General features: G+C 36.6%; 3 protein-coding genes and 2 pseudogenes across 4 annotated transcripts; 4 read left to right on the top strand and 1 right to left on the bottom strand.

Moving 5' to 3' along the window:
- The first annotated feature begins 17,460 nt into the window (after positions 1-17,460).
- On the top strand, positions 17,461-18,693 carry LOC143582188 (monogalactosyldiacylglycerol synthase 2, chloroplastic pseudogene; annotated as a pseudogene). The gene is made up of 3 exons (XR_013143940.1): positions 17,461-17,939; positions 18,291-18,463; positions 18,639-18,693. The product of XR_013143940.1 is annotated as a monogalactosyldiacylglycerol synthase 2, chloroplastic pseudogene (transcript).
- Positions 18,694-23,953: 5,260 nt separating this feature from the next.
- On the top strand, positions 23,954-28,184 carry LOC143582187 (disease resistance protein RUN1-like; annotated as a pseudogene).
- A 19,096-nt stretch (positions 28,185-47,280) lies between these two features.
- LOC143582186 (uncharacterized) lies at positions 47,281-48,626 on the bottom strand. Its single transcript, XM_077064812.1, has 3 exons — positions 47,968-48,626; positions 47,655-47,779; positions 47,281-47,600 (listed from the first exon to the last, which is right to left on the bottom strand). Exons 1-3 carry the CDS (start codon positions 48,624-48,626, stop codon positions 47,281-47,283), a joined length of 1,104 nt encoding a protein of 367 aa, XP_076920927.1.
- A 4,924-nt stretch (positions 48,627-53,550) lies between these two features.
- LOC143582185 (disease resistance protein Roq1-like) lies at positions 53,551-54,033 on the top strand. The gene has a single exon (XM_077064811.1). It carries the CDS (start codon positions 53,551-53,553, stop codon positions 54,031-54,033), a length of 483 nt encoding a protein of 160 aa, XP_076920926.1.
- Positions 54,034-54,142: 109 nt separating this feature from the next.
- LOC143582184 (disease resistance protein RPP2A-like) lies at positions 54,143-56,321 on the top strand. Its single transcript, XM_077064810.1, has 3 exons — positions 54,143-54,457; positions 54,604-54,669; positions 55,824-56,321. Exons 1-3 carry the CDS (start codon positions 54,143-54,145, stop codon positions 56,319-56,321), a joined length of 879 nt encoding a protein of 292 aa, XP_076920925.1.
- The last annotated feature ends 15,768 nt before the right edge of the window (positions 56,322-72,089 follow it).

Below are 72,089 nucleotides of genomic sequence, written 5' to 3'. Positions count from 1 at the left end.
CGGATTGGGCAGATGTCACAACCCGAAGGGCGATTTTTGGAGATCATTGATCAATTGTGAGTGTGGTAATCATTAGACGCTTGTTTTTAATTCATATGACAATTGTAATTGAAGGAATGACAAATCGAATCATGCTCGGCTAAACTCCTTCGTGTTTTCCCTCGGATTGTAAGGTTTGCTATGTTTGTTTGGTTGATTGCTTAGACAATTTCTGAGATAATATTTGATCTTATTGATTTCGTTATTATGGTGTTTGTGTATTGGTTGATAGATTGTTAGTTTATCGATTTTGTGTTCTAAACCGTCAGTTCTTGGTTTTGTAAGTAATCGAGATTAATCGGGAGGGATTTAGGGTTTGATAAACTAATTGGTTTTTGAGTGATTACCTTGCGTTATATAATCCAAGTACTTGATCTTCAATTATTGTAACATTCATGGAAACCTTCAATTATTGTAACATTAACATCAACTGTAACATTCATGGAAACCTGAAACTGAGGGAGGACATATTTTCTCATATTGCTTAAAACTCGTGTATCTGTTTCAGTTCTTTTCGTTAATCAAAACAACCAACTTTTTGAATTTACTTTTGCACTTAGCTTAATTTAGTTTAATTATAAAGTTACTTGGTAACACAATTTTCACAAACTCCCTGTGTTCGATACCCGCTTATCGCTGTCTAATAGTTGTAATCGGTTTATTTATGAGTGAGTCTTCGACCTCACGTCAAATTTTGGCGCCGTTGACGGGGAGTAGTGCGCAACGTGTGCTAGCTTTAGTAGTTTTTGTTTGTTATTTTCGGGTTTACGCTGGTTGTGTTAGTGTGCAGGTACCTACAGGTGTATGCATACTAGAAGATCTAACACGTCATCACCTCTAGTTATTGATCCCGAGATTGAACGAACACTTCGAAGAAACCGAGTTTTACTTAGAGAGAACAAGCTTCTTGGTTCTCCAACTACATCAAACAACACCATGGATTCACCAGTTCCCACTTCGGGTCAAACATTACATTCAACACCTCCACCAGTTTCACCTACACCTATCACTACTAATATACCTACAGCATCAAGTAAATTGCCACCTCACACAACCGAACCCATCCCTGATCAATACACCTACGCAACATCCTCCACATTGCCATGTATTTCCAACCTTTTTCCTACCTTTGGTGCATCATGATCTCAACAAAACCAACCACCAACCTTTCAACAATCACAATCAAGTTACCAATACCAACCTCCACCTTTCATGCAACATTCAAGATCACAAGGTGACGGATATGGGTTTGACAGTGAATTCGAGGGGTATGAAGTGGAAGGTTACTACACGGGAGGTGATGGAAGTCAAAGGGTAAATCCAGGAAATTTGGCTTATGGTCAATGGCAACAACCGGAATCGGTGCAAGGGTTTAATAGACAACCACCATCGATTTTTCAACAACAACCTCACAACAACCGGTGGTTGTCCAACAAAACGTGCAACCACCACCGGTTCAACAACAAGCTCAACAACAACCACCGGTTGTTGTTAAACAAGTTCATCCGCCACCAATTATTCAACAACCACAAGGGCAACCTCAAGATCAACAATTCCAACCGCACATGCCCCAACCACAGTTTCAACAACAATTTGCGCAGCCAAGGCCCATTTATAGGCAAATGGGTCAACCAAGAGTACCAATGGGGGTACCAAGAAGGCATGCAAGAGAGATTAAGGGGGTTTGAAGCACATTTACGACCTATAATTACTAATAATCCGTCTCCGGTGGTTATCCCTCACAATCAAAAAGGGAGGACATTTGAAGTAAGAACCAATTCCCTTCAAAGTCTTCCGAAGTATAAGGGTCTAGCAACGGAGGAACCTTGCTTCCACTTGGAGGCATATGACTCCATTTGCAACACAATTGGGGGTCAAGGTTTTACATCGGATGAGGTTAAGTTGGTTCTATTTCAATTTTCGTTGGAAGATAAGGCAAAGAGATGGTTTTACACTTTGCCTTCCGCGTCTATTTATACTTGGGCCGAAATGCAACAAAGATTTTTGGAAGAATTTTACACGGCCCAAAAGACCAACGATGCGAGAAGAAGTTTGAGAACCTTCCAACAAAAATCGGGGGAAATGTTTCATGAAGCATTCGAGAGGTTCAATATGATGATTAAGAATTGTCCTCATCACGGTATTGCTTTATGGGAATTGTTGAATGCGTTTCATGAGGGTTTGAGTATGGAGGATGAACGGGATTTGAGGTCGATCACGAATGGCACATTTGGTACCAATTATGAACAAAATGATTGGGCATATTTGGAAAAAATGGCGGTTACTTCAAAAAGAAAGGCCCAAACCTGACAAAGAGCGAGACCGTCGATTGGTAGACCACAAGTGCAAGCCGTGGAAGAAGGAAATGTACAAACCACTAATCAGGTAATTGATGTTTGTACAAATTGTAACGAGTTGGGTCATGCTTCGGAGGTATGTGGGGTAGGTCAAGCACCGGTGGAAGAGGTGAATGCACTTCAAGGGGGAGGTGGTAGGAATTACAACATGAACTCCAACACTTACCACCCCGGGTTAAGAAATCACCCAAATTTTCGATATGGAAACCCGGCCACTCAATCTAACCCGAATTTTCAAGGAAATCAAGGCAATTATGTTCCTCGCCGACAATATAATAACCAAGGTAATTTTCATGGCGGGAACAATCAAGGGTTTCAAGGTCAAAGGGGTGGCGGTCAAAGCGGGTCAACGGGTCAAAGTTCATCGAGTGGAAATGAAGTGATGGAGATGCTCAAAGTGATGCAACAAGACATGCAACGAAGAAATCAACTCGATGAAATTCGCATGCAAAAGGATGAAGTTAGAGATAAAGCCATCCAATCGTTGACCACACAAATGGGTCAACCCGCAACTGAAGTGTCCGACTTGAAGAAGAATAAGGGTCAATTGCCAAGCGACACAAAGGTAAATCCTTCTCATAACTCTTCTCGTAATGTTCCTATTAACCACGTTAGTGTTTTAAGAAGTGGTAAAGAATATAAAAAGGATTTATCACCGAGTGTGGTTGATGGGGAAGTGGAGGATATTACGGGTAATGAAAGTGATGATGAAATTGTAACAAATAAACCCGCTAAACATGTCACTTTTGAAAAACCGTTACAAAATCCGGGTAAACCTTCAAATTTAAACGATAAAAATAAGGAAGTGGAACCAAATGCGGTCCCATTTCCCTCGGCTTTACTCGACCCGGGTAAGAAAAATATCATTTCAAGAAGGGGTCCTCAAAAAGAAGAGATGTGGGAAGTTTTTAAACAAGTAAAGGTAAATTTACCTCTACTTGAGGCAATTAAGCAAGTACCCGGATATGCAAAATTTTTGAAAGAATTGTGCACTCAAAAGAGGCAACAAAAAGTGCCTCTACGAGTGGATTTAACTGAGCGGGTAAGTGCGATTTTAAAAGGAGATCTTCCTCCTAAGCTTCAAGATCCGGGAATGCCCTTAATTAACATTCAAGTAGGCGATTTTCAAATGTCTAAGGCATTACTAGATCTTGGGGCCGGAGTAAGTATTCTTCCGGGGGGTTTATACGACCAATATGATTTTGGTCTTTTAAAACGAGTTGAGACAACGGTTGTGTTAGCCGATTTGTCTCATAAACTTCCCCGAGGAATTGTGCGGGATGTGATAGTAAAAGTTGAAGAATTTTACCATCCGGTTGACTTTTTGGTCTTAGACTACTCATCGGTTGATTCGACCCAACAACAAAATGTTATATTGGGTCGACCGTTTTTAAACACCGCACATGCTATTATTGACTGTCGATTGGGCACAGTTGATATGGCTTTTGGAAATAGGAAAATGAGATTAAATGTGTTCACTAACGGATCTAATGCTTTATGTGGTGATGAGTGTTTCAAGGCAGATATTGTTGACATGTGTGAACCGCATGATTATGAGGAAGATGCTTTGGAAGCATGTGTTTGTGATTTTTTTGAACAGGTACATCTTTGTGCATTGAGGATGGAAGAGAAGAATCAAGACGTGTTGGCGGTAAAAGAAGGACGACCACATAGACTCATCAAATTGAAAGTCTGCCGGCCGAGATTGATTCGGGTACAAAACCGTCATTGGAATGCCCATCGAAATTGAAATTGAAGGAATTGCCGAGCCACTTAAAGTATGCGTTTTTGGGGGATAATGACACACTACCGGTCATTATTGTATCTAATTTGGAGGAGTCTCAAGAGCAAGAATTGTTGAAGGTGTTGAAGACGAACAAGGAGGCCATGGGTTGGACAATTTCCGACTTAAAAGGCATTAGTCCATCTATAGTCATGCACAAAATCATCACCAACGAGGATGCGAAACCAACCCGAGAGACTCAAAGAAGGTTAAATCCAAATTTGAGAGAAGTTGTGAAGAAAGAGGTAATAAAGTGGTTGGATGCGGGAATTATCTATCCCATCTCAGATAGCTCATGGGTAAGTCCTACACAGGTGGTACCGGAAAAAGCAGGTATACAGGTAATTAAAGATGAAAGCGGTGAACAAATCGCCACCAGACCGGTCACCGGGTGGCGAGTTTGCATTGATTAACGTAAATTAAATGCCGCTACATCTAAAGATCATTTTCTATTACCTTTTATTGACCAAATTATTGAAAAATTATCGGGTCAAAAGTATTACTGTTTTTTAGATGGGTACTTGGGTTATAATCAAATTTCTATCCACCTGGATGACCAACACAAGACCACCTTCACCTGTCCGTATGGCACTTTTGCTTTTCGGCGAATGCCATTCGGATTGTGTAATGCCCCGGCCACATTCCAACGTTGTATGATGAGTATTTTTTCGGATATGGTCGGGAAGTCACTTGAGGTATTTATGGATGACTTTTCCATTTTTGGTCCAACTTATGAAACTTGTCTCAATGAATTAGAAAAAGTTTTAAAAAGATGTGTTGAGACAATTTTAGTTCTAAGTTGGGAGAAAAGTCACTTCATGGTGCAAGAAGGTATCGTGGTGGGTCACGTGATTTCGGAAAGGGGAATGGAAGTGGATAAGGCAAAGGTCCGGGTAATATCATCTTTACCTCCACCTAAAAACATTATAGGGGTAAGGTCATTTTTGGGGCATAAAACCTTTATGTAATTTGTTGTTAAAAGATGCTCCGTTTGATTTTAATAATTTTTAGAAGATTTATTAAAGGTTTTATAATTTTTCGATAATTTAACGTAAATTAAAGGTTTTAGTGTGATCATAAAACCTTTATGTAATTTGTTGTTAAAAGATGCTCCGTTTGATTTTACTAATGAGTGTTTGCAAGCTTTTAATGTTTTGAAGGAACATTTGGTGAAAGCTCCCATTCTACAACCACCGAATTGGTCAAAGCTGTTTGAGATCATGTGTGATGCTAGTGATACTACTATCGGAGCGGTGTTGGGTCAAAGAGTTGATAAAAAACCGGTGGCCATTTATTATGCGAGTAAAACATTATCCGAAGCGCAACTTAATTATACAACCACCGAAAAAGAATTGCTTGCGGTGGTGTATGCTTTGGATAAGTTTCGCTCGTATATTTGGAGGAGTAAGGTGATTGTTTATTCGGACCATAGCGCGGTTTGATATTTGATGGAGAAGAAGGATGCAAAAGCACGATTAATTCAATGGGTATTGCTTTTGCAAGAGTTTGATTTAGAGGGTCGGGATAAAAAGGGGTGTGAATATGTCGTGGCGGATCACCTATCCCGAATTCCATTGGAGGGTGTCGATGACCCGATGGAAATAAACGAATGGTTTCCCGATGAACAATTGTTAGTTGTGTCGACCGCACCATGGTACGCTCACTTTGTGAATTATTTAGCAACGAGGTCTATTCCAAGTCATTGGGTGAAGAAAATAAGGCAACGGTTCATGGCCCAAGTGAAACAATATATTTGGGATGAACCGGATTTGTTCAAGATTGGTTCGGATCAAGTGATAAGGAGATGCATACCCGATTCCAAGGTGTGGGAGGTTTTGACTCATGCACATGCATCGACGTGTGGAGGTCATTTTAGCGGTCAAAAGACGGGTTATCGGGTGCTTCAATGTGGGTTTTATTGGCCCATAATTTTTAAAGATGCAAGTGAGTATGCCCGACATTGTTTGAATTGCCAAAAGTTGGGTAGTATCTCAAAACGGGATGAAATGCCATAACAACCAATTTTAGTGTTAGAGATTTTTGATGTATGGGGAATTGCCTTTATGGGCCCATTTCCAAACTCAAATGGATATTTATATATCTTGGTTGCGGTCGATTATGTGTCCTAGTGGGTAGAAGCGGTAGCAACAAGAACCAACGTCCATTCGGTAGTTTGCAAATTCGTTCAATCAAACATCTTTGCTCGGTTTGGTATCCCGCGGGTTATTATTAGTGATGGTGGGTCACATTTCAAGAATTTCAACTTTGGAAAGCTTTTAAAAAGATATAATGTGAATCACCAAATTGCTACTCCTTATCATCCTCAAACTAGTGGACAAGTTGAAGTGTCCAATCGCCAAATTAAATAAATCTTGATGAAAACGGTGCAGGTCGTTAGAAAGGATTGGTCTTCTAAGTTAAATGATGCATTTTGGGAGTATCGAACCGCCTACAAAACTCCTATTGGCACAACTCCTTATCGGTTAGTTTATGGTAAAGGGTGTCATTTACCAATGGAGTTGGCACACAGGGAGTTTTGGGCAATCAAGAATGTGAATGCGGATTATAAGGAAGCATGTGATTTGAGGAAGTTGAAATTGAATGAGATTGAGGAAATCCGTGATGAAGCGTATGAATGTGCTTCCGCATACAAAGACAAACTAAAAAAAGTCCACGATGCGATGTTGAGAAAAAGGACTTTTGAAGTGGGTCAAAAGGTGTGGTTGTACAATTCAAGATTAAAGTTGTTTTCGGGTAAACTAAAGAGTAAGTGGATGAGTCCATATATCATCAAAAGAGTGGGTCAGTTTGGTAATATGGAGATAGAAGATGTTCAAGACCAAACAAAACAAGTGGTGAACGGTCAAAGACTTAAACCTTACTTGGAAGGAAAAGACATCAATGTGCTCGATGTGGATAAGGTGAGTTATTTGTTAAGCTCACCAGACGAGGAAACAAATTGAGAGGCCAAAGTATGTTGTATATTTTAGTATAGGTTAATTTAGTTTTTATTCAAAATAGGTTTTAAAAATTACCTTCCTCGTTTTGGAGTTTGTCCAAGTCAAGTGTTGGGAAGTCTTTATGATTTTCTTTACCGTGTTGGGGACAACTCGGGTTTTTCATGGGGGGTAGGGTAATTTTGAATTTTAATTTTTGGTAAATAAGTTGTAAATCATTTTTGGTTATTTTTAGTTCCTCTTAGTATGTTTATTTAAAAAAAAAAATTGAAAACTTGCAGGTTCCACCGTAGCCTACGGTACCTTCCGTAAGCTATGGTGGGGAGTTAAAACCCAACGCTGGCTAGGAACTGCCTTACGGCAGGGTTATTGTGAACCAGAGCCACCGTAAGCTATGGTGTCTACCGTAGCCTACGGTGGACCCTGGAGCTGGGCGACGGGAACCGGGTTTATCTAAAAAAGTATATATATTTTTACATTAACCTACACCACATAAACGAGATTCTTACCTCTTTCACCACATATTCCACCAACATCTTCTTCATCATCTCAAAACCTTCAAACCCTAACTCCATACATCATTCTATCATAACTTTCTTACTTCCTAACCAAATCAACTAATTTTTGGGTCTAAATTGGCTAGAATCTTATAAGGTTTTCAATTATACCATTGTATTTGAGAGAATCTCTGGTTTTGCTGGTCGATTTTGGATAATCAAGTCCTAAATTTTGTGGGTTTTGGTATATTTTGAAGCTTTGTTCATCTTCATCTTCTACAACACCAAGGTATGTAAATTACTTTCATTCTTGATGGTGTATTGCAATGGAATTGTAAGTTTTTCATAATTGTTTATATCCACACTTGCTTGAATGGTTGAATAATATGAATAGTGAGTTTGAATGGGTTATGGTTGAAGATGGTTAGCATGAATTGGAACATAATTATGGACAAATTATTGGTTACATAGGGGACATAATGCTAAAAATTTTGAAAAAATTGTTTGAAAAAGTGAATATGTGTCTAAGTAGCATCTTCAATCATAATGTTAAGCAAGTGTGGGGATGTTTAAGGTTGAAAAGTTAATAACTTGCCCTGTTGTTGTTTGTGTGTTCAGAATAGGTCAAAAAGGGAAAGAACCGGTTGGGTCCTCAAGCAACCCTGCTGATCAACCAAAAAGAAGAAGGTTAGTTCTTCAAGCAGATATGTACGAAGAGGAAGAGGATCAAAGAGGCGAAAAGCCAATTTGGAAGTCAGGGTCTTTGGCTGATCAGCCTCTGGAATGGCAAGCAACATTATTTCATGAGCAAATGAACTCGTTAAGGCAGCGAACTGATGCGTTTATTTGCGAAAAAGAAGTTAGAGAAGAGGATTTTGGGCCATTTGGGGTTACCGATAAATTCAGAGCATTGGGTTGGGAAGCAGCTTTCAAGTATTGGGACAACAAATCAACTAACTTATTTGATGTAGAGATTCAAGAATGGGTGGCTACTTTACGACGGGTTACAGGTAACCATCCATCAAAGGACAGGTTGATTGGTATTGTGAATGGGGTTCAAGTGGAAATGTCGTTTGATAGTTTACGACGGGTGGCTAAGTTTGCTAGTAAACCGCAAAACCAGTATAGGTGCCTGGATTTGGATGATTTGTATTTGGCCCCCGAGAAGCACCCGATGTGGAATACCATGTTAGATGAACTATTTTTTCCTGGGACATACGCCGGGAAGTTGTACCGAAAAAATCTAAAAATGGAAGCAAAATTGATGTTAATGATAAGCATCAATAACATCATCCCGCGTCGGGGTGATAGGGTCGAGGTAAGATATCCCGAAGTTCCAATATTATACACAATGTTGCATGGATCACCGCTTATTTCATACCTTTTCTTAGTAATGAGTAACATATGGATAAGCCGGAACAGTGTTGATAGAAAAATCATACCTCACTGCGATTGATCACTGCATTGTTAAAGAAGTACGGGGCAATTGGAGTAGGTGATAAAGGGTCTTACAAAAAGTTCAAACCTTTTGATATTGCACATTTGGGGTTGGGTTGGGTATATTCACAATCCGAACGGTATCATAAATTGAAGAGTGATGGGAGAAGATGGAGAGTTTTGAAGGAAGATGCAAGACCATTGAATGAGGGTGAAGCGGATGACTCGGAAAGTGGAGATGAGGTAAGTGGTGATGAGGTGTATCAAGATGATCCAAATGTAGCTCACATGGAAACGGATCAAGCGGGACCGAGTTGGGATGGAAGGCAACCGGGTATGCAGTCGGGTTATGTGGGAAATGCATTTGATTATGCAAAAGGCCGTATGATTCGAATTGGGCTTATCAAGGAAAAATGCAAGAGGCGGTAGAAAGACAAAGACCGCCCACATTTGGGAATTGGCCCGAATATTCCCAAACCATTTATGATCAACAAACCTTCATGGGTGCGAGCATGGAAAGGGCATTAAAGCAGAATTATGATCGACAAGAGCAGTGGAACCGCACCCATGCATATGCCTTTGAGAATGACATGAACAACCGATACCTTGATGATCTTCAGCGACGGATGCATGACGCGTGGCATGCGGGACAGCCGGTTGTGGCCGACCCGCTATATGTGGATTACACCACTTTGCCACCGTATGATAGTAGTGTGTCATACCCTACACCACCATTGCATCATTCCATGTGGGTGGATCCCATTCAAGGTTCAAGTCAAGGCACCTCGCGACAAGAAGGAGGTGAGCAAGGTGGTGATGATCAAGATGCATTTGGATTTGGTGAGTTCAACGATGTGATGACGTCCATTTTCAAGTTGGCCCGACCGCCCTACTTCTGATGGAATCTCGTGTTACCAGGTGAACATCATTTTGTATATTATTGTATAAGTTATCTTTTGTGCTTTTATTTGTTTGGGTGGATGGGTGGTGGACAAAATACTTTTGATTAAGTATTAAAGGGTTGTGTTGAAAAGAGGGTGGTGTTTATGAAGTAGTTGTTTATATTTCTCAAAACTGTACATTGGGGACAATGTATCCCAAGTGTGGGGATGGGGAAATTTTCGTTTGTTTTGAAAAAAATTTCGTTTAAAAAATCAGAAAAATTGAAAATTTAAAAAAAAAATGTGTATAAAGAAACCAGAAAGTGGTAAGATGGCGGGGTGAAGTTTTGGTCCCTTTTCATGGTCACAATTCTCTAAATAACACGTGCCTAGTTGTTTTAAAAAAAAGGAGATTATGTAGTTTTCTAACCAAGGTTAGCATGCTTTCGGTGTAATAACTTGCATAACACGTTCGTTTACACTTGAGAATTGAGAAAGTATTGGTTGGTGAGACGGTTGATATTCTCCGATAGAACTTGTACAATTAGTGCATATCGAGATCTTAGCTTGGCATGAGTGCAAAAGTGATAGAGGCACTTAGGTTAAGCCTCGTCTGGATGAGCGATAGTGTGGGTACTGGGGGGTTGGGGCCTCATACATTATACATATGAGGATGGTTATGTGAGGGGCGGGGGTTGATTCCTTTAGAAAACCTTGTTGGGCCTATTCTTTTATTTAATCAACCCCGGTGTTATATTGCGAAACGATCCGACTTAATAGGTTTCTATGTAATTGTTTTAGTATTTATCAGTTAGATATGTGAAGCATTATGTTTATCATGCTGGTATGTAATGTTCAAGTATTATATTAGTTCATTGAAAAAAAGAAGAAGAAGAATAAAAGAAAAAGAGAAGTCAGTGATGTTTATAGTTGTTTATTTTATTGTTTACTTAGTTTGTTTGTAATAAGTCGGATCGGATCGTTTGAGCTACTTTCAATATTCCCTTCCATACCCTTACACTTGGCCCCATTACAACCCGTTTTAAGACCATCTTGATTTGTATTCATGTCAAACGCATTTACATAGGTGGAGATTTGATGATTGTACAAGCGTATGCGAGGAGAATTGATTAAATATGAAATGTATGAATGATCACCAAGGAAAAGTTAATGTGTAAATGTGTGTTATGTATAGGTAAAAACCGAAATCATGTTAGGTTTGGTTAGAAATCTTCGGTTTAAATGGAACATCAAGTGAACTAGTGCACCCGATAAAAATAAGGGAATAGGGTATGACTTGGGACCTAAACCGAACCGGAATTTTGCTAACATTGGTGGCTACAAGTGGAAAATAATAAAAACTTTGTGTTAAGATGTTGCTTGAGGGCAAGCAACTGGTAAGTGTGGGAATGTGACGGGTGGTCCATAGGACAACCCTTAAGTAGTTTAAGTTTGTTAATATTCATGTGTTTATTCGGTTTATCTTGTTGAAATAGATAACTACGTTTACTCGTATAATGGCAGGTATGAGAAGATAGAAGATGGAATTACGAGAACGTGGGCGAAAACGGTGGGCACCGTAGCTTACGGTGGATGCGTCGCTGCATTTTGTAACTGCCATATTTTCTTATATTTTGGACGGCCTTTCACTTTATTATCATATCTTTTCATCTAGAGACGACCCGAGGGAGATTTTTGGAGATCATTGATCAATTGTGAGTGTGGTAATCATTAGACGCTTGTTTTTTAATTCGTATGACAATTGTAATTGAAGGAATGACAAACCGAATCATGCTCGGCTAAACTCCTTCGTGTTTTCCCTCGGATTGTAAGGTTTGCTATGTTTGTTTGGTTGATTGTTTAGACAATTTCTGAGATAATATTTGATCTTATTGATTTCGTTATTATGGTGTTTTTGTATTGGTTGATAGATTGTTAGTTTATCGATTTTGTGTTCTAAACCGTCAGTTCTTGGTTTTGTAAGTAATCGAGATTAATCAGGAGGGATTTAGGGTTTGATAAACTAATTGGTTTTTGAGTGATTACCTTGCGTTATATAATCCAAGTACTTGATCTTCAATTATCACAATCGTTTACATAAACACGAACTCAGTTTAAACATCAACTGTAACATTCATGGAAACCTGAAACCGAGGGAGGACATATTTTCTCATATTGCTTAAAACTCGTTTATCTGTTTCAGTTCTTTTGGTTAATCAAAACAACCAACTTTTTGAATTTACTTTTGCACTTAGCTTAATTTAGTTTAATTATAAGCTACCTGGTAACACATTTTCCACAAACTCCATGTGTTCGTACCCGCTTATCGCTATCTAATAGTTGTAATCGGTTTATTTTTGAGTGAGTCTTCGACCTCACGTCAATTATGCGTGGAAATAGCATATTTATTATTACAGGCAGAATTGGCAAATGATTTCAAAATCACATCAGAAACAAAAAGTGAATATGATTTTCTTTTCTCGTCACAACTCATTTCCTTTTTCAATGAACCGCATTCAGCTAGACCATCTGCTGAACAAGATAAATCACCATTAGAGTCAACAGGCACTGGCATTGGAATAGTTTTTTTTAACTAGAGAAACAAATATCTTTGGTTTTGGCACATGTCCAATTTCATAGACCATTTCATCCTCGGGAGGGGTGTTGAAACTAAAGTGAGGTAGGGATGTGTAGTTGTCATTGAAGGGCGGTGGAATTACCACAAATTCATATCCCAAACTAGTCTTTTGTTTCACGCCCAATTGTGCTCCAATGATGCCTTTTAACTTGTCAAGCGCTATCTCAAACTTGTCTATAGTAAAATTTTCTTTCAGAAAGCTATAGTTATAGTTTCTCAATTTTAGCATTTAACTTGGCTATTCGCTTTTCATGAAATTCAATAATTTTGGTGGGTTGAAACATTTTACCATACATTTTTTTCCATGTCGTCATGATGAGTTTTGATTCTAGTGATATATATCTTATCAGATTTCTTATACTCCTCATTCAGATGTTTAATGCTTTGATTTTCTTTGATCACATTAGCATTGTGTGCTCTATAGAATTCTACTTTATTTACACAAGCTTGAGAGAAAAGATTTTTGTGTACCTCGGGAATTTCAGGAGTGGATGGGTTTCCTCCTGGTGCAGAACTTGAAGCAGCCATAATTTCATCAATAAATGCCTTTACAGCAATGTTTAACGGGTTCACCAGCTCAGTGAATTAATTATCTTCCCTGTCTGGTTCAGTGGATCCAGCAGTTTGAGTGACGAGGACCTTGGATTTTGAGCCTGAGTTCCCTTTGGTTGAATTTCCTTGACCCATCCGTGGAATCCGTTGACCCGAACTCTGACCCATTGGCCTTTTGTCATTTCCTTTCCACTCTCATTTTTAGTAACCTCTGTGATCATGATGTCATTTGTTGGCTTCGTTGGGTTAGTATATTCTATGGCAAAGTGTCCAGTTTCGTTACAGTTGTAGCAACAAAGCTTATCCCATTCAAACCCAATTCTCTTATTGTTGGAGTCCTTAAAGCAGTTTCTCCCATATTTCTTCATGAAGTTGGTTGCTCTATGAATTGTCATGGCCATATGATTCCTGATGTCCATCTTCTCGAGATCCTTTCCATTGATGTCAGGTATATCTCCTTGTTGAATGATGGAGGTAGCAGGTTTCCTTGCAATAGTTGTTCATGACTTGCCATACAGGCATGGAAGAGAATGTGAGAATCATCAAAATCAGTTGGCTGATTTGAACTGGTATGCATGTTTATTGCTTGTTTTCTTATGCCATGTGCCATGAGGGCTTGCTCAACGGCTTTGTCAACTGCATTCTGGAATGGACTATAGCTTGTTAGGGAAGGCTGACTTACTAAGAAGGATGTTTTGAGGGCTTTGTTGCCTGTGGATTGAGCATTATACAAATTTACACCATCAACTGAGTGAACTGTTGGGTGAGATTGGCTGAGAAAGGCAGAACTAATGCTTGAACCTGTAGCAATCTCGGCTTGATTCAGAGAGCTCACATGGTTGTTCAGTCTGAGCATGTTTGTAGGGCCCATTTTGGTTTAGTCTTTTGTATTTGTTTGTACTTAATCTTCTATATATGTTAGCTAGTTGGTTTATGCTTATTTATATGTTTGGGCCCGAGGCCATGTGTAGTGAAGCCCATTGGGCTGTTTATAATAGAAGATAGCATAGCATTGCTTCACCTATTTAAGGTGAAGCATGTACATGCTAACACAACCTTTTGCCATTTCTCTAATCTTATCCAAACTTAAAAATCTCTCTTTTCTCATCCCTCTCCCCCTTCACGGTGAAAATAATAACCAAACAAGATCCGAGATCTCGGTCCTCACTAGTGATTTCCGCTAGCTAGAGGAGAGGTTGATCCAAGTAGACTAGTTGTTGTGTTGTTAGATTCGTCCAAGGGACCTACAATTGGTATCAGAGCTTTCAGGCTCTACTAGTTGTAGATATTGGGTCACAACCTTGGATTTTGGTTTTGTTTGTGTTGAAGACAAATTTTCAAGAAGTTTTGTGGGTTACAGGTGCCTTAAGTGAATAAAAGGTGTTCATAAGTTCATAATTTTGTGTGTTCAAGCTTTGATTTAAAAGTTTGTGTGTTGTTTGTTAAAAATTCAAGGGCTAAAGCTTCAAAAATTCAAGATTTGGTGTTTGAAAAGTTAATATGGATGTTTCTTATATCCATAAAGTGTCAAAAGTGATTGAACTGACATCCTCAAAAGGGAAATCCAGAAAAAGGTGACAGAAAGTACATTATGTACTTTCCACAAGTACAGATCTAATTAAATCGAATAGGTTGTATTTGAATCGAATCCCAAATTGAATCGAGTGTGACTTATAATCTAATCGAGCTCAAAACTGATCGAATCGAGTTGTTTAATCTAATCGACTCCCAAGTGATCTAATCGAATCTTAGAGGCAATCGAATCAAATCCAGATTCCATTCTAATCGAGTCACAACCTAATCGAATCGAATCTCCATCTTATTAGTTTCTCATGCATCATATAGGTTCTTAAGCTAGGCTTAATTATATATAAACGAAACCTTTAAAAGTTCTTTGGTTGCTTCCTACCTCTTTTCAAACCACCAGATTTCTTTATTTGTAAATGAAGGTTTTTCATGCATTTTACTCGAATTCACGTGTATGGTCTCACCAAGCCTAGATAGCCCTTAAACGAGTTATAACATCTCATGAAATTAAAAATTAATCCCACCAAATATTTGATATGAAAATCTTATAAAATATGGATAATTTTAAAAATTAATATTCGATTTTTTTTTAAATATTATTTATAATTAAGAAACATTTTTATAGTAAAAAAAATAAATAAGAAGGTCATCGGTCTTACAAACCCAGATAACTTTTAAACCAAGTTATAACATCTAAATTATTTGTAAAACCATTTCATTATCAAACCAATTTCATTATCAAACCAAAAGTATATTATGTTTTCCTTACAATAAATAAAATTTAAATCCAAAAAATAAATATAAATATTATAAGTGAATAATGTAGAACAATCCTCGTAATAAAGGATAAAAGCTAGTAAAAATATATATAAAGTTTAATAATTAAGAATTATTTATGAGTTCCTCGTAATTTTGAACACTTGGCTTTTAGCCAGCTCAAGGGGACGAATGGCCACTTGGCTTGTCACTATTTAGTTGAACCTGAGACCCGTTAAACAGTTGGCAGCCAACCTGGAAAGCATTTTGCTCTCATGCCCCTAAAATATTGATACTTGACATTATAACTTTATTTAAAAAGAAATAAGACAATGGTGATCGTTAAAAAGCATATATATTTATAATGTAACTTGGTAAAGGTTTATCTAATTATCTTAATTTAAATATCGTAAGTCAAAATGATAAACGTTATATATCGTAAGTTAACAAATGTTAAATTTGAACTAGTTAGTTTTAATCACTATTGTATATTCATACCATAACGAACCTATGATTCGCCCCGTAAAGTAAAAGACAAGCACATTAAATTATGTCAGATAAAAATGTTATCAAAAAACAAGAAAATAAATAGCTTCATGATCAAGTGATAAATAGGAATATATTGTGACAATCTTACCCTCATACCCGATTATAAAATAATAAAACTTTGTTTCATACATGATCTTATACCCATCAAGTACTCGTTACTCATTATCCATTAGATTAGTGGGTATCTCCGTATAATCTTATATGTACAAAGTTACCGATTGGAATGCAATTACACGTAATGCGTCCTAAAATCTACCAAAAAAAGACTTGAATTATAATTTCCCAACTACAGTTCTAATAATTTTACAAGTTTAATAACTTCATGTTTATAACAACTTTAAAATACCATTTATTATATTTAAAAATATAAAAAACATATTACAATATATTTAGATAAATCTTTTTTATTAGCTAGTCAAACGAATATCTCCTAATATAATATTCATAATCGACTCAACCGATGAAATAAAGCTATAACCTATTATCGAAATCTACTATTTTTTTTACAAATGGTTGTATCCATGTCATATTCAATAATTTATAAAAACTAATAACGTGTAGTGGTACACAACATTTTATAAATCTTACATCAACTTCTTGACATGACTACTTCAAAAATAATCTAATATTATTTTCAAAACATTCAAAATATCAAAAACTTGAAGGGCATAATAGCAATACTACTAACATTATTAAATTATTAATCACATAGTTTTTCACAAAACCATGATTCTTATTCCCTTAAATATTCGTTTAAAACCATTGATTCCATCATCACACTATTCATTTAATAATAACCTCAAAATGAAAATAAAAATTGAAAACTCAAAAAAAGATCCGAATCTAGACAATGGAATAAATTGGATGTGGCTCAATGGTAGAGCACTCACTTTATCAGTGAGAGGTAAGGAGTTCAAACTTCACTACCACCAATTTATATGGGAGTATGAGAGATGACTCTGGCTTGCTAGGGTTCGAGTCCTGATCTCACCCGGTTTTACCGGCTCCTCGCTGTCGTGCCGTTTGGCGGGCGTGGGGTCGGCTTTTATCTGGTGAATCCCTCAACAGGTGGACCGCTAGGGGTTCCGTCCGTCTGGACTAGTGGCCAGCTCGGGCTACCCTTTAGCTAATGGAGGCCGCGTACAGAATACCCGGCGTTACTTAGTTGGCCGTTAAAAAAATATCCGAATCTAGACAGTGGAACATTCCGACCTCAAAACCCTAATCGTACGGCTGTCAATTTTTCAACAACAAATCTTTAAATCTCCCACCAATGACAAAAGGTATCATTCCAGCATAAAACTCTTTCTCTCTCCTCTATATATTAACAGAAAAACCGGCCCAGTTTCTTTGTTGTTGTCTTTCTTGATAATAATGTTTCTTTGAAGAAACCCATTTGTCAAATCATATCAACATTTAATCTTTTCAAGTTTTCCTTTCTGGGTATTGCTTAAAATCCAAAATCTGATGTGGGTTTTCAAAATTATTCAATAAAGATAACAAATATTAATGTTTCTTTGAAGAAACCCATTTGCCAAAAGTTATAAACTTTTAATCTTTTTAAGTTTTCCTTTCTGGGTATTGCTTAAAATCCAAAATCTGATGTGGGTTTTCAGAATTATTGAATAAAGATTCAATATACATATACAAAATACTTATATACATATAGTTAGTTTAGTTGTATATTACATATATATAGGTGGTGGCGTAGAAGATGGTGATCATGGTGGTGCCACCGAAGAGTTCGATAAAGGCAGTTTTTGAGAGAGTGGGAGTGTATGGTTTTGGTGAGAAAAGAGTGAGGTATGAGATTCATGATGAAGATGATACCATGGAAATGGTGCAGATTGGTGCTGATAGAACCAAGAATGTGCTTATTTTGATGAGTGATACTGGTGGTGGCCACCGTGCGTCGGCTGAGGCGATTCGGGATGCGTTTAAGATGGAATTTGGTGATGAATATAAGGTATGGTTTTCTTCTTCCCCTGCATAGGCACATATCCGTTTTGTTGATAAATGTATAATTCTAATAATAGTAAGTTAACATATATTTATATAAACACTTATACATGTTTATTTAACCTTGATAAATAAGCTTGCTTTTAGAATATACGCTTCACATGATGTCGCCTGAGGCGATCTTATAATGTATAATGCGGAAGGGGTATATCGCCTTATGTAGTTGACCAATATATGAATAAATTTGACCGTCAATTGCGATAGGTCTGAGTTATTCAAATTTGAATGTGAATACTGATTAAAGTAACATATTGCTAATAATAACAAACACGCTTATATATTTGTTCGGTTTTTGTAGGTATTTGTTAAGGATGCTTGGAAGGAATACACGGGTTGGCCATTAAACGACATGGAAAATCAATACAAGTTCATGGTTAAACATGTTCAGCTTTGGAATGTAGCGTTTCACGGCACGTCTCCTCGATGGATACATGGTGTTTATCTTGCTGCCATTGCCGCATTCTATGCCAAGTATATATTTAGCCTCATCCTATTATTATTTCCCAAACGTGTCAAAAACTAAATGCACAAAGCCTCCTAAAGACCTAAACCTTTTTTTTAAACTAAGATTACTTGTTATAGAAGTATATTGTTTTTAAACATATATAACACATTAGTTATATAAATATAAAAATATGGATTGCAGGGAGGTTGAAGCGGGCTTAATGGAGTACAAACCCGACATTCTAGGCGACGTTTGAAATCAAAGCATGAATTGCTTATTCCTAAAACACAATATACAAATGACGCACATACCTTGAATCACTTTGCACCTGATAATACCTGTAAAAGATGATTAATTCAACTCGATTTCAATCAAGAATTTAATTCATGACGAGCAGTAAATCAATCAAAGTAGGTAATTTTGCTACATCAATTTCAAATTCAAGTTAACCTGAGCATCAAAAACAATTTATTCTGGATTTGTTTTCATGATTCACGCTAAATCAAATCATCCATTTCTATTTCTTCAATTTCATATTCAAGTTACCCTAGATAATTGAAAAAATTAGAAAATAAATAATACTAAGAAGAAGAAGAAGACAAGATTATTACTCAGCCAGATGGATGACCTTAACTGACAAAGAATTCTTATGAGTCCAGCAACCACGACGCTACCAGCACCGCCTTCAGATCTTCTCGATTCGTTTTTGTGTACAGCTCCTCCGCCGGCTACTAAAACGGTGACGAAGGAAAAGAGCGAAGGGTTTAGGGGGGAGGGGTGGTTCCAAATCTATCACCTACCACACCTAATGGTGGTGTGCCACCTCGCCTCACCACTTTCCATCACTTGTGATGGAATTTTAGTGGGGGTGGTGGTGATGGTGTGATGAGTTTTTTTTTAATTTTATATAATAAATACTAAAATAAATAAAAATAAAACAAGATTACATTATATAAAAAATAAAACAAGATTAAATAAACGTTACAAAGACAACTAAATTAAAAAAACCGACAAAAAAAAACCTACGGCCCTTCCCAACCCCATTTGTCGCATATCTCGCGTTTGCGTTGAAGTATGATCGATTTAAAGGGTTCGTCAAGATGTTCGTGCGGTTGTAGGAGGAATGTTAAATCGGAGTTTTTTTGGTTTTCATTCAAATGGTTGATATACGTCTCCTCATGTTTCATTTTTAAAATATGAGCCTCTTTCTTTCGCTCCTTCGTCTCGGCCATTTCCGCCAACTTAGCCGAATTGTATTCGGCGAAGTCTTCAGCCACCACTTCCTTTCCGACTATATTGACGATTCCCCACTTATCTTGCGATGCGGCCGTGTGGGTGTGGGCGCGTTTTCGTCGGCATCGTCTCCGGTTTCCTCGTTCAAGTTCATGTTCGGCATGTTGCATGACAAGCCGTTGGTAGACGTTGTGTAGTTCCCGGACTCGGAAGTTTTTGATCTTTTTGAAGAAGATCCTTTCTTCCTTGGAGCCGTCGGTCCGTCCATATCGATCATGGGAATCGGTTCCCACTTCGGGTGACTCTCGCAATATCCCACGCTTTCAAGTGGGGAAAAGGTCTACATCGGAATACCTTGACATAATCGCGAAAAGCTTCCTTTATGATAGTCGCCTCGCTCGCTCCGCTTTGTGAAGTTCGGGACTACAAAAAGTTTAGAATATATATATATATATAGGGAGGGGTTATTGTAAAAATAGGAGTGTGTCTAAAAAGTGTAAGAAGCAACCTGGGTGGTCAGATCTTGTTAATCAATGGTCAAGATGGGAAGATGGAATAAAATAAGGAGTGTCTAATTTTACCTCATGAAATTGATGTGTTAAAGGGTATTTTAGGTATATTAGGTATTTATATCATGCAGATTGTCAACTTATTAATCGGGGAAGCTCCTATGCAATCAGTTGATCGACCTTCCAAAAAGCACTCAACAATAAAATCTTCTTATATTATTCAAACCCATAGACGATTATAGTCTACAATTTACAACCACCGTCAAACTGATTCTCTCTCTCTCTCCACCGGCGTGATTAAGAAAGCAGTCGAAGGTTAGAATTTTGTTTTCGTCATTCAATACCTTTGGTCATCCTGCTCTGGTGTGTCTTTGTGTAATCGGCGGTGGGTTTATAGTCCGTTAACTTTAGATTTTTAGCGGGTGTGTTTAATTGAAGTTGCGGTTGAAGAAAAATGGAGAAGAAGAACACTCAATTGAATGCACACACTATAATTAAAAGATTAGAAACTTCTGAACTAGAGTTTTTCAGGTGATGAGAATACAACGAATAAACAAAAAGAAAAAACAACATCATCAATAAACAAACCGTAAACAAATATTAAACACACCAGACTAAACGCATTACGATCAGATCTAATAAACACACAATAATGAAGATCAGATTTAACATTGTAACCTAATTTTTATATCTTACGATCAGATTTAATAAACACACCATGTCACGATCAGATTTAATAAACACACCATGTCACGATCAGATCTAATAAACACACAATAATTACGCGTTAGATAACATCGTAACCTAATTGTTATATGTTTAGAAAAAAATTCAGAAGAACATAACACACCATCACGCGAAACACATAAACGGTCAACGAGAAAAAGAAGAATACTTGAGTTTTACCTAATTGATGTTCATCCATGAAGTTCTCCATGTTGAATATTGTATTGATTAGTAAGATGATTAATTGATATGAATAAATTAGATGGTGAATAAGAAATAGAAAAATACTGGAGTTTAATAATGAGATCTTGATAATGAATAAATACGATGACGATCGTGCATGATAATATCAATTGGTTGTTATTTTTTATTAATTGTGAACTAAATCCAGATTATTAAGGAACAAATTTTGAATGTCTAATAATTTTTATTAATTATATTGTACATACCATAACAAGAAAATAAACTAAGATTACAATCCTACCCTTATTATCTAATGGTGGAAAATGCTTCCTACACTTTTTAGGAAAACATTACTTTTATTTTAACCTTTCTCTCTATATATATATATATATATCAAAATGTAAAATAAAGGAATAGATTATAAAAAAAACTAAAATAGCTACCAATTAGACGAAACAAGCATTAAATTTTGACATTTTTCGATTCAAATCTCCCCACTTAGCAATCATTTGATCCTTGTTTCGTACGGTTGAGCCGGGAAGTTTCAAGAAATGTTCATTAATACGTTTCCATAACATTTCTCTTTTTTGTTGGCTTGTGCGTTTTTTTTATTCGGAGCAGTGTAAATAAGCCTTGGTCAAGGCGACCTCCTCAGCGGGCAACCAACGCCTCTTCGCGGTTTCATCTTCATCCTCCTCCGCGGGTTCATCTGCATCTACATTGCCCACTTTATGACGAAAAGCACTTGCAAATTGATGTATAACATCGTTATCGTCTAGGGGATCAACGGACATTTGAGACTGTTGAGACGGTTGAGACTGAAGCATTTGAAAAGCATTATTTGGATAATTTTGGGTAGAAAAAGGTGGAATAAAAGGTTGGTTTTGATACGACTGAAAAGATTGGTTTTGGGACGGTTGATAATAAGGTTGATGTTGGTTTTGGGACGGTTGAAATGGTTGTGGATAATAAGGTTGTTGTTAAGAAGGTTGTTGTTGGAATGGTTGGGTTGTGTCGGGTTCATCCTGTAACCGAAATCTCGTCGGTTCGCCTAGATTTTGTCGAACCTTTGGTCTGGTTTGGGTTTTCTTTGAACCCGAGCCACGTTTCTTAGAACCCCCCATTGGTGTGATGTTAAAATGTTGTGTGTAGTAAAAGATTTGAGTTGGATTTGAGTTATTTTTTGAAGATATATTTTAGTAATTTATACAAGTAAACTTTTTTTTTATTTAAAACCCCCTCCCTTCAAACGGTAACCCCCAACGGCCACAATTCTCGAACATCATCGCGTGATGACCACGTGTGATGAGAGGGCCATCGACGGTGTTTGCCAAGCCATCACGCGTGATGGTTGGGCATCTAGCTCCACCTCGGATCCCCTTAGGAGATGTGGGATGAGATTGACCATAGATGAGATGCCATTAGGGAATTCCAAATTTTTGCAATTCTCTATGTTGCCCATATGTGGATTTTTTAGTTGTAATCTATGTTTAAGTTAAAATTAGATCTTAGCCATCAATAAATTAGATCTAAGGACTTGGTAAGGGGTTTCCCAGTTCTCTATTTTTTTGGAGTTCTGTTTTAAACCTATATATGTTGTGACCATATATATAGGGACATGTTCAAGAAGGAATTCAAAAAAAGTGAGAAACTGACTAACTCTTCATTTTACATGTAAAAAAATGTTACAAAAATTCATTTTTCATGTAAAAACACATTTTTACATAATATTTTTAGAGTTTTGTTTTTACATATAAACACATGTTGAACCCGTTTAAAAAAATAATTCTTTTTTAATTTCCAGTTAAAAACGTAATTTTTTTTACAAAATTACTTTTTTTACTGGAATGTCTTCTGCATGTATATATAAACAAAAAAGTTTATGCTGAAACAAATTTTTTACATGTGAAATTGAGCTTTATATTATATTTTTACATGTAAAATGAAGAGTTCCCAGTTCCTCACTTTTTTAGTTCTTTCTTTAACCTGCCCCATATATATATATATATATACACACACACATAATTTCCATATCAAAAGAAATATCAATTATCTATTAAAATGCTCAAGCCAAATGAGGGAAAAACAAACTTCTTTTTTGGAACGACCCAATTGGCTAAAGGTAGCCCGAGCTGGCTACAAGTCCGGACGGGCGGAGCCCCTAGTGGTCCATCTATTGAGGGATTCCCCAGATTTAACCCAACCCCCACGCCCGCCAAACGACACGACAGCGAGGAGCCGGTAAAACCGGGTGAGATCAGGACTCGAACCTGAAAAGCCAGGGTCATCCCTCATATCTTCCACGTAAATTGGTGATAGTGACGTTTGAACTCCCTATCTCTCATTAATAAAGTGAGTGCTCTACCAATGAACCACATTCAATTATGGGAAAAACAAACTTTTATCTAGCAATTCTATACTTTCCATTCTACGATCATTTTGTGATTATCGTTTTATGATTATTATCTTCCGTTGTTATAAATTAAGAAGTTGGCCTAATGGTAAAAGGTTTGCTCTTTTTTAGTGGAGGCACATGTTTGATTCTTATTTGGACATCTGGGTGAAGTGATAAATAAGAGATTTTAATCACGGATTCGAACCTGATAAGGGACAATGATTTACGGATTCCATTCAATTTCTACACATCAGAAGATACGGTCTTACAGTGGTCAAGAAGTAAACCTGGTCATAACACCAAAAAGGGTTGGTTATTCGCTGTTTAAAAAATATCTACCCAAAATATGTAATATATATAAATATTTGAAAAGGATGATTCCCCGAAGACCATGACTTTTCATGTCTCTATGCGCCCTCTCCTTATCTACTTCTGATATCCTTTCTACATTTCTTATCTGCTAAATATCAATGGCGTCTACTTCATCATCCAGTTCACTTCTTAATCATACTGATACTACTATTATTACACATGACGTTTTTTTAAGCTTTAGAGGTAAAGATACTCGTCGAAATTTTACCGATTATTTGTATAAAGCATTATGCCGAGCAGGACTTCGCACTTTCAGAGACGATGATTCAATCCCCAGAGGTGAAGTACTCAAACCAGAAATTGAGACCGCAATCATTAAGTCGAGAGCTTCTATAGTTGTATTGTCCGAGAACTATGCGAATTCCAGATGGTGCCTTGATGAGCTTTGGTTGATCATGGAGCAAAGGAGGAAATACGGTCATTTCGTTTTACCTGTTTTTTATCACGTTGATCCATCAGATGTTAGGAACCAAAGAGGAAGCTTTGCCATAGATGAGTCTAAATGGGACGTGGATATTGTGACGCGGTGGAAGGATTCACTAACAAACGTTGGTAATTTGACTTGCGAGGTTCTTTCAAGGTATATATACATGGCTTCTCTCCATATTCGTGTACATAATTCAAGTCATATGTGATTATGTGCTTGTTCAATGGGTTGGTTCCCATTGTTTAGTTAAATAACAAATATTGCAGCTTTCACTTAATTATGAGAATAGCTTTATGGTTACCCATTTATGGTCATTGAGTCATTCTCTAAGGGGTGTTTGGGATTCCATTTATGTGTTATGTATGGTTATGGCATACATACAACATGCATATATTCTGATATTCATGTTTGTATAATGTGAAACAATATTATTGAAAAGTGGAACATGAACAAAAAAAATGTGTTAACACTGGCAGATATTTGAGTTTGGCCAGAGACAATTTCCGTTTATTGAAGTCAACAAGTAAAAACTTTATCATGTCTTTTGTATTTTAGAAAACAAATATCCATCGTATAAAATTCCATTTCAGCTAAGGCATTAGAAAGTTAAAATCTCATTGTCTGAATGTGCTATTTTTTTGTTTCGTTCCAGGTATGAAACAGATTTTATTGAAAAAGTGGTTGAGATGGTCATCTGTAAATTAGATTTAAAACTAGTATGCACTCCGGCCCATTTAACTGGAATGGAGGCTCGAGTTGAAGATATCAATTTGTGGCTGAAAAGTGAGCAATACAACGCTATAGCAATTTGTGGCATGGGAGGCATAGGCAAGACAACACTCGCCCAATGTATTTATAACTCAAACAAGCGAGATTTTGAAGGCAGTAGTTTTGTTGAAAAGATTGGAGAAAATTACAAACATGGTTTGCGTAGGCTACAAAAACAACTTCTTAGAGATGTTTCTGGGAATAAGAAAATAAAGATATCTAATGGTCTTGAGGGTACATCAAAGCTTGAGGAGGTCTTACAAATAAAAAAGATGCTTATTGTTCTTGATGACATTGATGATGAAGAAGAATTAAGCACTTTGCTTGGAACAAAGGCGTTCCATGCGGAAAGCAAAATCATAATAACATCTAGGCTTCTAGATATAGACGCATGGTTTGTGGCTAAATCTTCAAGGTGTGTAGTACACAAACTCAAAAAATTGGATGTTTGTGAATCATTAGAGCTTTTTAGTTGGCATGCTTTTGGATACAAAGTTCCTATGGAAGGTTTTGCGGAGCTTTCACAACAACTAGCAACATATTGTGGAGGAAATCCACTAGCTCTTAAAGTATTAGGTTCTTCTCTATTTGTTAGTGATGAAGACCCACATAAAAGTAATAACATGATAGAAATTTGGAGAGATAGAGCGAATTCACTTGATTCATCGAAAGGAGTTCTTGATTGTAAAATCCAAGATGTCCTAAGAAAGAGCTTTGACTCTTTACAATTTGAGAATCACAAGGAGTTGTTTCTGGACATTGCTTGTTTCTTTGTTGGTGAAAGTAAAGACATGGTAACAATATGGCGGGACGACATGCATGTAAAATATGGGATCAAGACCCTTATTACTAGATGCCTTCTTACCGTTTCACCAGATGCAAACGAACTGGTCATGCATCAACTCCTTCAAGACATGGGAAGAAAGATAGTTTGTGAAGAGTCTAAAGACCCATCAAAACGCAGTAGAGTGTGGCACGGTGATGAATCTTATTGTATGCTTAGAAAAGGAGATGTAAGATGCTTGTTATGTGTCTGTTTAAGCTTATTTCCCATTTCACAAACTCCTAATGCGACTTACCTTTTCTAATTTCATGTCTTTCTTCATTAGGGTTCAGATACAATTGAATGTCTAGCACTCGACATGCAAAAGTTCGGGGAAGGCAGGAGATCAGAGGTAAGACTTTACCTTAAATTTTAATGTATTTAACTCTAGATATGAGGCGTGCTAACTAGCTTTCCTCATTCTAAATTCGCAGCCACTAGCCGTTAAAACAAGTTCGCTTGCAAAGATAGACAAACTAAAGTTGCTCCAGCTCAAGTATGTGACACTAACTGGATCCTACAAGAACTTTCCAGAGTTAAGATGGCTGTGTTGGCATGGATGTCCTTTGGGAACGTTGCGCCCTGGGTTATTAAAGAGCAGCCTGGTGTCTATAGATATGAGTTACGGACACATGGAAACATTTGAAGTGCCAACGGTATAAGGAATTTAATCTTCTGGTTATCACTTGGACTTTCAGCTTCTCTGTTTTAGGAAACCTTCATTTGAATGTAACGTCATAACATAAACTTGTTATTGTTGGAATAGGTTCTTAACTCACTCAAGATACTGAATCTTGAAGGTTGTGTGAAATTTGTCGGTATCTACAACATGTGCCGGCTCCCTAACCTTGAGACATTGATCCTCTGTTCATGTAGTCGTCTGACCCATCTTTGTAAATCCGTAGGAGACCTTGAGAAACTTGCTCATCAAACAAGAAGAATGTAAAAGCAAGGGTAAAATGTTTATGGATTGACCGAGGAAACTTAGAACAATCTTTGTTTTCCTTACCCTGCTCATTAAAGTTAATGTATCTCAATGAATGCAAAATTGAGTGTAATAATGATGTGTGGGTGTCATTCCATGCCCAATCATCCATTAACCTAGTATTGGCATTTAATCCATTTGAGTACTTGCCTAACAACATTGACGTTAAAGTGATTAGGATACTCAACTTGTATTCTTGTTCACTTCTGAAGTATCTCCTATGTATTCCAAGTACACTAGAGGAGTTGTATGTAGATGGGTATTGTTCATTAGAGAAAGTAACATTCCAATCAGGTCATTTCAGATTGCTACAGTTTTCTTATGAAGGCTGTTCCCAATTGTCTGAAGTTCAAAGCCTTTTTAGATTAGTGCCTGTAGAAAAAACTGATGAAACAGATCTGTTCCAACACATGAAATGGATCAAAGAGTATGAAGATCATGAGGTGGACCTTGTCGGTGATGATATTACTAAAGGAAGAGATCGGCAAATCCAGGTTTATCTATCTTAATTTCTCTGAATTGCATTATATAAAAACACATATAATCCTGCCCTCAAATTGTTTAATACATAACTAACAGAATTTTATGTGGCGTAGATGTTGTATGAATTTGGTATGACGAGCACCTATCTGAAAGGTATAAAGGATCAAAACATGATGGCATATACGTATACGTCACCATTTTCAGTCTTATCCTTTTGTGTGCCTTCTCATAATGAGAATTATAGGATCCAAGGATTACTTGTAAGTTGCTTATACAGAACTTCAAGATTCAGGGATAAAGATATGTGGCTTTTGTTGGCCAAAATCAGCAACATAACCAAGGGTCTTATTTGGGTATACAACCCTGTGGTGTATTGCAAACCCAAAGCTGATGAAGATGTTATGTGGTTAAGCTATTGGCCAATTGGAAACATATTAGATGCTGGTGACAAAATCCATGTTAATATTATTGTGGATTTAGGAGTGATAGCTAGAGAGTGTAGTGCCATCCTCAATTATGTGGATGACGAAGTAGAGAACTGTGAAAATAACACGACACAAAACGAAGAAGTGATTGGAGGAGAGCTGTCCCAATTTGAGGTTACCACAGGTGGCTACTATCTTTGCCGTCGTAATTTATTTGGTTCAGAGACTTCGTCTATGTTAAAAAAGTTGTTTGGTGATAATGTTAACTACCCAGGTAAGTTTATGATTGTCGATGCTTTTATTTGATATTAAGCTGCATTTAATGGTAAGGAAACTAATATTACAAATGAATTACAGAGTCGGAAGGATGGAGAAAAACTCGGGCAGTCAAGGATGTGAAGTTATAAAACAGGCTTGAACACAGTACGTGACCTGTAAATTTTCATATAAATGAACATTAGACGATAGTATATGCTAGAGGTGGAAAAAAAACCCGGATCTCTGGCCTGATAACCCGACCCGTTTTGGAATCGATCATGATGGAACCGGTTTTGACCTTGTGCAACGACTGCGCTGTAGACCAAGAATAAACATAAATAAATGCATTTTGTATTGTAATTATATAAGATAAATGTTTTTTTAACGATCTTATGTTTTTGTTTCAAATTAGAATTTTATGTTGTTTACATGTATTTGTTTCAAACGTTTCAATTTTTTATGCCATTTCATAAACTAGTTCCTATACGAGTTGGTCCTGACCCGACCCTAATTGGTTTCATCAGTTTGAGTTTAAAACCTCTCGAAACAGGGTATAAACCCGAACTGGTTTCTTCTAAAATCCTGGGTTGACTTCGTTAACCATGACCTAGTTCGGTTCCAACTCGAACCGGTATAGGGTTAGGACACAATTTGTGCACATCTAGTATATTTAGGGTTGTAAACGAACCGAACCGTATGAGACCTTGTTTGCGTTGGTCAGTTAAGCTTCGGTTGGACAAACGGACGGTTCACTAACACTCTACTGAACGGAAATTCGTGTCTGCGTTCGTTCATAAAGAAACAAGCTTGTTAATGTTTGATCGTGTCCATTTGTTAATATTGTAAACCAACGCAAATGGACACTAAAGAACACTATTGGACACAAACAAGCAGAAGAAGGCGAGGACTTGCAGAGAAAGCTGGGGACAGACAAAGGGTCGTGTCCACGAGGTCATAAGGTTTAAAAGAGCATCTCCTAAAATTTTGGGGTTTGCATGGTTCGTGCAGGCTCTAGGAACACAGACCATGCATGTTCATTGAGGGTCCACCTAATGTAACTTATTCATCATGAAGTCTTCTTGTTATGGAATGGACCGTACAACCAAGAATGTGTACCAAGAATGGACCGTACAGACCTCCAACTTGGCTTCCTTCAGTTCAACTTGATCTTCTGTTTCGTCTCCAATTCATCTTATATCCCATCAATACCTGTAAATCACCCAAAGTATGTAACATTAATTACCTATTTATATCATATTACAGTGGTCAGTGAAACATATTCAGACATAGGCTTTTTTTTGGGTTTGTATGCCCAAGGCACAACATTCTAGGATACGTTTAAGCTTTAAATATGTTTAAACAAATAACCCTATCAAGATGAAGTAATTTATTATTATATGCAACAATAAAAATTGTGTACATGTTTTATTCACATACATTTACTTGTATGTTGTATATATATGCATATATAAATATCCATATATAAATTATCATATATTTTAATCTAATCTATCAACCATAATGCTTGAATAGTATAAGAGCATTCCCATCTCATCCCCATAATTATGTGAGGGGGATTGGTAAATTATAGGGTGGAGTTTTGAATGATTGTGAGTGTAAATTATAGGGTGGAGAGAGAAATGTAGTGATTTTTTTTGTAAATTTGAGAAAATGTTTGGGGAACAATGTTTGCCCCTATTTATTTTTTAACATTTGTTGGATTGGTTGTGAGTAGAGAAGAGAGAAAACTGTAATGATAAAAGTATAAAATGTATTATTTAATTAAACAGAAAAGAGAAATATAGTGTTTTGTAGTGTAATTATAGAGATAAGGAGGGGGGATTGGATGTGAATGCTCTAATATATTTGTTTTTATATTTGAAAGACCACGCTTTTTTTTTATCTTCCTTCTGACCGTAAGTTTGGAAGAAAAGACAGGGAGTCTTTTGACCATTAATATAATAATGTATTGGATATTTAATGTATGGTATGAATATGATTAGATCAACTATCAATGCTCTATGTTCTTATTAAAACTAATATATCACTATAATGTAATCAATAAAGTATAGTAAACAAAAGAACTCAGGGAACTCTCTAGTGATTTTATTAACTGATAATTCAAGGTGTTAATAAAACAAGAAAATATACTGCCAATTTATAGAACACATAGGCTAACAGAAAATCATAAAAGACTTGAAACAAATCTAAAGACTCGGTCACTCAACTAACAACCGTTGAGGACTTATTCAAAATAATTAACATAAAAGAAACATATGCAAAACCCCAAGACGTTAGAGATTTCCCTGAAAATCCTCAACCTTTGAATCATTCTTCATCACTCTCCCTTGATTCAAACTCCATAACTCCCAGCTCATGCCTAAAGTAAACAAACCTTTCTCTGGACAGCGACTTAGTTAGGACATTAGCAACTTGCTCATGTGTGCTGTAAAACTTCAACCTTATCTTCTCCTCTTGAATAATTTGTCTAATAAAATGATATTTAATATCAATGTGTCTTGTCCTCCCATCTATAACCGGATTCTTTGACAAATTAATTGAAGACTTGTTGTCACAATATAACACCATAGGTTTTGTCTTCTTATAACCAAGATCTTCAAGAATTCTTCTTATCCAAATAGCCTGACAAGTAGAACCGATAGCTGAGATATATTCAGCTTCTGTACTTGATAAGGCAATAGTTATTTGCTTCTTTGATCTTCATGACACAACACCGATATTGTAACAACTCGGATCTTTCGAAAACTATATCTTTATTAAAACCCGACCCATTTCGAAATTCGGGAAATATTACCAAGAAATATCGCGTTATTCAAGTAATATTATTGTATTGATATTTTTTTCTATTATATTTAATTAATATATATTAAATAACTTTTGATTATATTCAATTTTTACCCTAAACCCTACTATTATCCCTTTATATTTTCACAATCAAATCATAGGGACTAGACTGCAATTTTATAAACTATAATCCACCAATCTAGTTACCCAGGATCCAACCCTTTAACCCAAAACCGAATCCATATTCGTCTTGATACCCGATTACAAAAATTTGTAAGCCTTGGAACACAATTTACGTAACTAACTTGGTAATTCAATCATCTAATATCTTGTTTATATTATAATCGGCCTAATAAACGAGTTTATTATGTTACCTATATCACATCTGATCCGATTTTCCTATTTAACCCAACCGACACTCGTTTGATCTTGTAGAACACGTTATAGATCATAATAATTCAATTAATTTAGCAGTCACAATCCTCAAACCCTAACCGACATAACCCTTCTATTCAATTGAGTTTTTATTGATGTTTGAGTATCTGTTCATCACCTCACCACCGTTGGCTCTATTCTAGCCCGTTAATCCACTTCTGGTAGTCATTCAAGGTATTTAATTAATGGGTTTTGATCGCGAGATCATGCTGAACAAAAGCCCCATGGTTGACTTGATTAATGGAAACGGGTTTGATCAAATCGATCTGCTAGGGTTTTGTGTTCAACATGATATTATCTGTTTATGGATTTAATTCTTGGTTTCCATTTTTAACTGCTTGTGCTGGATAGCATAGTTGGTAGAATATGTATGTTAAGGGGTGGAGGTCGCGGGTTTGACCCCCTGCACCTCGATTTTTTAGTTATTTTTGATTAAGATGCTTTTTAAATCCTTTATTAATTATATTAATAATAATTATAACTAAATAAGGTTATTTTAATAAAAGCTGACTATTGAATTGTGTTTTCTCATCTTCATCCGTGTATGTACGTATATGTAAACATATACGTATATATACGTGTATTATAATATATATATACAAAAGACAAACTTTATATACTTATATACTTTAACGAACTAATAATTTTTAAAGATGTATTTTATTCATATAATATAAAATATTATATTAAATATATAATATACTTTTAAACGGATTTATAAAACTATAAATATTTTTAAAGATGTATAATAAAGTATTATAATATACCTTATTTGTAATTTAGCTACTAATAATTTTTCATATAATATCACACATTATATTAATTATGATTAAAAAGAATATAATAGTAACTTAGTAGCTTTATAATTATCGAACTCGCTTATCCGATTTAGTTCATTAACTTTGCGTATCCACATTCTATTTTTCCTTATTAGGCCTTATCGTCAACACGCGTGATGTAACACCGCGTCTTTTACCCTCCTTAATTTAAGCCTAAATGTACTAATTTAGAAAGAACATGGACCAAAAATGAAATCTCTGATAATACCGAGGACAACGTTCCCTAGTATTACCCCTCCGACATTCCAACATACCATCCTTCCGAGGAACAGGAGGTACAGAGTAAAATTAAACAAGAAACTGAATTGGAGTCATCAAGCTGGATGAATTGTCACTCGGATCAAAGGAGACGGCAATTCGGATCACCACCATTGGGTTATCAATACCAGATCCCACCGACTATAGCTGAACCAAGTCGAAAGCCAAAGATGAGGGTCATCTTACCATACAAAAAGAGATCAGTTCAATCGCCAATCATGAATCCTTATGAATCCGAGGAAGATCCCGAGGAAGAGGAGGATTCCAAGGAAGAAGATGAGGAGAATAAATATCCTTATTTTCCATCTTATAAGGGATCAACACCGTCAATCTCTCAACAAGCAAAAGAGATTCGAGATGAGGCAAATCTCTTCGAGGAATTTTATACCAATAATATCCCCGATGAAGAAATGCATGCATATGTTGCTAACTCGCATCTCTATCCACAAGAAAATGCATATCTCTTTCCAGCCGCATCCGCACCAACGGGATATCCGAACCCGCCAAATTCGGTGATGGACGAGCTGAGAAACGAGAAAGTGGACAAAAAGAGAATAGGGAGAAAGATTGCCAAGAAATGTGACAAGATGAAAAATCTTGTTACAAAATGGATTAAGGATTAGAAATCATAGCTATGTACTGTTGTAGTTGTTATGATCTTTTTCTTGTAAGATAAATAAATGTAATATAAAGTGTGTCTTTTCTGAAACTTTGTTTTATTCATGTAACAGCATGTCTAAAGCAAATAGTAATCAAGAAACTCAAGTAAAAAATAAAGGAAAGACAATCGAAGAAATCATGCAAGAAAAAGCAATTGCGGAAAATATACAAGCCATACCACAAAATTATGTGCTTGGCATCCGTGATTTAATAAAAGAGGCCGTGAATCCAATCTATGAAATATTGAAAAATGATCAAAGTCGTACTGCCTCGCATTCCAACAAAAGAACAAGTCGAAGTAAGAGCAAATCAGCTACTTCGAAAAGAGAATCAAAGAAAGAATCTAAGAAGGAATCAGAAAAGAAAGAAACTAAGAAAGAAAAATAACCGAAAAAGAAATAAGCAAGTGATGAAAGCTCGACTGCGGAAAACAACCTCCATGAAAAGACAAAGAAACTTAAAATACATGAGGGTTGTGATTTCAAGGTGTTTAAAGTCTATAACCCCAAAGAGTTCCACGGGGATAAGGGAGTGATACATACCCTCCGATGGTTGGAGGAAATGGAATCGATTGTACTAATAAGCAAATGTACGGAAAGCGAGAAGGTGCAATATACCTCCCAGATGTTCAAGGGGGAGGAATTAGAGTGGTGGAACACCCTGATTGGAATCAAGGGTAGAGAGAATTTATACAAATTAGACTGGGCAACATTAAAAGAAATGGTAATGAAGAAGTTCTGTCCAATTAACGAAATGGATCAGATTCAAAGCAAGCTGTGGAACCACAAGGTTGTGGGAACCAATCTCAAGGAATATAACACCAAATTCCTTGAGTATTGTAGAATCGTACCTCACTTGGTCACTCCTGAAATCAATAAAGTGACGCGCTATATCTACGGATTGCCAATTGAAATCCGTGATTTAGTTTGATCACATATGCCGACCACAACGGAATCTGCCATGGAGTTGGCCGGATATTTGATGGATGGGATGTTGAGAAACCGAGATAAGAAGAAGAAAGATGATGGAAAGACTAGTGTGGGTGGAAAGATAAAGAAGACGAAAAAGAAAAGAGAAGGGGGATTTGTGTATAGTCGCCCCATTTACAAGACTTGTGGTAGGAGACACTTTAGAAGATGTCTTCGACCAAACAACTCGGTTACATGTAATTTTTGTAAGAGACCAGGTCATGTGGAAGCAAATTTCACAAGAAAAACAGTGGAATGTTTCGTATGTGGAGAAAAGGGACATTATAGTAATGAGTGTTTGAAGAAGAAACCAACAACGATGACGGTTGGTGCAAGTGGCAGCGGTGCGAATACCGATGCCAAGAAAGGGAACGCTCATGTCTTTATGTTAGACACTCAGACAGCAGCTGATTTCCTATAAATAATGTTTCTGCTAGAGTTTTATTTGACTCGGGTGCAAACCAAAGCTTTATAGATTATAAATTTTGTAGTCTATTAAATGACCCCTTAGTTAAATTAGATAAACATTATGAAGTCGAGACTGCTAATGGAAATGTAAGTAGAATAACCGAGGCTTTAGATAATGCCACAATGTCTTTATCCAATTACGTCATACCTGTACGATTTTTACCCATGACATTGGCAGGTTTTGATGTAGTTTTAGGTATGGACTGGTTATCGTTTAATCAAGCCCGTATCCTATGTAATGATAGAGCCATCGACATCCGAACACCCAATAACAAAACCATTCGTATAACCGGAGATAAAGAAGGAGGAAAAGTAGGTATCATTTCTAAGATCAAAGCAAGTCATTGCATAGGTAAAGGATGCCTCGCATATCGTTTAATCAAAGTAGGCCTATGTAACCAAAGAAACCGAACCAAAGAAGTTGGAGGAAGTACCAATTGTGTCCGAATTTCAAGATATATTTCCTAATGAGCTACCAGGAGCCCCGCCTGATAGAGAAGTAGAATTTAAAATCGACCTCATGCCAGGTACATCAGCAATTGCCAAATCACCTTATCGTCTAGCACCGACGGAAATGAAAGAACTAAAGAAGCAATTAGATGAGCTTTTGGAAAAGGATTTATACGACCGAGTTCGTCACCGTGGGGAGCTCCAATTTTATTCGTAAAGAAGAAGGACGGATCGATGAGGATGTGCATAGATTACCGAGAACTGAACAAGGTCACGATCAAGAATAAGTATCCATTACCAAGAATTAACGACTTGTTCGATCAGCTTCAAGGAGCAAGTTGTTTTTCCAAGATTGACCTAAGATTGGGTTACCACCAATTGAAGGTACAAGAAGAAGATATACCAAAGACAACATTTAGAACCCGATACGGACATTATGAGTTCACCGTGATGCCTTTTGGACTCACTAATGCTCCGGCAGCTTTTATGGATATGATGAATCGGATTTGTAAGCCATATTTAGACAAGTTTGTTATTGTTTTCATCGATGACATCCTTGTTTATTCAAAATCCAAAGACGATCATCAAGTTCATCTTAAGATTATACTTGAAACCCTAAGAAACGAGAAATTATACGCCAAATTCTCGAAATGTGAATTTTGGTTGTCCGAAGTACAATTTCTTGGCCATGCTATAAATGAGAAGGGTATTCAAGTAGACCCAACAAAGATTGAGGCTATAACCAAATGGGAGAAACCTAAGACACCGACTCAAGTCCGAAGTTTTCTAGGCTTAGCCGGTTATTACCGAAGATTCATACAAGATTTCTCTCGAATAGCTGTCCCATTAACTTCACTCACAAGAAAAGCAATTAAGTTTGAATGGGGACCAAAGCATTCGAAACACTTAAACAAAAGTTAACCAATGCACCTATTTTGGCTTTGCCAAAAGGATTGAAAATCTTTATCATTTACTATGATGCCTCGCATACGGGAATGGGATGTGTCTTAATGCAAGGAAAAAAAGTGATTGCTTATGCTTCAAGACTATTGAAAACTCATGAAAAGAATTACACCACGCACGATCTTGAGTTAGGCGCTATAATTTTCGCATTGATGTTATGGTGACATTACTTGTATGGTGTAAGATTCACGATATACACTGATCACAAAAGTTTGAAGCATATATTCGATCAGAAGGAATTGAATATGAGACAAAGGCGTTGGATGGAAACACTTAATGATTACGACTGTGAGATCGTATATCATGAAGGAAAGGCGAATGTTGTAGCTGACGCCTTAAGTAGAAAAGAACATGAGAAGCCAAAGAGAGTTAGAGCTCTTAGACTAGAACTTAAAGTTGATTTAGCTAGTCAGATCAAAGAAGCTCAGAAATTGGCACTGGAAGAAGGGAACATTAAAGCTGAAAAAGAAAATGATACAATCGACCAATTAGTTAAAGGAAGTGATGAAATACTTAGACTCGGTACAAGGATTTGGGTACCGATGATTGGAAGGCTAAGAGATAAAATTTTAGAAGAAGCTCACAAATCAAAGTACATGATGCATCCGGGAAGTGAAAAGATGTATCACAATCTAAAAGATGATTACTGGTGGATCGGGATGAAGAAAGACATTGCTTTGTATGTAGCTAAATTCCTGACGTGTTCAAAAGTGAAAGCTGAACATCAAAAGCCGTTAGGATTACTACAACAACCGGAAATTCCGATATGGAAATGGGATATGATAACTATGGATTTCATCATGAAGTTACCTAAGACTTCTCGTCAAAATGATGCGATCTGGGTTATTGTCGATAGACTTACTAAGTCTGCCCATTTTATTCCAATTCAAGAAACGTATAGTATGGATAAGTTAACACACTTATACGTCGAAAACATAGTATCCTTACATGGTGTGCCGCTATCCATCATTTCTGATAGAGATAGTCGTTTCACTTTAAATTTTTGGTCATGTTTTCAAAAAGCTATGGGGACTCGACTAAACTTAAGTGCTGCTTACCATCCCCAAACTGATGGCCAAAGTGAATGTACAATTCAGACTTTGGAAGATATGCTTCGTGCATGTGTTATCGACTTAGGAGGAAGTTGGGACACTCATCTTGCACTGATGGAATTCTCGTACAATAACAGTTATCATACGAGTATCCAAGCAGCACCATTTGAAGCATTGTATGGACGTAAGTGTAGAACACCTGTATGTTGGTCAGAAACAGGTGATAGTCAGTTGTCAGGACCTGAAATTGTTCAAAGGACTACTGACCAAGTTATACAAATCCGAGAACGATTAAAGGCATCGAGAGATATACAAAAGAGCTATGCGGACGTTCGTCGCAAGCCATTGGATTTTAAAGAAGGCGATAAAGTATTATTGAAAGTTTCGCCTTGGAAAGGTGTAGTAAGATCCGGGAAGAAAGGAAAACTGAGTCCAAGATTTGTTGGACCATTCAAGATACTCGAAAGAATTGGACCAGTTGCTTATCGGCTAGAGTTACCCGAAGAGATGAAAGGAATTCATGACGTGTTCCACATATCCAATCTACGCAAGTGCTTAGCCGACGAAACCCTTGCTATGCCATTGAAATATGTTAAGATCAACGAAAAACTTAAGTTTGTGGAACAACCTATTCAAATAGAAGATAGCATGATCAAGTTTCTCAAACACAAACGACTCAAGCTCGTGAAAGTTAAATGAGATTCAGGACGAGGACCCGAGTATACATGGGAACTCAAGTCAGAAATGAAGAAAAAGTATCCCAATCTATTCCAATAAATCTCGAGGACGAGATTATTAAAAAGGTGAGGAGGATGTAACACCGCGTCTTTTACCCTCCTTAATTTAAGCCTAAATGTACTAATTTAGAAAGAACAGGGACCAAAAATGAAAATTCTGAAAATCTTGTCCCGTCGCGATACGCGACGGGGGTAACAACTAAACCCATCGCGTAGCGCGATGGGGTTGGTGAGTCACCGGACATGTGTTAACACCGTGTCGACACGTGGTGCAATATGACAGGCCACGTGTCACCACCGCATAAGGCGGTGTAAAAAGGCGGCGTCGCGATACGCGATAGGCCACAAGGGACCTATCGCGTATCGCGATAGGGTACTGAATCAGCCTATAAAAGGGGGTGACGGGTATTGAGCTCTCTTCATCCCATTTCACCTCCACTTTCACATAGTTAACATCGAAAGGCGTGTCCGGTTGCCGTAGTAAGCCGACGTGTTGTTTTCTCGTAATACGTGCAAGGAACGAAGTTGGAATTAAGCTAGCAATCACATTAGAGAGTAGATCAAGTCCTGCCTTATCTTATTATCATTCTAAGCATCCGAATTAAGGTAGGAGTTATGTTTAAGTTATTTGAATTATAGCTTAGACTATCAATCGAGGCTATGGCCTTTAACCTTGATCATATTTTACAAACATTCATTCACAATCATGTTTTCATTAAACGTTACTTCATGATGAAGTAATGTTAAACAAAAGAGATATTTTGACGGGTATGTAGTAACTGGAAGGGGGATATCATTAGTAGTAAGTTTCTTGCCTAAGGAAAAGTAATTCGCATAAATCCCAATCAACCGAGGGACCCGTTTACTTACCTGGAGAAACTTACCAACGTGATAGAACCTATTAGGCCAAAGCATGCTATATCAAACGTCACATAAAACTAAGTGTTTTCATTCACAATCAAGGATAAACGATTTCAAGATTAAGCTTACAATCATAGCCTAACATCATTCAAAACATTCATACGAACCTATTTATGTATAGGTTAATATCATTCACAGTCAATCAATCAATCAGTCAAGGTTTACAACACCGACGGTATAGGTGAATACGTTAACCTTTTTAATTAGTCAAAACATATTTATACTCATAAGACGAACGGGTGTTTGTCTTAACGAGTCAATAAAATGTTTATATGAGATCAAGTAATCTCTAAAAACTTTATAATACAAAGTAGAAAATAAAGTCAACTCAGACCGAATACACATGTGTCTGGATCCAAACATAACCGTTCAGCCTAATCATTCTAAGGCTACGTGGCCGCGGGCTAATGGTCATAACTAGTCTCTCGGAAAGGGCTATGTGGCTCGGGAACAATTGTGTGTGTAGGGCAGTGGTACATAGACCAGAAGTAGAAATGCTTCTGCTGAGCTTGTAGAGAAAACTATATTTGTATTATATTGTCATTCAAATGCTTTATTGGGTCATACGTGTTCACCAGCATATAGCTGACGTATTTTTCCAACCCATTGCAGGTAATTAAGCATAAGTAGAAATAACAAGGATTGGAGTCTTATGAAGATAGTATCACGTACAAGATGGCTCCGTTTTTGATATAAAATCTTTGTAATATGAAAACATATTTTTTGTAAACCAACACTCGGGAATTTAATTCCCGAGTAAATTTTCAATGTAAATTAATATTATATTTAACCTGAAGTCTTCCGGTAAAATAAATCCATAAACTCTGATATATTTACAAAACAGGTACCAACTTGTGGTCACACGTCTAGGCCCTAAATCGGGGTGTGACACGTGATTTCCGCAAATCATCATTTTTAATACTTCTCCTTTCACTATTGTTCGTCTATCAAGGTGAGTACCACATTCCCCTATTTTACTCCCTTTTCCATGTTTTGGGGACATATGCGTAAATCATATTTCTCATATATACTTATACTAAAATCTGCAACTATTGTCTTATGTGTTAACAACTTATACCTTACTTGTTTATGTGCTTATTTGCTTTGTATGCTTCCGCATTAGAAGAGGTCCAACATAATCTCAGTCTAGTATGATCATACGCCAGTCATTATAGCATTTGTGCTTCTCGACATCTCAGTTATACTTGCTCATTTGGTTATTTTTTTATTCTCGTATGACTTGTTGCAACTATGTATTTTTGTTATATACTATATGTACATTTAAACTGGTGTGTTGCTCACTCAACCTTGTGTTGACAAACTATATTATTTTCAACGCATATGCAGGTTATCGTGTGACGTGATAGTCAAGATTGTTTGAAGCCACTTAGGATGCATGTTAGAGAAAAGATACAAGAAATTAATTTTGGATGTTTAATGTAATTGTTTATTTATAAATTTGATGTACATGAATATTTGTTTGAAATTATTAAATAGATATTAAAACTTTTAATGTCGCATGATAGTAACCTTGAGAGCTGTGACAATCACTCGCGCCCTGGCATTTCTGCCGTAGGTTGGGGTGTGACAGATTGGTATCAGAGCCGAAGGTTTAAGATAGGTTGTTAGAAATTGCTTTAGACACATGTTTAGGAGCCCCATACGTGCCTATCTGTTTACCTTTATGTGTTCAATTTTAAATTGTTTACAGCTTTCCTAGATAATTATTTATTAATTATTTTATTGCTATGCGTACACACACAAACTCCGAGGCTATGCCTCAACATTCAAAGAAAACTTTTCAAAATTAGATTGATTTTTATTTTCGGGAAATTCCTTAAGAATTCCCACCTGTTTTTTTCACTCGTAAACCTTAAGTCTAGGTTATGTGGCATGTCCCTATGATAAATGAAAGAGGAAGAGAAACTGTGAGTTGAGTACCGGCAAAACGGTTCCAAGAACCAAAGGTAATACACTATTCCTTACCTGGGTGATAACCTGACCACAGTACTCAACCATATGGACCCGAGCGAGACCCATAAATGCCATATGACCGACACCTTAGGTTAATTTTAACCGAATTCACAGTGATTCGTGGCTAAACTCGGTTTTCCCGATTATTGTGTTCCGTTATTTAAATGGTTAGTTGGGTGAAAAATCCATGGAACCCATGGACACTCCTACTATTCATTTCTTAACTTGATTTCATATTTTTGTTGGAGTAATCAACATAGTGATCACAAGATTCTCCGACTACCCATATTTATTTCGATAGTTCGTTATTTAGTTTGGTCGGTTAAAATGCCGTGTAACGCTCATTGGGCCGACAAACTTCATTGCATTGTTAATTCGTTAATTAGTTGGGACAATCGAATTGCCATGTAACGCTCATGGCCTGTCCAACTCAGTTGTTTTTCGTTAGTTCGTTGGGCCATTCAAATTGCCATGGAAAGCTCATGGGAGGCCAACATCCATAATTTATATTTCGTTAGTTTATTGTAAACTTAATAATCTAAATTTTAAACTGACTTAACTCCTCATGTAGCATCACACATTAATCTTATTGACTACATCACTTTATAACTATTTACGCAATGTACCCCCCTCATCTTATAAACTTTTACTTTTAGTCCTCATGACGCAATTCCCTTTACTTCTCAAGGCAATGCTATTATAAGCTACCTACATACTCAAACATTTTATTTTCCTAATGTTTTCCTCAACTTATCCTTCATCTTATAAATCTTTGTTTTTGAACCTCGTAGAATGTCTCATTTAAGAAATCACCGTCGTCCTCAACATCAATTGTCTAGTTCTCGTGACCACCGTATTGCTGCCGATATCGCCAAAGAGTTAACAGCTGCGATCCCTATGATAGTAACTCAAACTCGGAACCTCAATGCAACCGATTCAACTTTTCCTACAAATTCCTCTACTGGTGACTACAAACCATCTACCTCCACTCATACTCACAACAAGAAACGTAAAAACCTTGCTACAACAAATCCTACTCACCCGCAAGTCTTCTCAAACAAGAAACCCTACCCCGGTCCTTTTACATTATTCTCAATTTGTAACCGTCATCACTCGGTTTAATCCCTATGCCGTCGCTGCACCCAGTGTAACCGTTATGGCCAACACTTGTCATGTCCCGCCTACTGCACAAGCTGTTCTGCAACAACCTACCCCTCATGCTCAACCTGATGTTCCTAATACCCGTGCTTGTTACCATTGTAAGGACTCAAGTCATCTCTGTAATGCGTGCCCTCAACATACCCAAGCTCATCAAGCCCAATCTACGACCACCCCTATTACTGGACCATGCTCAATAGGCTCAAACCCATCAACCTTATGTCCCTCAAGCTACTTCCATCAATCAAGGTCAACCTTACTTAACCCAACACTACCAAACCCCGCAACCGCAAATTAAAGTTTACCGAACATATTTCCACCAATCAACCTTCTTGCAAACTGTTCAAGCTCACGTTATTCGAGTTACCCCAATTCAATCTACCTCGACTGCTCCTACTCCCGCTACTCCTCGTTGTGCCTCAAGTAACGTCAATTAAGCTACTTAACGATATTGAAGACCCTTGCTATTCCCTTTACCTATCTTATTTACTTTTGTCTTTCCTTATATACGTATTGTAAACGCCTCTTTATGGCTTTGAGTTATGGATTATTTATCTTCTACCTAATAAATAAAGTTTCTTTGGATTAAGTAGATTGTTTATTGAAGCATACTTCTATCTTATTTCTTTACCTTCATTAATCTTAACTATATATAAGCTACCCATTCTTAAACTTTAAATACTTGTATCTTTACGTTAAAAGTCGTCTTAAAATTTCTTTCCTTTATTAAAATTCACTAAAACTTTTGAAGTTATTTTATACATTTGTGACTTTCTAGTGTTCTAAATTAAGACTCCTTAAAACTTTTATTTCCTTAAAGTCATGTTTTAATCAAACGTTTTGTAAATCCACACGATGGGACGAATCATGTGGACCATCCGACGATGAAAATAATTATGGTTCGGAACATAATTATTGAAGTCCTCGAATGGAAATCATGATGCGTAAGATAGTGTGTCATAATATAGAATCGAAATTAGTTGAGATAACGGTACAAATGTAAAGATGATAAGGACATGGTGGATACGCCGCTGGTACATCCTATATATAAGTGTCCTTATCGGATTTGCGTTTTGAGCGTTATTATAACCATTCAAAGTTCGGTGTTATGATAAACTAGCTACGTGCCTGCGCGATGCGGCGACGTATGCACGCAAACATGACATCGGATGCGTAACCGGTGTTACTGTCTTTGTATGTGCGTGACTTCATAATAATACGCGCGTAACCCGACGATATTATACTCGTATTGCGACATTGGAATCTTAACCGGTGTTAGGAGGCACGTCACACAACGATTGTGCACGCTCAGTCAGGTGTTGGTGCGCACTTAACGCTACATTGAACTCGTCTTGACCCGCAACCCGTTCCGCTTGATAATTTTCTAACCGGAATTCGTTATGACTCGACTCCTTTCAACCCAAACCCCTCCTGACCCAAACCGAATTAACTTTTTTTGTATCGACTCATTCCAACCTTAACCTTTTAGACCCATGACCCGAACGACCGAACCCGCCCGATTCGTTTGCCGATCTTTAATAGTAATCCCGTAACACGTTAAGTTTTTGAATGAAAAGTATAGCAATGCCATACTCAAATTAAAGAGAATAAAATATTTGTTTTTGTGGTATAGTGTTTTAAAAAAAATATTAGCGTGTGAAAAAGTTATAAAAGTTTAAACGTCGTCAGGGTAGTAGGTTTAAAATAAGGGGTATATATGTAACTATTATATAAATTAACAAAATGTGATTTAAGTTAAAGGACCAAACTTGTATTTATTTTTGAATAAATTAAAAATAAACCGTAAGATTTTGCTTTTGCTAAAAAACAAAATTGTCAAAATACAAAAATGCCCCTAAAATGTCTTAATTTTATGCATTATACTTTGTACTAAAAGCAACAAGTTTGGTACCTCTTAAAATTTAAGAGGTCCCTCACTCATGCTTTATATATAGTATAGATATTTAAATTTTTATTTAAAAAAAATTCTTTTCCTCAAACTATAATGATGTTGTTATAGTATTCTTTAATTTCGGGACGAAATTCCCTAAAGTAGGGGAGACTATAACAACTCGGATCTTTCGAAAACTATATCTTTATTAAAACACGACCATTTCGAAATTCGGGAAATATTACCAAGAAATATCACGTTATTCAAGTAATGTTATTGTATTGATATTTTTTTTATTATATTTAATTAATACATATTAAATAACTTTTGATTATATTCAATTTTTACCCTAAACCCTACTTTTATCCCTTTATATTTCCACACTCAAATCATAGGGACTAGAGTGCAATTTTATAAACTATAATCCACCAATCCAGTTACCCATGATCCAACCCTTTAACCCAAAACCGAATCCATATTCGTCTTTATACCCGATTACCAAAATTTGTAAGCCTTAGACCACAATTTACGTAACTAACTTGGTAATTTAATCATCTAATATCCTGTTTATATTATAATCGGCCTAATAAACGAGTTTATTATGTCACCTATATCAAATCTGATCCGATTTTCCTATTTAACCCAACCGACAGTCGTTTGATCTTGTAGAACACGTTATAGATCATAATAATTCAATTAATTTAGCAGTCACAATCCTCAAACCCTAACCGACATAACCCTTCTATTCAATTGAGTTTTTATTGCTGTTTGAGTATCTGTTCATCACCTCACCACCGCCGGCTCTATTCTATCCCGTTAATCCACTTCTGGTAGTCATTCAAGGTATTTAACTAATGGGTTTTGATCGCGAGATCATGCTGAACAAAAGCCCCATGGTTGATTTGATTAATGGAAACGGGTTTGATCAAATCAATCTGCTAGGGTTTTGTGTTCAACATGATATTATCTGTTTATGGATTTAAGTCTTGGTTTCCGATTTTAACTGCTTGTGCTGGATAGCACAGTTGGTAGAATACATATGTTAAGGGGTTTTGTCGCGGGTTTGACCTCCTGCACCCCGAGTTTTTAGTTATTTTTAATTAAGATGCTTTTTAAATCCATTATTAATTATATTAATAATAATAACTAAATAAGGTTATTTTAATAAAACCGACTATTGAACTTCTGTTTTCTCATCTTTCGTCCGTGTATGTACGTATATGTAAACATATACGTATATATACGTGTATTATAATATATATATACAAAAGGCACACTTTATATACTTATATACTTTAACGAACTAATAATTTTTAAAGATGTATTTTATTCATAAAATATAAAATATTATATTAAATATATAATATACTTTTAAACGAATTTATAAAACTATAAATATTTTTAAAGATGTATAATAAAGTATTATAATATACCTTATTTGAAATTTAGCTACTATTAATTTTTCATATAATATCTTTATATATGATAACACATTATATTAATTATGATTAAAAAGAATATAGTAGTAACTTAGTAGCTTTATAATTATCGAACTCACTTATCCTATTTAGTTCATTAACTTAGCGTATCCACATTCAATTTTTCCTTATTAGGCCTTATCGTCAACACGCGTGATTTCCGCAAATCATCATTTTTAATACTTCTCTTTTCACTATTGTTCGTCTATCAAGGTGAGTACCACATTCCCCTATTTTACTCTTTTTCCACGTTTTGGGGACATATGCGTAAATTATATTTCTCATATATACTTATACTCAAAACTGCAACTATTGTCTTATGTGTTAACAACTTATACCTTACTTGTTTATGTGTTTATTTGCTTTGTATGCTTTCGCATTCGGAGAGGTCCAACATAATCTCAGTCTAGTATGATAATACGCCAGTAGTTATAGCCTTTGTGCTTCTCGACATCTCAGTTATACTTGCTCATTTGGTTATTTTGTTATTCTCGTATGACTTGTTGCAACTATGTATTTTTGTTATATACTATATGTACATTTAAACTGGTGTGTTGCTCACTCAACCTTGTGTTGATAAACTATATTATTTTCAATGCATATGCAGGTTATCGTGTGATGTGATATTCAAGATTGTTTGAAGCAACTTAGGATGCATGTTAGAGAAAAGATACAAGAAATTAATTTTGGATGTTTAATGTAATTGTTTATTTATAAATTTGATGTACATGAATATTTGTTTGAAATTATTAAATAGATATTAAAACTTTAATGTTGCATGATAGTAACATTGAGAGCTGTGACAATCAGTTCGCGCCCCGTCATTTCCGCCGTAGGTTGGGTGTGACAGGTACCTAAGGAGAACATATGCTGATAGACTTTTTTGGTCATCAACACAACTTGCCCAGTCACTGTCAGTATATCCAACTAACTCAATTTCTTGCCTTCTTTCATACCAAATCCCATACTTTATTGTACTGGCCACATACTTCAAGATCCTTTTTGCTGCTCCCATGTGAATCTTAGACAGACTTCGCACAAACCTTGAAACCACACTTACAGCAAACGCTAAATCGGGCCTAGAATGAGTCAGATACAGCAACCCTCCTACCAAAATTCTGAATTGTTCTTCATTCACCTTATCTGCCCTGTCATCAAGCTGAAGTTTTTCATTATAATTCATGGGAGTTAACTCTTCCTTGTTGTTCATCACTCCGAACTTTGTTACTAGAGCCTTTGCATACTTTTCTTGACTTAGAAAAATTCCATTTCTACTCTGCTTTACTTCTAACCCCAGAACAAACTTCAATAGACCCACATCAGTCATTTCAAATGCTTGTTTCATACCTTGCTTGAACTCATTAATCATAGTATCACATGAAGATGTACAAATAATGTCATCTACATATAAGCATACATAGATAACACTACCAGTAGAATTTCTCTTAACATAAATAGACGGCTCATTCAAGCTTCTTTCATAACCATGCTCAACAAAATAAGCATCTATTTTATCATTCCAGGCTCTAGGTGCCTGCTTTAATCCATACAAGGCCTTGTTCAACTTATACACCCAATTTGCTTTTTCTTGAACCACAAAACCCTTAGGTTGTGCAACATAAATATCTTCAGTTAAATCTCCATTAAGAAATGCATATCAACATCAAGTTGATGAATGTTCCAACCCAACTGAGCAGCTACAGCAAGTATAATTCTAATTGTTTCAAACCTGGCCACGGGAGAAAATGTTTCTTGGTAGTCGATGCCATGCTTTTGAGAGTAGCCTTTTGCCACTTTCTTTCTCAACCATAACTTTAAAAGATTTGAACTTGACATATGCCTTATTCTTGTTAGTTATAAAATAAACCCAACACATGTGAGTTAAGTCACCAATAAAGAATAGATAGTATAGGCTATTACCTAAACTTGGAATTTGCATAGGTCCGCATAGATCCGTATGAATCAGTCCAAGTTTGGTTTTTGCATGCCAAGATGTTGATTGGAATGGCTTTCCTGTTTGTTTACCTAGAATGCATGCTTTACAGGTAATTGAAGTAGTAATATTGGGAAGCCCCTTTACCATCCTCTTGTTGCGTAGTTGTTTAAGGCCTTCCAAATAAAGATGGCCATATCTACAATGCCATTTGTGAGCTTCAACTTATTCCTTGGTTGCCTTTGAGTTTTGAGTAGAGATTAAGATTAAACTTTTGCATCAAACACAAACATGTTGTTTGTAGCCACAGTGATTTCCAGCAAGGTTTTACCATTCTCTTTGTGCTTAATGATACACTTTCCACTATCAAATAGCAGATTGTACCATTTCTTCATAAGTTTACCAACACTAAGTAAATTATACTCCAATTTAGGAGCATAGTATACCTGACTGAGAAGTTTAAAACCATTGTTTCCGGTTCTAATCTTAACGGTTCCCTTTCCTTCTACTGCCAACTTCTTTCTATCACCCAACCTTACATCTAGCTTGAAGGATTCATCAAGATCTATAAAGCTATCTTTGTACCCTGTCATATGATTAGAGCATCCAAAATCAATAAACCATAAGTGATTGTGTTTACTGAAATTGGAGCCATTAGCCATTAACATCATAGGGTCATCTGATAGCAGTTCTTGAGGAGTGGTAGCAGCTAGCAACAAGTGTTGTTCATCTTCTTGAACATGCACTTCTCCATCATCTTCATTTCTGCTATGTTCATTTGTACTTCATAATTATTCCAGCAGTCCTTCTTAAAGTGATCGAAGTTTTTGCAATAATAACATTGGGGCACTTTTCTTCTGTAAAGGGATCCTCTCCGACGACCTCTTCCTCGGAAGGTTGAACTTCCTCTACCTCTTCCTCTTTCGAAGTTATTCTGTTATTGGATAACTTGCAGCACTTGTTCATCTTGTCTTTCAGGGGCCTTGACAGTTTTATCAACAACTGTCCTACTATTTATTCTTTCTTCTTGTGACTTAAGTAGCCTCATCAGTTTGACAGGAGTAACTTCAGCTAAATCATATACCACTTCAATTGAGGGTATCACATAATCAAATTTTGGAGACAAGCTTCTTAGTACCTTCTCTACTATCTTTTGATATGTCAGCTCTTCACCATAGGACCTTTGTTGTCCTACATTATTCATGACACGAGAAAAGTAGTCACCAATATTTTCATCATCTTTCATTGACAGATTTTCAAAGTTTCTTCTTAAGCCTTGAAGTTTGATCGATTGAACTTGAGAATCCCCTTGATATTCTATTTGTAGAATATCCCACGTGTTTTTTGCAGACTCGGCAGTCGCGATCCTTGAGAATAGACTGTCATGAACACCTTGTTGAATTATAGTCATAGCTTGCGTGTCCTTCTTCTTTGACTCTCGCTGATCTTGTGAACCATCTCCAATTGCTGTAACACCCAGGAACACCACATCCCATAATTCTCGAGCCCGCAATATGGTTTTCATGCGGAGACTCCAGTGTTCATAACCTTCCCCTTTAAACACAGGTACATATGATGCAGCAAGATTGCCATGAACGGATGATTCAGCCATTTGACAAAGAAGGGATTTAAATACGATGAATTACAAGAGATGACACTCTAGCTCTGATACCAGAATGTTGGTATTAGAACTAATATATCACTATAATGTAATCAATAAAGTATAGTAAACAAAAGAACTCAGGGAACTCTCTAGTGATTTTATTAACTGATAATTCAAGGTGTTGATAAAACAAGAAAAGATACTGCCTATTTATAGAACACATAGGCTAACAGAAAATTATAAAAGACTTGAAACAAACCTAAAGACTCGGTCAGTCAACAAACAACCGTTGATGACTTATTCAAAATAATTAACATAAAAGAAACATGTGCAAAACACCAAGACATTAGAGATTCCCTGAAAATCCTCAACCTTTGAATCATTCTTCATCACTCCATACTTTGAATGAACAACTATTGGCCACTTTTCATATCACTAGTATGAACAAATATATCCATATATAATGAGAGCCTTTTGAAGTTATATTATTGGGATTTTAAGAAGTTGTTCTTGAGTATTACTCCTCCCGTCTCATTAAAAGGGTTCACATTTCATTTTTTATATGTCCAATTACAAATGTTTACTTTCAAAATTTATTAGTCATTTTTAAGTTTACCTTTAAACACAGGCAACTAACATTAATAAACAATATTGATGAACCCACTTACCAATGACCTTATTGTCATTTGGTAAGCAAATAATACAATAATTTAATCTACCTTAAACTTTGTGTTTTTCAAACTAAGACTCTTTGACCGGGACATAGGGAGTATTATACTTTATCTTAATAAGAATATTGGGTTATATTGGCTAGCACCACCTTGGAGAATATTGCTTGGTGTGGACTATTCTTTGGAGGAAATCTTCTTTGGTTTTTCCGTCCACTTTCATCAAGTGTTTGGCTACCAGTTTCCTACAAAGGTTGTATTCTAAACCCCCTATGGTTGATTTTTTATGGTTTCATCATCTTGCATTTGGATCCATGGTGTAAAGTTTTAAATGATTTTAAAATGCTATGAGCTTTGCTTCTGTTTCCATTTAAAAAAATGGCTCGTAAACAGTGGTATTAGAGCCACTCTTACAAGTTTTGAAACCATTTTAAGACAAAATTGGTTTTCAAATTTTTATAAATGACTGGTTAGTAGCTTGTATGGATTTTCATGACTTCGAAAAATAGATACATGTTACTTTGCAACATTTTTACTTTCGCACACTTATTTATATTTCACCACCATACACATGCATGTGTGATGTTGAATGAAAAGTTATAAACATGTCAAATAATGTTTATTTTTGACATGTGTATTTTTATATTATTATTTGCATGACCAAGCCAAGCCCTTTTGTGTTGATATTTCAGTTTTATTTGATTAATAATTTCATTTGAAGACGTAATAGGTTTAATGTTAGTCATTCACGATTTTGGCATGTAATAGGAGTTTGTGTTAGACAATTTTTGTGTTGTGTTTTTGGTATATCTACAAAAACACAAGTTGGTGCCAAGAGGTGACGATTACATATTTGAAGCCTTAAATATCAAGGAGTCTTGGATTAAGAGGAAACAAAATGAAGATTTTGGTCCTTAACAGACTTGGTATTCATTTGTGTTGGCTCACAAAATCACCCACGTTTATGGCTTGGTTATACATGTTGTGGTTGTGTTGTTTGCATGTTTGGTTGATTTTATTTTACCACTCCTCGAATGATTACCTAATAGTTTGGTAAAATGAGAATTATAAGAAATTTGAGTAACCACTAAATATTAAGTTATTAAAATGAAGATTTTAAAACTTAAAATACCAACAAGTTAAAAAAATAGAGATTATTTGGTAACTTGTATAGAATATTAAAACTTAATTTTTGGTACATTCGTCGGTTTCGAGTTTTAAATTAAATTAGCAAGACATTTTAATATCCAAACTCGACTCTAATCGATTAAGTAAAAGGATTTTATAAATGCTAAAATTGGTTTTAGGGCACACGCCAAATGTAAACCAACATATGACAAATATAGAATATTGAAATGGATGCGTCACTATTAAAATGAAGATTTTAAATCTAATTAGAACCATGTGAGAAATGTTAGTTAAAAAATAGACAATAAATTTCGTGCATGAGGAATTTGTTGTATAAAATATTTTGTTTTAAATAATTATTTGATTTCAAAACATAAACGTACCCCTAAAATTAAGCGAACTTCGTCCAATTTAAAAATGACCCACACATTATATGAATACCCTTGTAAAGAAGTGCCTTCATCAATTACTTGGGTACTTTGTAATGTGGGGAGACAATATTTCACGATCTTCATGACCGTCATGAGCCGAATGTTGCATGTTTTAATATTGGACGACTTAAAACTCGAATTGTAAAGAAGTGCCATCGCCAATTGCAAGTGTGGGTTGGCGTGGATGGGATTAAACATGAAAAACTGACTATTTTGTCAAAATGATCCCATAAAGATCTAAGAGTTTTATTAGATACAATTGATAAACGTTAAGGGTGTTCTTTGGGTTATTTATTCGGGTTTCGGGTTTACGGGTCGGGTTGTTTGGGTTTGAGCTCAAAACAAATTGACCCAAGAACCAACCCAAATAAGTTTGGTTTGTTCGGGTTTCAGGTTAAATGAGTCGGGTAAATTCGGGTCGGGTATTGGGTTTAACAAATTAAAAAAATTTTCCACCTTTAAATATAATGTATTTTTTTTTTAAATTGATATTGTAATTGGTATATTTTAACAATAAATTCTATATCGCTTTGCTTGTTAACGTTTTTGTGAATTTAATATTAAAACTTACATAGTTATAAAATTCATACAATATTGTAGATATTTTTGAAAACTTCACGATCTAGTAGGCGTTTTCACAATATAGTTGGCGTTTCACGGTCTAGTCGGCCCGTGTTTTTAACAACGTGGTCTAGTCGGTTGTGGTCTAGTCGGCGTTTTTACGATCTAATCGGCTTGTTCACGATCTAGTCGGGTCATGTTTTTAACAACATGGTCTAGTCGGTTGTGACCTAGTCGGCGTTTTTACGATCTAATCGGCTTGTTCACAATCTAGTCGGCCCGAAATAGACACGAATGGGCCGACTGCTTTGTGGGCGCTTATATTGTCTTCACGATCTTGTCGGCATGTTCACGATCTAGTCGTCCCATCAACTTTATGGACACGTGTTCGTTTTTCATTGGTTTTATGAAGTAGTCGTCTTGGATTATTAAAAGGCCGTCCCGCTTTTTTCGTAGTGAACATCATGAACAAAGTTGAAAAACCATTTTCTAGAATGAATATTATGGGAATTTTCTTTAAAAAAAAAGTGTTGAATTATCTAGTCAGAAGATTCCTTGCTTTCATTTTCTATCTAGATGTTGTGATTGGTTTTGGGAAGGAAGAAGTTGTTATTTACATTTATATCTTATCTACAAGATTGATTATTCTCTCTCTCTCTCATCTACCAATTTCAATTTCAATTATAATGGCGTCTTCTTCATCATCTACCTCACGCCCATACAATACTTCTACTTTCACGTATGACGTGTTTCTAAGCTTTAGAGGTGAAGATACTGGTTATTCTTTCACCGATCATCTCTATAAAGCATTACTCCAAGCACAAATCCACACTTTTAAAGGCGAGGATGCAATCCAATTAAGTAACGAACTGAAGCCGGAAATCAAGGATGCAACATCGAATCCAGGGCTTCTATAGTTGTACTTTCGGAGAACTACGCGAGTTCCAAATGGTGTCTTGATGAACTTTGCTTGATCCTCAAGCAAAGGCGGATGTGCGATCATTTTGTTTTTCCTTGTTTTTTATTGTGTAGATCCATCGGATGTTTGGAAGCAGGGTGAAAGTTTCTTTGTAAAAGGGTCAAACTGGACGACGGATACAATTACGCGGTGGAAGGAAGCACTAATAGAGGTTGCTGATTTGACCGGCATGGTTCTGTCACGGTATGCATTGCTTCATAAGTATTATGTCAATTACTTATATTAGGATCAGGTTAATTATGATCAAATTCTGTCAGGTTAATCAGTTGATCTTAATAATTATTATAGAATAAAGAACGGGGTAGTTTGTACCAAGTTATAAACTTTGCCTTACAAATTGAGGCAAAGGATAGAAAATGTGTTTCTTTGGAGTCGGGTCACTTGATTGGGAGAAATAGCTTTAAGGTTAACCATTAATACTAAGCCTGACAAAAGGGTCAATTGCTTTGGGTCGCCTGTCTGAACGGGCATTAAGCAAATTATTTTGGGTCAAAATGGTTTCCAATCAAAATGAAATTTTTTTGGTAAAAAAAAGGTATGCGCCCACACCACCACCACATCGGGTAGAAGTTAGTGGTTTTGTGGGGGGGGGGGGGGAATGTGCACAACCCCCCCCCCCCCCCCCCCACCCCCAGGTTAAAAATGACGCATTTTAGAAAAACAAATCCGACCATTGATGGCCGCAACAACTAGGTTAAATCAATAATGCTCATGGGTAGTGTTTACCCATTTAACTAGAAATTTTTTAAGGGATGTGATCCTCATACAGCACCCCCACATGTTTATACGGCCGTATAGTGCTATACGATCCGTATAGACAGATTTTCAGTTCTCTAAGCTTAAAACATGAAAGATTTTTTGTTAGGAAAACTTTTTTTTATGAAACGTGTTATGAAGTTAAAACATTATTATCTGAATATGCTATTTTCTTCTTCTTTTGTTCCAGGTATAAAACATATGAAACAAACTTAATCCACGAAGTAGTTAAGACGGTAAACGATCAGCTAGATCTGAAACAACTGAGCACCCCAACCCATTTATCTAGAAAGCAGACCATCAACAATCAACTAGATTTGAAACCATTGACGACTCCAATTTCTTTAATTGGAATGAAGACTCGAGCTGAAGCTATCAATTCCAGGTTGGAAAACGAGCACCTCTATGCTATGGCAATTTGTGGGATGGGGGGGAGTGGCAAGACAACCCTCGCGAGATACATTTATAACTTAAACAAGAAAAATTTTAGAAGCAGCAGTTTTGTTGAGGAGATTGGAAAACACTACAAACATGACATGCTTGAGCTACAAAAACGACTTCTTAGAGATGTTTTACGGGGAAAAGAAATAAATATATCTGATGTATCCGAGGGTACACATAAGATTGTGGAGATCTTGCGAAGGAAAAAAGTGCTTATTGTTCTTGATGACATTGATGACCAAGATGAATTAAACACTTTACTTGGAACAACGACATATCCTACACAAAGTAAGATCATAATAACCACAAGACTTCTAGATATAGATGCGTGGTTTGGGTCTAGATCTTGGGGGTCTTTCGTGCACGAACTCAAACTCTTGAATGACCTCGAATCATTAGAGCTTTTTATGTTGGCAGGCCTTTCGAACCAGATTTCCATTGGAAGGCTTTGAGGAGCTTGCAGAAGAAGTAGTCCAATATTGTGGAGGAAATCCGTTGGCTTTGAAAGTGGTAGGCTCTTCTCTATATATTAGTGAAGATGGCCTACCTAAAAGAATAAACATGGTAGGAATTTGGAGGGATAGAATAAACTCATTAAAAGATGATCTTGATTTTAAAATTCAATGTGTGCTACTAAAGAGCTTTGCCTCCTTACCACTTGACAGTCAGAGACAATTGTTTCTAGATATTGCCTGTTTCTTTGTTGGTGAAAGTACAGACATGGTAACAGTATTGAGGGATGACTTGCATGCAGAATCTGGGATCAAAACCCTCATTAATAGATGCCTTCTTATTAAATCTGATCAACTGATTATGCATAAACTGCATCAAGAAATGGGAAGAAAGTCCGTGAAGAGTCTAAAGATCCTTCAAAACGTAGTAGAGTCTGGCATGATGACGCCTATCATATGTTGAGAAAAGGATATGTACGGTGCTTGTCATGTGTATCTTTAAGCATATTTTCCATCTCAAAACCTCCTATTGCAACTTGAATTCTCTAATGTAATGTTTTTCTTTGTTAGGGTTCAAATACAATCGAAGGTCTAGCACTTGACATGCGAAAGGTTAGGCAAGGGATGGGATCTAAGGTATGAAAAAGAAGTGAATTATTGTTAATTTGGTACCTGGAAATATCTACTAAGATTTTCTTAATAGATAATATCTACACAAATCAATAAGATAGTAAAACTTTATGAGTCTAAAGATCGAATGTGCTTCTTACAAATCTTGTATTTTGAGCAGCCGTTACTGAAAATGGGAAACATAGTAAATGGAACTCGCAGAAGCGATGGTATTTACTGTTGTTAAAACTTGAATGGCCCGTGCAACTAGGGTAGATATATTCCCGGTAAAGTATAGGTTTTCCATTCCACGTAAATGCTACTTTGCATAGAGCTAGAAAGAAACTTGCCTAAATAAGCAACTAGATTCATTCCGTTCATACATGGGGTGGTTAAGCGGCTATGCTTTTGCTTTCTCTCATTCCTTTTTTCCATAAAAGATCCATTCTAAACCTATCAACTGAAAGAAGAAATGGTGCGATGTCTTATCCTGACTCCTCACTTGTTTGTTTTTAAAAGACATTTCTTTTCTTTTTTATTATTTTCTTTTTGGGTTTTTCATGTTAATTTTAAGGATTAAACATTCAATATTTAATTTAAGGCTTTCATTTATCAAATTATTCATGTGAGCTCAAGAAAGACATTGCTAATTTAGTTATAGTTTTTGGAATTAGTATTATGAACTGCTTTTACTGTTTTTCTATAAATCTTTTTGTTACCAAATTAAATTAGGTCCGCCATTGTACCAGAAATGATAGGGAGTTTTTCGTGCCGTCCTCTTTTCTTATTTAAGAGCATTTTAATCTGTAATGAGACATGCTAATTAATGTACTCCTTGCTATTTTGAAGCCATTAGCCCTTAAAATAAGTTCGCTTACGAAGATTGACAAACTAAAATTGCTCCAGCTCAAATATGTGACACTCACTGGGTCCTACAAGAACTTTCCAGAGTTAATATGGCTGTGCTAGCATGGATGTCCTTTGGAAATTTTGCCCCCCGGGTTACTAAAAAGCAGTTTGGTGTCTATAGATATGAGTTACGGACACATGGAAACATTTGAAGCGCCCACGGTATAAGGAATTCAGTTTTCTCTTTATCACTTGTCCCCTTAGCTTCTCTGTTTTTGACAACCTTCATTTAAATATATAATCATCATATGAACTTGTTATTGTTGGAATAGGTTCTTAATTCACTCAAGATACTCAATCTTAAAGGTTGTGACAAACTTGCCAGCATTTCCAATCTCTACCGTCTCCCTAAACTACAGATCTTGATCCTCTGGAACTGTAGCAGTCTGACTCATCTTTGTAAAACCATAGGTGACCTTGAGAGTCTTCTTGTATTGGATTTGAAAGGGTGCACTAAACTGTTGAAGTGTGTAGATCAACCAGAAAAAGCTATAATTCCAGAACAATCATTGCTTTCATTACCCCCGTCGTTAGTGCAACTGGATCTTGCAAATTGTGGCCTTAATTTTAAGAATGATGTTTATCTGGCATTCCATGCCCAATCACTCATTAATTTGTGTTTAGGGTGTAATATGTTTGAGTTACTGCCCAGTAGCATTGACCTTAATTTTGTTATGGTTCTCAACCTGCTTAATTGTTCAAACCTAAGGCATCTCCCATGTATCCCAAGTACACTACAGGAGTTGTATATTGATTGTGTATATCACTGAAGAATATAACTTTCCAGTCAGGTCGTTTTAGTCTCAGGGAGTTTTCTTGTGAAGGTTGTTTTCAACTGTCTGAAATTCAAGGCCTTCTTAAATTAGTGCCTATAGCAAAAATTAACGAAGAAGATCTAGGTGACATGCAATGGATCAAAGCGTACGAAGATCATAAGGTAGACCTGGTCGATGATGAGATCACTAAAGGCAGAATTTGTCATACCCAGGTTATCTCTCTTAAATCTCTTTGTAATGCATGTATAAGCACTAAACAGATTTATAATTTGCACGCAGTTTGTTTAATAAGACTAATTCAATTGAATCTTAAATGGCTTAGATGTTGTATGAATATGGTATAATGAGCACCTTTCTGCAAGGCATAAACTATCATAGCCTGCCGACATATGAGTATACTTTGTCACGCAGTTCCTTATCCTTTCGTGTGCCTTCTCGTGTTCATCATAAGGAAAACAGGATCCAAGGATAAAATGTAAGTTGCTAATACAGATCATTGGTATCAACGGATAAAGATGGGTGGCTTTTGTTGGCCAAAATCAGCAACAGAACCAAGGGTCTTACTTGCGTATATGATCCTGTGGTGTATTGCAAACCCCAAGTTGATGAAGATGTTGTGTGGTTAAGCTACTGGCCAGTCGGGAACATATTAGATGCTTATGACGAAGTAAGTTTAGAATTTATTTTTCATATAGGAAAGATGATAGTAAGTGGTTGTTGTGCCAGCCTTGTGTATATGGACGGTGATGTAGATGAAGAGAACTGTGAGAGTAACTCGATGGAAGAGGAAGAAGTGATTGGAGGAGATTTGTCCGAGTTTGAGGTGACCACAGGAGGCTACTATCTTTGCCGCCGTGATTTATTTGGTCCACAGACCTCATCTTGGTTGAAATACTTTTTTGGCGATAAAATTCGCTATACAGGTATGTTTCTCATTTTGTTGTTTATGTAATTATGGATGCTTTTGTTGATATAACCTAAAGATGATGAAAATACTACTAATATAATAAATTCTCACAGATTCACAAGGATGGACAAAAACTCATCACTCAGTGAAGTCTAGGAAACTGAAGGATTTTGCAAACACCTTTCTAAAAGTACGTATAATTATACCTTAATCTGTTTCCTTTATTATATTTTGTGGCAATGCGAATTATTCCTCTGTGATACTACCAAAAATTATATGTTAAAATCCCTTCAACTCTTTTATGCATCAATGAAATACATAGAAAATTGCAGTTCAACATAAATTCTTGTGTACGTTTTGTTGTTAGCCTTTATTCATAAATACATAAATACATAAATTCTTGTATGCATCAATGAAATACATAGCCTTGGTGGTTCTTATTAGCCTTTATTCTTAATTTTGTTGTTCTTGTGTACGTTTCAGATAATTAAGTTGGGAGTTAGCTTTAATAGTGAAAGTGAAATCGACAAAATAGAGAATGCGGTATATAGTATTGTGGGTGTTGGATCCGTTTCCGCTTATGAAGAATCTGGTAAACTTACCGTCACCGGATACGTTGATCCTGTAGAAGTGGCAACTTGTTTGAGGGAATTTGACAACATGGTTGTAGAGATATTATCTGTTAAATATATCTTGGATTAAAAGTTAAGCTTTAAAGTTATAACATGTTCAGTACATATTGATAGGGCTGGCTCAATCATTTTGGGGTCTAAGTGAATCTTAAATTTTGGGCTTGCAAAAAATAAAAATATAAAACATTAATTATTTTGCTTTTGATCTTAAGTTGTTTGCAACAGTTGCAATCTAAGTAGAGAAAAATGTAACACAAATTGACTGGTTCGTAAATAATGACATGTAACTGTTACGTTATAAATTGTGCAAAAAATAGTCAATTTGCTTTGGACATAAAGGAGACCTCAGTTGAAAACCATCATGTCGTCTCTACCTCAGTGAGATGGACAAATCAAAGACAGAAAAAAAAGGGCGCTTCACAAAACCGGCGTCCATGACCAACATCGATTATGAATTTGCGTTGGAGAATTTATGTATACTCTAAATTGACCAAATGGTTTTAATTAAAGTATCAATAGGTCTAATTGGTATTGGTATGTCACACTACATTAAATCTAATTTTACTATTAAATATATAAAGACTGACATGATTTTTTTTAAAAAACTTATAAACCATTGAATATCTATAATAAGTTTAAAATCAAATAGTGAATTATTAAATTAGTTAAGTAATAATTTACGAACTATTAGCGTATAACAATTAGTAACCTATGTTTATAATAAATATTTAATTATGAGTGTACTTCAAATTTTGTTGAATAAATACAATATTTATAATTATAATCTTAGAGCAATCCCAACGGATTCTTCATACTCATCTCCACTTTTTAAATTTAGAAAAATAATCTAAATAACTACTTTAACTTATTCTCTATCTCTATATTCCATTTCTAAGTTTTAGTGAAATTTTATAGGAAGCCTCCAAATTTAGAGTGTTGTTACAACACTCCATTTCCAACTACCCTTCCATATGCAAACCAAAAACATATAGAGATGGAGAAGGGTTGGAGAAGGTTTGTATAAAATTATGTATAAGTTAAAGAAATTGTGTTTTTCTATTAAATTTTAAAGATAAAGATGGAGATCCTATTGAGAATGCTCTTACAATTTGTAAAACAATATTCAACTTATATGCGTATTGATCAAATAAAACATTTTTAATATGTTTAGGTGATCACCAATATTTTATTTTATGCCACCTTAAAACATTATTTCAATCTTAGAAAAATGTAAAATTTAAATATGTAGCATTTGAAGTACGTGTGTGTGATAATATTAAAATTAATCTATAAATTCAAAAGAAAATCCATAAATTTCGTATGATTAAATACCTGAATTTCGTTAATTTGACAAATTCCGGTGATATACTGGTTCAAAAGCTAGTAGATGATATAAAACAGAATAGTACATGATATTAAAACCTTGAAGTAGAAATCATAATATCAATATGAAAACCTTAGCAGCAAATTTAAAATCTAGTCATCGCGCGCCTACAATTAATAAAATATAAAAAGTAATACTGCATCCATATTGTTGGGTGTGGATTTTTATCCTCGGAATTGAGCTTAACTTAAGGATATTGACTCAAGCGGTTATTCTGAGGAAGGTACGTTGACTAATTCGATTGTCCTATATTATCTAATTGTTTTGCAGAAAAGAGCACGTGTTAAATATGTTTATAAGTACGTGGATTGCAACGGAATGCTACTTGAACTTCGTCAACAAACAACGTGGGCAGTAACGGCTTGTTGAAGAAATAGTCTAGGGTTTCCGGAATAATCGGGATAACAGCTGTAATCTTCTTATTATAAATATGAGCTGATAATATCAGTAGGTAACACACACTTTTCACGATCTAGCTTACTAGCAATCTCTGTAACACTTAGCATTCGATCACTTATCAGCTCCAACCTCTGTAATCTCCCCGTTTTTTATATTAATAAACTTGACGGTGATAGTTTTCACCGTCCGGGGGTTTTGTGCCGGCGATCATAATAATCAAGCGTTAATTCGACCAAAAGTTACGTTCATAATCCTTAACCGAAGCAAATTCGACTAAGGATTAAGTTGCAAACTCTTGACCGAAACGAAGACTATTATAATCAAGGGTTTTTTCCCTCGTGATCATATCTTTGTGTCCGATCTATTTACCATTTAGCACCTAGCCTCACGCACTAATTTGATCAAAAGTTAGTTGTTAATTTTTGACCAAAACAATTTGGCGCCCACCGTGGGGCAAACGGTGCTTTGATCATTATTCATTCTCAAACAAAACCCTACTCTCAATATACACAACATGTCTTCACAACCCAAGATTGTTTCATCTTCTGTCGCAGCCTCAGAATCCTCAGCGAAACCTTCCATGCCTCCTCCTCCTTCTGTTGCTGTTATCCCAAAGAAACCTGACAACATTCAGAAGAAAGCTGCTACTCCAGTATTTTCGGGATCGAGACCATCCCCCAGGATCCCGTTATGGTATCTAATAATGAACCTTTGTCTATTTATAAGCGATTACAAGAACAGATGGATCGCCAGAACAAGACCAACCAGATGCTGGTGAAGGAACTAGAAGATATCAGGAAAGCCAAGAAGCCGGCGGAAGAATTCACACCATTAATCCCGAGATCTCTGGATTTCACTCCTCCAGGATCCTCAGGATTGGTGCGTCCGGACTCAACCACAGCATACAACCCTGGATCCTCTCTTTTCCAGCACTCAGGGTCCACCGGATTGTACTCATCCGGATCCCAAGGATACTTGCATGCATCCATTGCTGGGCCGTTTCGACATGCAGGATCCTCAGGATTGGCGCAGCAGGGAGGATCCTCAGGTCCTTATCAACAGGCGTTATCCTCAGGATTGGCGCAGCAGACAGGATCCTCAGGTCCTTATCAACAAGTGGTATCCTCAGGATTTCCACAGCGGGCAGGATTCTCAGGAGTACCTCCATCAGGATTCTTCAATCCTCAGAAGCCATATGCTCAGACTCAGCAATTTGCAGGGTCCTCCGAGGTGCACCAGGGAGACTTCATCCCGATGCAGGCTAACACCTCGACCACTCCATTTGTCACTCCAGGAAATACTATGTTCGGGAATACCAGCTACAACACCCAAACCGTTCCTTAGAATATCAATCAGGGTAACACTTTCAATACAATTCCTTTTAATGCTAATCAGGGATTTTTGCAGGATGCAGGCATAAGTTTAAGTTTAGCTCGAGAGTTACAGAAGCTCAAGGACATGATATCAAACGTCCCTGGCGTAATCCGTCCCATGGATGAAGTTCCTACTAATAGCCACAAGATATCCCGGTTCGTGCCATCGATTAGCGACGTGTAGATCCCAAAACGGTTTCAAACCCCAAATATGAAACTGTATGATGGCTCGACGGATCCTGAGGAACACGTCGCACAATACAGAGAACGTATGGAGATCAATCCGATCCCTATGGAAATCAAGGAAACATGTCTTTGCAAAGGGTTTGGGTCTACCTTAACCGGAGTAGCCATGAAATGGCTACTGAGTATTCCCCCTAACACTATCAATTCTTTTTCTCATTTAGTTAACATGTTTAATAACCAGTTTTCTTGCAGTAGAACTTTTGAGAAAATGACAGGTGATCTTTATAGGGTTACCCAAAATCCTGGGGAATCATTGAGAGATTTTATTACCAGGTTTAGTAAGGAGTCGCTGGAAATCCCGAATCTAAACCCAGCTTCAGCAGTGGAAGCTCTCAAGTTGGTGTTAGAAAAGGGCTCCTCTTTCTATGATGATCTCGTTATGACTCCATGCTGGTCATTAGATGAAGCAAGAAGCAGAGCTCTGAGGTTTATCAGGCTAGAAGACGACAAGAAAAACTTTAAGGTCGATATCCCGAAGTATGATCAGACGAACAGGAAATTCGAATCCCCGGGAAAGTCTTTTCGAGCAAAGCCTTACCACAAGCCTGATAACCCCAGGATTAACGCAGTAGATGAAGAAGATGACCAAGAATATCCTAAAATCTCTGAATATTGTTTTTCTGTTGATATTGGTGGAATAATGTGTGCCATGCAGGATTTAGGTGAGAAAGCCAGGTGGCCAAGAAAGATGGAGAAACCAGGAGCACGGAAAGACAAATCAAAATGGTGTGCCTTCCACGAAGACTTTGGGCACTTGACTGATGATTGCATTGCACTCAGAAGGGAGATCAACTATCTTCTCAGCAAGGGCCACTTGAAAGAGCTACTTGGAAGGAAGAAGGGAAGAGAACAGGATCCCGAGAAAATTCCTGAAACACCGACTTCTCCACCAACAGATGCAAGAACAATCATGTTCATATCCGGAGGATCCGACATCTGTGGAACCTCTTATTCTGCCTCAAAGAGAAATGCTGACCAAAGAAAACTAGAAGTGGCTGACAGGCCAATAAAGACATCTATTCTCACTCAAGAGAGGATTGTATCCTACGATGAAAGTGATAGAGCCGATGTTCAGGATCCTCATCATGATAGTTTGGTAATAACTTTATATGTGGCTAACCATTATGTTCGCAGGATCCTCATAGATGGCGGGAGCTCTGTCAACATTATTCAATTAGACGTGCTGAAAAAGATGAATATTCCTGAGGATGAGATCATCCCTAGTCCTCAGTATTAGTTGGATTCAGTGGAGAAACTAAAAACACTATTGGGGAGATTAAGCTCCCAATATATGTCGAAGGGGTAAATAAAATACAAATATTTTGTGTTATTGACTGTTTATCTTGTTGCAATATTATATTAGGCAGGCCCTGGATACACAAGATGAAAGCAGTCCCATCTACTTATCACCAATGTGTAAAACTCCCGAGTCCGTGGGGAGTTATCAAAATCATCAGTGACCAACAAGACGCCAAGAATTGCTACACCTCTTCCATGAAATGTACTGTCAAACCCCAGCAGGCATAGCAATTACAGAAGCTAGAACGAGGCATAATGGAGGCCAGGGAAAAAGAAATTAAAGAAATACCTCATTATCTCGAGGATCCTGAAGTCAAAGTGCTGATAGGAACTAGCATTCCCGAGGATATTGAATCAAAATTGCTCGATTTCCTCAAGTCGAGGCTATCAACATTTGCATGGAAACATGAAGATATGACAGGTATTTCTAAAGATATTATAACACATAAACTTGGAATTGATAACTCTTTCAGGCCAATCAATCAAAAGAGAAGAAAGTTTGCCCCTGAAAGAAACATAATCATTCTAGATGAAGTAGAAAGACTCTTGAAGGCAAAAATGATTAGGGAAGTTCAATATCCCCGATGGTTAGCAAATGTGGTGGTTGTACAGAAAAATAATAGCAAATGGAGAGTTTGCGTAGATTTCACAGACTTGAATAAGGCTTGTCCTAAAGATCCATTCCCTCTACCACACATTAATTCAATGGTGGATGCTACAGCCGGTCATGAGATGCTGAAATTTATGGACGCATCCTCAGGATTTCAGCAAATCCAGATGGAGCCCTCAGATCAAGAAGATACGACCTTCATGACTCCCACAGGTATTTATTGTTATATTGCTATGCCCTTTGGACTTAGAAATGCAGGTGCAACCTATCAGAGGTTAGTTAAAATGATGTTCAAAGAGCAACTGGGGGACACAATGGAGGTCTATATTGATGATATGGTGGTGAAGTCCAAGAAAGCTGAAGATCACCTTCAAGATCTCAAGACAGCATTTGATATCCTCGACAAATACAACATGAAGCTGAATCCTTCGAAATGCCATTTCGGAGTGAAGGCTGGCAAATTCTTGGATACATGGTCACCAAAAGAGGGATAGAGGCGAGTCCGGAACAGATACAAGCTATCCTGAATCTAAAATCCACAGAATCAGTTAAGGATGTTCAAACGCTGACCGGCAGGATAGCGGCACTCAACAGATTCATATCCAAATCCTCAGAAAACTGCAAAGAATTTTATGATATCCTGAAGAAAAACAAGAAGTTCGAGTGGACCGGTAAGCATGAGGAATCTTTAGCATCCTTAAAAGCTTATCTTTCTTCTGCTCCTCTACTGGTAAAACCCGAGGAAGGTGAATCTCTATCTCTATATCTTGTTGTATCAAATAATGCTATAAGTGCAGTTTTGGCTAAGGATCTCGAAGGTCAGCAACACCCCATATATTATGTAAGTAAAAATCTTTTGGATGCTGAAACCAGATATTCTTATATTGAGAAATTAATTTTAGCTCTTATTATGGCATCTACTAAACTTAGACATTATTTTGAAACTCACCCTATATGCGTTAAAACTAACTATCCTATTAAGTCTGTTTTGAGAAAACCAGAAATGTCAGGTAGAATGGCAAAATGGGCAGTAAAGATAAGTGCATATGATATAACATATGAACCTAGGACTGCTATCAAATCCCAGGCATTAGCAGATTTTGTGGCTGATTTCACAAGTGAGCTTAAAGAAAAGGCAGACTTGGAAGTCCAACAACTTGAAGAAACAAAAGATAAGTGGACTCAATACACTGATGGTGCTTCAAATGTTAGAGGAACAGGCCTCGGGATTCTGCTGAAATCACCACAGGGGGACATTATACCTCAATCCATATCCTGCGGATTTCAAGCCACAAATAATGAGGCAGAATATGAAGCTTTGATAGCAGGATCACAACTGGCAATCTTCATGAAAATCAGGTTTATTCAAGTACATGTTGATTCATTATTATTAACTAATCATTTTAATGGTTTATATACTGTTAGAGGAGAAAGACTAATAAAATATCTAGAGCTAGTAAAAAAACTAGCAAAGTATTTCGAAATATTTGATATTTCGCAGGTACCTAGGGAAGAGAATGTTGAAGCAGACACCCTGGTATATTTAGTCTCATCCTTCAGGATACCAGAAGGTGTCAAGATCCCTATCGTACACATCCTGAGCCCAGCATTAGAAGAGCAAGGTGTCAATGAAATATCAAAAGATAACAAAGATGTGGGAGTCAAGAATCCTGAAGATAATGAAGATTCTTGGGTTATCCCAATCAAGAAATATATTCAGGATGGAGTTATCGCCAAGGTGAAAACCCAAGAGCTTTTCGCACAAAGGTAATCCCATATACTATAATGAATGATATATTATACAGAAAATCTCTTTGCAGGACCATATATTAGGTGCTTGGAGAAGGCAGAGACTCAAGAAGTTCTTCAAGATATCCATGATGGAGATTGTGGGAATCACACTGGGGGCAGAGCACTATTCTCCAAAATCCTGAGGACGGGGTATTTCTGGCCAACGATGAAGAGGGACGCTATGAATTATTCTCAGAAATGCGATGCATGCCAGAGACATAGCAACATCTTGCACCAGCCAGCAGAACCATTATATCCTATTATATCCCCTTGGCCTTTCATGAAGTGGGGGATGGATATTGTGGGGAAATTACCAAGAGCTCCAGGAGGAAAAGTCTTTATGTTGGCTATGGCAGATTATTTCTTGAAGTGGATCGAAGCGGAAGCCTTTGTTCAAGTCAGAGAGAAAGAAGTTATCTCATTCATCAAGGGTAATATCCTGACGAGATTTGGGATCCCGACAGAGATAGTATGTGACAATGGTTCGCAATTCATCGGAAAAAGAACAACTAACTTCTGTGCCAGTTGGGGAATCAAGATGATCACATCAACACCTGTCCACCCTCAAGCTAATGGACAGGCCGAATCAAGCAACAAAATCATCATCAATAACCTGAAGAAAAAGTTGGGGTCTAAGAAAGGAAAATGGGCCGAAGAACTTCCTTTCGTTCTTTGGGCAGATAGAACCACTTCTAAGTATGCTACTGGTCAAACTCCTTTCTCATTAGTGTTTGGAGCTGAAGCAGTTATCCCCACAGAGATGGTTATCCCGACGGCCAGAGTCACTCATCAAAATCCTGAAGATAACACTCGTAGCCTACTTGAAGATTTAGAGGCAGTAGAAGAACTCCAGGATTTGGCAAAGATCAGAATGGCTTCTTATCAACAGAAGATAGAAAAGTCCTATAACAAGAATATCAGAGTTCGAAGGTTTCAAGAAGGGGATTTGGTTCTCCGAAAAGCTTTTCAAAATACTACCAATCCTAAAGATGGGAAGCTCGCACCAAAGTGGGAAGGTCCTTACCTGATCGACTCGGAAGCAGGAAAGGGGGCATACAAGTTGTCTACTTTGGATGGTGACTTACTATCAAGGGCTTGGAATGCTATACATCTCAAAAAATATTTCATGTAAGATTTCTATCCCGAGGATAACTTTTATACTAAACAGTCAAGGTATGTACTCCAACCTATACTTTTATTCGTTTTTTAATATTATTATTTTTCAAACATGGTACTGACTTAAGCATCGGAGGGGTGTTAGCAAGGCTAACACCCACCCCTCACTTAGAGTTGACTGTTTTGTAGATATGAGGGATTCTCATATGGAATAAAGTTAACAAGGCCTTCGTCGCCAGTTTCTAAGGGTCCTGTCGCCAGCTTATTCCTAAGGTATGAGAGGTTTTCACCTCTTCTAAGGTTTAAGGGATTTTCATCTCTTCTTACGATTTCCTGCAGCGCACGTTTATTCGGCCATAGTTTGAGAGACGGGGCCAGCACATGAAATATAGTGACTTGTTACCTCGTTATCCTCGGCTATTGGTTTGGATCTTGAGGTTTAAGTGATCTTCATCTCTTCTTAAGACGCCTGTAGCGCACGATTTATTCGGCCTTAGTTTGAGAGGCGGGGCCAGCACATGAAATATAGTGACTTGTTACCTCGTTATCCTCGGCTATTGGTTTGAATCACAAGTTTATGGTAGACGTACCATAATCTAAGGTTAAAGAGATTTACATCTCTTCTAAAGGGCCTCGTCGTCAGTTCTTACTTAAGGTTTAAGAGATTTACATCTCTTCTGAATGGCCTTGTCGCCAGTTTATTCAGGCCTTATCGCCAGTTTATTTAGGCCTTGTCGCCAGAATTTCTAAAAATATTTTTCAGGATAATGCTCATGTCGCAATTCTATTACTAAATCATCAGGATTAGAAGAATATTTTGAACAGTGATCTTATTGCAATGATAAGACGGTCTGGACAATCTCTAGATTAATTGATACACGGTTCTGGTATGATTTACTATTTGCAAAAACTTTGTCTTTCATATTATTTAAAGTTTATGACTTAATATTGGTTTGCTGATAAAACTTAAACTATTACTAAGAGATTTTTCATGACACTTAGATTTTTCTAAAAACAGAAAAAACATCTGATATAAGTCATAAAAAGTTATACTAATATTATAATGCAGAAAAAGATAGTCCGGGTTTCACTCAAAACGGAGCCCATCCACTAGAACTATCATAATTGTTCTAAGTGCAGAAAGTAAAAGACAGTTTGGGCTTAGTCCTGAACTAGGATCCCTCCACCCAAACCACTATCCTGAGCATACGACATTATCCTTACACGACCATAACAGAAATTGTTCAAAACAAACATTCAAAACACATAAAAACCACCTGGAAACCAGGTTCAAGCCTTTCCTCCCTCAGCATCATCACCTTCCTTCTTCTCCAAATCCTTTGTCTCCCCAGCCTTAGTCTCCTTCATACCTTCGCCAGTTCCATCATCCTTGATCACTCCGGAAGTCCCAGCCGTCTCATCCTCTTCAATATTCCCCCCCCCCCTTAGCACCTTGAGTTTTTTCTTCCAAGCTCCAGAATTCCAAGACTCCATCACATGAACCTTCGGTTGTACCTCCTCAGACATCTTGATCATAGACTCCAGAATGCTAGCAGCTGCACACTTCTTAGCATCTTCAAGAAATCATTTTTCTCTGACTCAAATGAGGCTCTGAGATCCGAAATCTCTTTGTCCTTCTTTTTGAGTAGTAAGTCCTTGATGCTAATAGCTTTCAGGAGATCGGCGAGCTTGGCTTCGGCCTCTTTCTTGGACAATTCGGCATCTTGAGACATCTGACGGTAACTTTCAGTTTTCTGTTATTCCTAGATTAATGTTAGTTTTTCTGCAGATTACTATTTTCAGGATAAGCAAAAATTACTTACTGTTCCAAGAAAGTTAGCAAGAGCTTGAAGCTTTTCTACAGCATCGGAGGTGGTCATATCAGCAAAGGGCTCAGTTTCAGCCGAAGTGTTGGCTTTTCTCTTCTTTTGTGCATCACTTTTTTGGCGAGTAATTGGGATTCTCACCGAAGAGGAATTTGTCTTAGAATGTTCTTGCTTCACCACAGGTCTATCCTCAATAAAATCATCCAAATCCACCAAGCTAAAAGACTTTGGCTTCGTCATCCCTACACAATGATTCATCAAGTTATGTTCAAGATAACAAAATTCCTGGAAAACCTAAAATCCCCAAAACACTTACCAGAGGTCATACTCTCAGCAGGTTTCTCAGCAACCGCGCTTGTTTCTTCTGTTTCTTACTCTAACCAAAATTCCCTTTCCTCTGCCGGAACCTTGAACAACGCCTTATGCCTTTTCTCTGTATCATTCCTGAGCTTTATCAAATCCTCAAACACAACTGCCAAGAAACAAACCATATCAAAATAAATTATTTGCCAAAAATAAATTTAACCCTACAGATTTCCTACCCTTATGAACCCATTTAATTGGCAAGTCCATCCCGTTCGGAATAGAATCTCGACAAACGAAAACGAAGTGTTTTTTCCAATCAGGATTACTACCGGACACCTTGGGAATCATGTAAACACGGCTGGACTTGGATTGAAGACAATAGCGAAAGGATCCGTGGGTTCGAAGGTTATAAGTTGCGGCAATCTCGGGCACACCAATAGATAGCCCACGGGTTTTGTGCAAACGGTAAACTGTTGCCAAAATCCTCCATACCATTGGCATGACTTGTGAGTACGAGAATCCGGTTACGTCAAAGAACTCTTGGATGAGTGGGGGAAACGGATATGAAAGGTCGATCGAAAAGGGATAATAAAAGAAGCAGGTCCAGGTTTTAGAAGAAAAGTCGGCTTTAACTTTGGGATCGAATGGCCTAATGACGGCTTCAGCATGTAATAAACCCGATTTTTTTAGAAATTTAATATCTAAATCATTGAACAGGCATTGGTCTTCATCGGTCGCCGGAATGAGACCTTGGTCAACAAAATCGTCTGAGGCCGTGAAACCGAAGGGATTGAATGCACGAGGGGTTCTTTTCCTCATTTTTTGTCAAGATCGAAAGAAGAATTTCAAGAAATTAAAAAGACGGAGATGAGAACTAACCTGAATTTGATATCGGTGGAAGAGGATTACAGTGAAGAAGTTGGGAAATGGCTTTAATTATAACCTAGAAGGACGGCTGTAGAGTCTCTTCGATTCCCGCGCACGCCATTTCACATATCAGAGATATCATTATTTTTGAAAATTAAAATTTTTACAACTGTCACGCAGTAAAAATTGGGGGCAATTGTTGGGTGTGGATTTTTATCCTCGGAATTGAGCTTAACTTAAGGATATTAACTCAAGCGGTTATTCTGAGGAAGGTACGTTGACTAATTCCATTGTCCTATATTATCTAACTGTTTTGCAGAAAAGAGCACGTGTTAAATATATTTACGAGAACGTGGATTGCAATGGAATATAACTTGAACTTCGTCAACCGACAAACGTGGAAGCTAACGGCTTGTTGAAGAAATAGTCTAGGGTTTCCGGATTTTTCGGGGTAACAGTTATAATCTTTTGTTATATATTGAGCTGATAATATCAGTAGGTAACACACACTTTTCACGATCTAGCTTACTAGCAATCTCTGTAACACTTAGCATTCGATCACTTATCAGCTCCAACCTCTGTAATCACCCGTTTTTGATATTAATAAACTTGACGGTGATAGTTTTCACCGTTCGGGGGGGTTTTTTGTGCCGGCGATCATAATAATCAATCGTTAATTCGACCAAAAGTTACGTTCATAATCCTTAACCGAAGCAAATTCGACTAAGGATTAAGTTGTAAACTCTTGACCGAAACGAAGACTATTATAATCAAGGGTTTTTTCCCTCGTGATCATATCTTTGTGTCCGATCTATTTACCATTTAGCACCTAGCCTCAAGCACTAATTTGATCAAAAGTTAGTTGTTAATTTTTGACCGAAACACATATCTTTAGACTATCATGAATTATAAAACTAATTCAAGTTAAACCAATATTGGTTGATTATATAATATTTTTTTAATGTTTTTGTTCGGCTTCTAGAATTCATGTGCCTCGGTCGAGCCGGAAAAAACTTGCCCCTTAAACCTTGGGTAAAGTTAAATTACAAAGGATAACAAAAATGAGAAGGGTGAGAATGAATCCAATTAATTGATCTTATATTTGAATAGCTGAGATTAATTTAATAAATAAAAATTGATTGAAAAGATATGAAGGTAATAACCCACATTTGTTGACTTTCTCTCTCCACATGCAAGGCACATGTCAATTCCCCCATCATTTTAAAATGTCCATAACTTTTCCATACGAAATTATTTAAAAAAAAAAAATCACCACAATAATAAGCGTTTTTTTATCTTTAATATAAGTATCATATTGTTATATAAAAATTAAAAAAATTAATGGGTTTTTTAATTGTGTTTTTTTGTTGTTCATTGTGTCATTGTGTAATATATTGTTTCCATTGTGTTTTACGTTTCAAGTCATTGTGTTATATATATTCACCATTGTGTCTTACGTTTTAGGTCATTGTGTTATACGTATTCACCATTGTGTCTTACGTTTTAGGTCATTGTGTTATACGTATTCACCATTGTGTTTTACGTTCCAAGTTATTGTGTAACATGTATTAATCATTGTGTTTTATGTATTAGATAATTTGTTGTTATTTTATCATTATTTTTACACATTAAAAAATACACAACGGTGTTATTAGTATTTAAAAAACATAATGATAAGTTGAAAGACACAATGACAAAAAAACACAATGACGAAAAAATACACAAGGATAAGCGAAAAGATACAATGGTGTGTGAAAAGACACAATGGTGTGCGAAAAGACACAATGGCGAAAAAAGACACAATAACGAAAAAAGATACAATGGTGTGCGAAAAGGCACAATGACGAAAAAAGACACAATGATAAGCGAAAAGATACAATGGTGTGCGAAAAGGCACAATGACGAAAAAAGACACAATGATAAGCGAAAAGATACAATGGTGTGCGAAAAGACACAATGACCAAAAAAGACACAATGATAATCGAAAAGACACGATGGTGTGCTAAAAGACACAATGACGAAAATGATAATCGAAAAGACACAATGGTGTGCGAAAAGACACAATAGTGTGAGAAAAGACACAATGACTAAAAAAAACACGATGATAAGCGAAAAGACACAATGGTGTGCGAAAAGACACAATGACGAAAAAAGAAACAATGATAAGCGAAAAAACACAATGGTGTTCGAAAAGACAAAATGACGAAAAAAGACACAATGATAAGCGAAAAGACACAATGGTGTGCGAAAAGACACAATGATAAGCGAAAAGACACAATGGTGTGCGAAAGACACAATGACGTGATTTTTGTTTTAAATTTTATATAACAAAAATCATACTTATATTAAAGATAAAAAACGCTTGTTATTATGATAATTTTTTTAAAAAAAAAATATCATACGAAAAAGGTTAACGTTTTAAAATGATGGGGGTATTAACATGTGTCTTGAATGTGGGGAGAGAAAATGTGTACAACTACCTCTATACCCTTTTCCCTTTGATCCCCACTTGACACATGTCAATTATTTATGACTTCTCACACTTCTCATTTATATTACCCTTTGTAGAATAACTTGACCCCTTAAACCTTAGCGTACTAAGTAATGTAAACATTTTTTTATACGCTGATTAAAGTTATAGCGACAAAGAAAATAATATGCAAAATCAGGTATTAGAATGAGTTTATGACATACTGAATATGCTAATAGCTAATTGAGGATTTATAAAGCTCTCCTAATACTCTTGATAACAAATTGGTGAATCAATTCTTCATAGTTTATACTCTCTAATATTATAAATCTTTTATCCGATAATGAGATCGTTCGTTTATATTATCTTTAATTGTTTTCGTTTGATTGTTTGAATTCATCGCGCCTGTCTCGATCGCTTATCAAGAACAAAATCCGTTCGTTTGTCGGATCCGGTGTCGGGACCTACACACTTCAGAACCATCTCCTCTGGTTGTGATTGGAACAAATATGCAATCAACGTGTTGTTCTTTTTCA

The sequence above is a fragment of the Bidens hawaiensis genome, unplaced genomic scaffold (genome assembly GCF_021521415.1).
Source record: "Bidens hawaiensis isolate Kalapana, Puna unplaced genomic scaffold, B.hawaiensis_p1.1 tig00031483_1, whole genome shotgun sequence".
In the NCBI taxonomy this organism is placed as follows: domain Eukaryota; kingdom Viridiplantae; phylum Streptophyta; class Magnoliopsida; order Asterales; family Asteraceae; genus Bidens; species Bidens hawaiensis.
This window is presented reverse-complemented; position numbering and strand designations above follow the sequence as displayed.

Excerpts from the sequence above, each read along its gene's own strand:
- LOC143582186 (XM_077064812.1), bottom strand. The coding sequence starts at position 48,626 with ATGGCTGAATCATCCGTTCATGGCAATCTTGCTGCATCATATGTACCT. Across the intron at positions 47,780-47,967 it reads AGACAAGATGAACAAGTGCT|AAATGAAGATGATGGAGAAG; the intron begins GCAAGTTATCCA and ends TGAACATAGCAG. Across the intron at positions 47,601-47,654 it reads GGCTAATGGCTCCAATTTCA|GGTACAAAGATAGCTTTATA; the intron begins GTAAACACAATC and ends ATCATATGACAG.
- LOC143582185 (XM_077064811.1), top strand. The coding sequence starts at position 53,551 with ATGGCAATTTGTGGGATGGGGGGGAGTGGCAAGACAACCCTCGCGAGA.
- LOC143582184 (XM_077064810.1), top strand. The coding sequence starts at position 54,143 with ATGGTAGGAATTTGGAGGGATAGAATAAACTCATTAAAAGATGATCTT. Across the intron at positions 54,458-54,603 it reads GTCTAAAGATCCTTCAAAAC|GGTTCAAATACAATCGAAGG; the intron begins GTAGTAGAGTCT and ends TTTCTTTGTTAG. Across the intron at positions 54,670-55,823 it reads GGCAAGGGATGGGATCTAAG|GTTCTTAATTCACTCAAGAT; the intron begins GTATGAAAAAGA and ends TTGTTGGAATAG.